The sequence below is a fragment of the Thamnophis sirtalis genome, unplaced genomic scaffold, assembly GCF_051295495.1.
Source record: "Thamnophis sirtalis isolate CommonGarterSnake01/CBP01778 unplaced genomic scaffold, rThaSir2_p1.2 scaffold_5, whole genome shotgun sequence".
NCBI classification, from domain to species: domain Eukaryota; kingdom Metazoa; phylum Chordata; class Lepidosauria; order Squamata; family Natricidae; genus Thamnophis; species Thamnophis sirtalis.
Window position 1 is genome coordinate 25,086,508 of NW_028261385.1, and position 60,948 is coordinate 25,147,455.

The window sequence follows — 60,948 nt, forward strand, 5'->3', positions numbered from 1 at the left end:
CAAATACGGCAAGAAAAGTCGTAAAATGGGTCAAATTAACAAATTTCTCACTTAGCAACATAAATTCTGGGCTCAACGGTGGTCGTAAGTCGAGGACCACCTGTAATTACTATCTTTTTGCTGCTGTGTCAGACCTGCTGTGTCTGAAATTCATGGATGTGACTGTGTATTTGTGTCTCTGTTGCCCTGGTGACTGCTGCATGGGCTAGTGGTTTACCGCAGTCTTCTTCCAAGGATTTGTAGACAGTGGCCCAAGGTTACCAGCTGGCTTTGCGCCTAAGGCAGAATCATCTCCTGTTTCTAGCTTGTTAAGACACCATACTATTGGTGATAGATGAAAACACAGAGAGATAATATTGTTAGTAATCAATATCAATATTTATTAGATACTAGCTGATAACCTGGCATTGCCCGAGTATTATTTATTTATAGTGGGAAAATGTCCAGACCAAATGTAATTTCTAATTTTGGATTTTCCCCTTTACTAGAGAGAGCCCCCTTGTGGCGTACTATGAAGCTATTACCATGGCAACTCCACTGCACTGTACAGTAGAAGCCATTTACGGCAGTACAGTAGAATCCGTTTGAAGGCACAACAGGCTGTATCATAACAGAAAACACACCCCGAGGGTTGTTAGGGGTGTCTTACCACCACAGTATTTTTTCCCAGAGAGTGAGTCCTCTGTGTACCAGGTTTGGTTGAAATTGCTCAAGGTGTTCCAGAGTTATTCTGGAACATATACACACAGCCATTTTTATATAGAGATTAATACTAATGTTCATTAATAATGTTTATACTAAAGGTATAATATTAGTATTATACCAATTCTAGTTTCATATGGTAGTTAAGGCACCAGGCTAAAAACCAGGAGATGATGAGTTCTAGTCCTGCCTTAGGCGCAAAGCCAGCTGGCAACCCTAGGCCACTGTCTAAGAGCCCTTGGAAAAAGACTCTGGCAAAACACTTATGAAAGAGCTTGTCAAGAAAACTGCATGCAATCTATTGCATTAAAAGCACAACGTCCCATTTCTTTGTTAGGCAGCCAATAAGAACAAAATTGAGAGCTTGAGAGCTTTCAGTCTCACACACTGCACAAGAAGGAAATCGTATTTTATGTTTTATAGCGGGGTGAGCAATCTATGAAGTGAATATCCTTCGTAACCTCACCCTCAGCAAACTGCGATCCCCTTGCTGAAAATGAACAGCAAAGCAACAACAACCCCTAAATTAAGAGAGATATAATTTCATACTTTGTGGGGTTGGGATTAAAGGAAGGAATGAGAACGGCCTCCTGCAAATCTCCGTGATGGCAAACCTATGGCACGCTTGCCAGAGGTGGCATGCAGAGTCCTCTCTATGGGCACGTATGCCGTCACCAGAGCCGAGGTGGCGCAGTGGTTAAATGCAGCACTGCAGGCTACTTCAGCTGACTGCAGTTCTGCAGTTCGGCTGTTCAAATCTCACCGGCTCAGGGTTGACTCAGCCTTCCATCCTTCCGAGGTGGGTAAAATGAGGACCCGGATTGTTGTTGGGGGCAATATGCTGACTCTGTAAACCGCTTAGAGAGGGCTGAAAGCCCTATGAAGCGGTATATAAGTCTAACTGCTATTGCTATTCTGCTTTCCGGCATGCATATACACACTTGCCAGCTGGTCTTCATGCATGTCGGAGCTCCGGAAACCCGAAGAACAGCTGGCTGGTGCGCATGCGCACACTGGAAACCAGAAGAACGGGTGGCTGGCACACCCATGCGCACCAGCCAGCTGGTCTCTGAGTTTCTGGGGCTCCAGTGCATGCAAAGACCAGCTGGTGCACCAAAAGCCAGAAGACCAGATGGACGATGCACACATGTGCATTGGCCAGCTGGTCTCCGAGTTTCCAGGTCTCCACACCTGTGGGTTCCATTATGGGTACTTGGTGCCGAAAAGGTTTGCTATCACTGTCCTAAGTCCTCAGAAATTGCCTAACCTTGACTTATGGCTTACTATATATGAACCCACCCAACTGCAGCATATTCAGCAATACCGTGGCTGAAATAAGCCATAACTTAGCATGATTTGCAGACCAGATCATTTTATCCTGAAAATGTTAATTAACATAATTTTGTTCATTGTCTTGTTATTTTAAGAAGTATAGCAATTACATAGGTTTCTTGCAAGGACACCTTGGAAGCTTCTAATGTTTTAATTTAAATTTGATGCTTCGTTATGGCATGTATGCCAATCTCTCTATAGCTCAGCTCATATGGTTTTTTTGTGAATGTGTGGATATCAAAATAATGCATGTCCTTCTTTACTTCTTTAAGTTTTGCAAGGAGCTTTGAAACAACATTATCACTCCTGTTTTACTGCAAGTAATGTGCAGAACTGACAATTTCTATATGTACTCTTTTCTGCTTCTATTCGAAGAGCTCTGGGGAAAATGGAAACGTACTCTTATTATTTCGCCCAAAATTTAGAATTCAGAATTATAATGTTTCCATTTACAAAAGTTTTATCTACTAACATGACTTGTGGATGTTAAGCCAGCAGGCAATAAAACAATTCTCATTTTTAAGTGTCTTTTTTGTAAGTCGCACAGAGCAGCAGATTTCTTTAAAAAAACCTATTCTTCTGGTATGAAAAAAGGCTTGATCGTAATCTTTCCCTGCAAGCTCATAGGGGAAAGGGAAATAAAACATGCAATGTTCAAGCTTTCAGGAAGAAAGAACAACTTGGTATTTTCTCACACAAAACACTGATGGACATTTCATTGATTTCACTGACACTTAACACCACTTAAAAGCTTCACTGTATTCTTTAGAATCACAGTATATTTTGAAATGAAATTGGGAGCACAACTCAAAGAGCATTCTTAATTTGTTAGTTGTATAAATTCTTAGTGATAAAACAGCGACATCTAGTGCCTTATATCTGTATCTTTTAAAATATTCTTTGCAAATAAAATATAAAAGTATCCTGGAAATAGTTCAAGATATCATTATGGATGCTTTTGCTAATAATTGTATTGAAGCTTTTTATAAACATAGTAAAAACCAAACCAGAAGAAAAAAGAAAAAGTTCTGAAGATGCAGAAAAAAGTAGAAAAAAAAGGCAACAAGGACAGTAATAAAAGTTTCCAACATTCATCACACCGATATTCTAACTTTTCATTCTCTTTTACAGTTACAAATTTAAAAAAAACCACTTCTTCCCATAATCTTTTACCTATACACAATCAAGAAATCATCATTTTTTTATCCTAGTTCTGAAAAAAGTCAATTAGGAGTTATCAGAAATATCAAACAGTTTATTCATGGTCAAATAGTCCAAAATTGTATTTCTTCTTGCACAATCCTGACTATTAAATCATTCTTTTCACAACTCACTTTGTAAATCTCAAAGAAGAATTGTCCATAATTTCTTGTAGCCATTCCACCCAATTGGTCTTTTGTATTCACATTTTGGTAATCTCAGTTTTGATTTAGTTATTAATATTTAAGTTGCTATTAAAAAAATAACTTTTAAGATAGAAAAAAGGCTGGTCCTTTAATTTCCTGTGGTGTTTATTTGCAACCTTCATCAATCCACATTTGCTAATATAGATTTAGTTGTTTCACTAATTTCCCATGGGAATACTATTTGTTTATATATTTGCTTTTCAAATTTTACAGCAAAAATAACCACATTTGTTCCATGTTTCTCTGATTTCCCAATCACTTTAAAAATTGCTTAAATCAATACCTTTTCTTTCTTTTGCATTTCGCCAACTGTATATTATTTTAAATTTTTTAGGCTGTTTAAAATTTCTCAAATCCAAAGGTTAAAAACTCAACAGGTGTCTAAGTGCCAAGTAGAAGATCTCTAATATCTATAAATTAGTTAAATTGAACACTTTTAAATGTCACTAGAAAGTGGTTAAGTGGATGTTGTTGAAGTCACTTGTCTTTATTGTTTTGAATTGCTTTAATAGTTTAATATACAGGTGAAACTCGAAAAATTAGAATGTCGTGCAAAAGTTCATTTATTTCAGTAATGCAACTTAAAAGGTGAAACTAATATAAGAGATAAGACTCATTACATGCAAAGCAAGATAGTTCAAGCCGTGATTTGTCATAATTGTGATGATTATGGCTTTCAGTTCATGAAAATCCCAAATCCACCATGTCAGAAAATTAATATATTACATGCAATCAATAAAACAAGGATTGTACATAGAACAATATCGGACCTCTGAAAAATATAAGCATGCATATGTACTCAGTACTTGGTTTGGGCTCCTTTTGCAGCAATTACTGCCTCAATGCGGCGTGGCATGGAAGCTATCAGCCTGTGGCACTGCTGAGGTGTTATGAAAGACCAGGATGCTTTAATAGCGCCTTCAGCTCTTCTGCATTGTTCGATCTCATGTCTCTCATCTTTCTCTTGGCAATGCCCCAAAGAGCAACTTTTGCCAAAAGCACCAAAAACCGGTTCAATGACTGTGGGTTTACTGTGCTTGATTGGTCTTTCCATTCTTCCTCCATACTATGGGTCCTTGGTTTCCAAATAAGAGGCAAAAGTTGCTCTCATCAGAAAAGAGGACTTTAGACCACTGAGCAACAGGACTTTGGACCACTGTGCTTCATTAAGACCAGGGTCAACACAGCCGTCTACCAGGAGATTTTGGAGCAATTCATGCTTCCTTCCGCAGACGAGCTTTATGGGGATGCTGACTTTATTTTCCAGCAGGACATGGCAACTGCCCACACTGTGCTTGATTGGCTAGCAAACTCGCCTGACCTGAACCCCATAGAGAATCTATGGGGCATTGCCAAGAGAAATATGAGAGACAAGAGTCCGAACAATACAGAAGAGCTGAAGGCTGCTATTGAAGCATCCTGGTCTTCCATAACACCTCAGCAGTGCCACACGCTGATAGCTTCCATGCCACGCCATATTGAGGCAGTAATTGCTGCAAAATGGGCCCAAACCAAGTACTGGGTACATATGCATGCTTAGACCTTTCAGAGGTCCGATATTGTTCTATGTACAATCCTTGTTTTATTGATTGCATGTAATATTCTAATTTTCTGAGATGGTGGATTTGGGGTTTTCGTGAGCTGTACGCCATAATCATCACAATTATGACACATCACACTTAAACTATCTTGTTTTGCATGTAATGAGTCTTATCTCCTATATTAGTTTCACCTTTTAAGTTGCATTACTGAAATAAATGAACTTTTACACAATATTCTAATTTTTCGAGTTTCAACTGTATTGTAATCTTACAACTTTTTGTTGTAAGATTTCTAGATAGAACTGAGAGACAATATTATATTTTAAAAAGAAAGTTGCACTTAGACAGGAACTAGAAAGCAAATTTTCACCCTTCCTTTGTTTGGAACTTCTAGAAGCAGTTGACTCCAGCATGAGTACTCCACCCACCAAGACTATAATTTTTTGGGGGGGAGATAGACATGGTATCAGCCTCCATCAATTCTAGACCGCCAAGAAGGCAATTTCTCCCTGCTTTTTTCTTTCCACATCAAAATTGTGATTCCTGATTTGAACTAGAGCAAATGGTTAAGGTTTCATTTCTTTGTAGAAAATGGTAAGTGAGCACCCGTTTACCCTAGACAAATTCAAATCACCAGGATCGGATGGATTACACCCTAGGGTTCTGAAGGAACTGGCAGACGAGATCCCAGAACCACTGAACTATATCTTTCAGAGATCCTGGAGCACCGGGGAACTACCAGAGAACTGGAAAAGAGCTGATGTGGTTCCCATCTTCAAAAAAGGGGAAAAAACAGATCCAGAAAACTATAGACCTATCAGCCTGACCTCAATACCAGGAAAGATTCTGGAAAAGATAATCAAGCAACGAATTAGCGAACACCTAGAAGCAAACAAAGTAATAGCCAAAAGCCAACATGGGTTTGTCAAAAACAGATCATGCCAGACTAATCTTATTGCATTCTTTGACAAAGTGACAAAATTAGTGGACCAGAGGAATGCCCTCGATATAATTTACTTGGACTTCAGTAAGGCATTTGATAAGGCAGACCATAACCTACTACTAGATAAAGTAGAAGAATGTGGATTGGACAGCATCACTACCAGATGGATTCGGAGCTGGCTGACCAACCGCACTCAACGTGTACTCCTCAATGGAACTGCATCTTCATGGAGGGAGGTATGCAGTGGAGTACCCCAAGGCTCTGTTTTAGGCCCAGTACTCTTCAACATCTTCATCAATGATTTAGATAAGGGAATAAATGGGGAACTCATCAAATTTGCAGATGACACAAAGTTGGCAGGAACAGCCAACACTCCAGAAGACAGGCTTAAGATACAGAAGGATCTTGACAAACTTGAACATTGGGCACTGGCTAATAAAATGAAATTCAATGGTGAAAAGAGTAAGGTACATTTAGGCAACAAAAACGAAATGCACAGGTAGAGTATAGGTGGTACCTTGCTTAACAGTAACTGTGAAAGGGATCTTGGAGTCCTAGTGGACAATTTAAATATGAGCCAACAGTGTGCAGCAGCTGCCAAAAAAGCCAACACAGTTCTAGGCTGCATAAACAGGGGGATAAATCAAAATCACGTGAAGTGTTAATACCACTTTATAATGCCTTGGTAAGGCCACACTTGGAATATTGCATTCAGTTTTGGTCACCACGATGTAGAAAAGATGTGGAGACTCTAGAAAGAGTGCAGAGAAGAGCAACAAAGATGATTAGGGGATGGAGTCTAAAACATATGAAGAACGGTTGCAGGAACTGGTTATGTCTAGTTTAAGAGAAAGAAGGACGTGATAGCAGTGTTCCAATATCTCACAAAGAGGGAGCCAAACTAATTTCCAAGGCACCTGAGGGTAGAACAAGAAGCAATGGGTGGAAACTAATCAAGGAGAGAAGCAACTTAGAACTGAGGAGAAATTTCCTGACAGTTAGAACAATTAATCAGTGGAACAGCTTGCCTCCAGAAGTTGTGAATGTCCCAACACTGGAAGTCTTTAAGAAGATGTTGGATAGCCATTTGTCTGAAACTATAGGGTTTCCTGCCTAGGCAGGGGGTTGGACTAGAAGACCTCCAAGGTCCCTTCCAACTCTGCTATTGAATTGTATTGTAAATAATTCCCTCACTACTCTCAAACTATTCACTAAAGCTGCATTACTGTCTTCTCATCGTTCCTATCATCCATCTTCTCCCACTTATGACTGCGTGACTGTAACTTTATTGCTTGTATCCTTACAATTTATATTGATATTGCCTCTTGATTGCTTATTTATACCCTGTGACTATCATTACATTTGTACATTATGATTCTTGACTAATGTATCTTGTCTTTTTATGTACACTGAAAGCTTATGCACCAAAGACAAATTCTTTTTGTGGTCAACCACACGGCCAATAAAGAATTCTGTTCTGTTCTGTTCTGCTCTACTCTATTGGATTTCCATAAAAAACTGCACACTACAGTAACTATTAGCACTACTCAAGTGACCCTGAGGACACATATAAACATCCAAGTGCTTCAACAACCCTCAAAAAGGATGTAAAATGACCAGCTCTCTGCAAAGAATAGAAATCCTTCCATTCCTCACATTCAGTCAGAACTGAAGAAGCTTCTTGGATGAAAAGTGAAACGTCCTCAAAGAAAAAACAAGGAAGCCCAGTTGCTTCTTGGGGAAAAAAGCACCTTTGGGATAAGCGTGAACTTAAGCCTGAACTTAACAGGCGTCTCTCTAACACACGTTACTCCCAAAGCTAAGGAAGCATAGACCACACCAGTAATCTCCCTGTAGCCCTATGAAGAAAGATGCAACATGAAAATATACAAATAATTAGAATGTAAAGCCTTTGGGCTTTCTTATATATGTGTGCCCGTCACTCGCCTCTTCCGTTCTTTCCCCGCGTTGCAATTCAAAGAGGACACGGGGAGGCTGTCAGGTGATACCGCGCAGGCGCAGCGACATGCTACCAGAGTCCATCCTATATCCCTACGAAGGGCGGCCACGAGAGAAGTGGGTCACGTGAGCGCAGGTGGCCAATCGTGATGCTGCAGCGGTGGCGGAAGTGGGGGTTTTCCGCTTCCGTTTTGCGCCGGCAAGATGGCAGTTTTCAGAAGTTGGAGATGGCTGCCAGGGGCTCGATTGGGGCCGCAGTTCATGCACAGCGAGGCCTCCGCGGCGCCTTCGGACGACCCCGTCGCCTCCCCCGCTTCTCTTTATCCGCCCGTGGTGGCTTCACTTACCGCCAAGAGTAAGATAGCCAAACTCCGGCGCCGGGAGGAATACTTTAAAACTATTCACAACGCGCCTACGGTTGAGGAGAAATTGGCGATCTACGGGAAACGGCAGCGCCGCAAGTACGTGGTCTACCCGCAGACCTGGGCTTTAAACGCAGATCGCTGGTACCAGCATTTCACGAAGACCGTCTTTGTGCCAGGACTGCCCGCTTCGGTGTCAGTAAGCGAAGAAGACAAGACAGACGGTTTGGATTTGGCTGAGCTCCGCTCCCTTGTATGCGAAGTGCTCCTTCAGGAGTATTATTACCAGCGCAAGAAGCCCCCCAAACTCTTCCGTGGTAGGGAACAAGGGCCAGCGCCTTTCATTACCCACCTGGTGCCAAAGCTTGCAGCCCACCTGACTTGTCTCAACCCAGCGCTGGGTTCCTCTTCCATCCTAGGTGTGTCTCTCTTCGTCCTTGTTTAAAGAACAATGAAAATGTCATTCTGAGAATCGCAGGAAATCTGTCAATTCTGAGCGAAAGGGCTGAAGCATTTGCTGTTAATGGCATTTATTAGTTAGTTTACTTTATCGTCATTGCACATGGTACAATGAAATTAAATGCTGTCTTCAATGTACATTATAACTATAAAAATAAAAACACAAGCATCCTTTATTTTCTATATAATTGAAATTGAAAACTTGATATTGCACTATATCATAGAATTCGATATAGTTATTGCCCTGGGATAGAAGCTGTTTTTCAGCCTATTTGCCCTTGTATTTATTGATAAGACTGTGTCAAGATGTAAAATATAAACTACAGAACAGTAATAAGACTATAAGTTAGAAAGTAGACGGAAAGACCTGAGTAAAAGAAAAAGCAAATCATATTTCTGTGTCGCTCCTCCAATTTAAACTAATCGGATCCACGTTTGCAGTTCCCAGATGTACTGTTTGTTCAAATAGGTCTGAATTGTATGGAATATGTTATTTTAATATAAGGATCCCTATAGGCCATTTGTCTAATGTGTGGTCCAAAATATTGATCCCTTTATTACACAATTGACATTCAAATAATATGTGCACTATGTTGTCTCTCTCATCTGTATGAACATCTTAATTAGACACAATCTTCTTATTTCAGACTTTCAGCCTGATGTACATTTCTACTGGTTGCGTGGGGAGACAGTAGTTCCCCGAGGACACCGGCGAGGCAGGATTGACCCGTTGAGATTTCAGATTGATGATAAGCCACGCTGTCAGATTCGTATAAGAAAGCAACTTTCAGAGGTACAAATATTTTTGTTTAATCAATAGTTATTAGTTGAATTGGTGATATTGATGATTGCAGAAGATTTGTCAGTTTGCTTTCCTCTGCTCCACTAGACCTGATCAATTTTGCCATTTAACAGGGTTTTGCAAAATATTTGAGTAAAATTAGGAAGTAGTAAAAATATGGTAGAATTTCCATAAATTGCTGATAGCTGAAATCTTCTGAATAAAACTGAAGTGGAGACAGATGTTTAGAATATATAAGAATAGAAATACTGGCCCTGTAATAACTCATCAATTACTATGTAATTGTGGAAAGAAGGAAGTAAAGTGAGTGGTTCCTTCTTAGGGCTGGTAATGCCAGCTTTTCTTCTCAGCTGAATTAGAGCACTACCTACCCAGCCTTAATTTGGCAGAAAGCTTTATTGCAATAAAACTTGCTGCTGCCATTACTATCCTTGTCCTTCTGTTACCTCTTATAACATTTTAGTCACCTGACTTCTAGTCCAAACCTAACATGTTAAATATTTTAGGCTCTTTGGTGCCAGAATAAGGAGAATATGTTTTTTTTAACACCAGAGTACTTAAGGGCATCTTAAGACTGATTCATTTGTGGGCTGTAGAAGAAATGTAGGTGATATTGCAATAAACAAGGTTTGCCAAGGGATATTTTGTGTGCAAATAAGAATATCTCCTATGTCTCTTTTTTTTGGAACCATGTATTTTTATTGTTTGATTTAAGCTTTCATAATGCTTACTTTCCACATCCTCAAAATAAATGACAGATAAATCATACTACGATATGTGAACATATTAACACTCAACATTTTATTAAAAATTGCAATCACACTTATAAGTAAAGATGCATAGTCAGCATAGTGGAACTTACAAAGGCATGTAGCGAATAGTTTTCCTTGTGGGGAGGATTTTGGACCCCAAAATGCCTTCTTTAAAACATTTCCAGAAATATTTATTCTACCCATGATACTCATTGTTTATTCCAGGTTTAGTGTATAGTGCATAATGCAGTCACATTATATAAAGGTACATGGCTCTCTATGGTATCTTCAGAGTTCATCTTTATTGTTGTGATAGCAATAGCAATAGCAGTAGACTTATATACCGCTTCATAGGCCTTTCAGGCCTCTCTAAGCGGTTTACAGAGAGTCAGCATATTGCCCCCAACAATCTGGGTCCTCATTTTACCCACCTCGGAAGGATGGAAGGCTGAGTCAACCCTGAGCCGGTGAGATTTGAACCGCTGACCTGCTGATCTAGCAGTAGCCTGCAGTGCTGCTTTTAACCACTGCGCCACCTTGGCTGATGTCTCTGCTATTTTGAATTTTTGTTCATACTGGGGTCACAAATTCTAGGGTTATATTTTGTGGCACCACCTCCTACTCCTTCCCCATAAAAAGGGTCTAACAGGAGGACAACAGCTTGCATGTCTTGGTCAAGCACCATATGTGATCCCTTAGGTTGAGCAGAAAGTGTTGCTTTGTGCTTTGGGGCAGGAAACAGGCTAAGAGCAGCTGCATTTCTAGTCTCACAGAGGCACTGTCACAGCTTGAATAAGGGCCTGTCAGCTGACCAGTGGTAGAAAAAAGTGGGATGGATATAGGTATTTCTGATTCCTTGCTGTCTTTTACATTCCAACCTAGGGTCTAATGGGGAAAAAGGGTGGGTGAGGCCAGCATTGTTCAGGTTTTTCACATTTTGTAGTTTTTAGAGTGCATGAGAATGACAATTTCAAAAAAGGCAGAGATGGTAAGCAACAATTGTTGGTGTCTCTCAGGGAACCTCAGCAGTCTTGATCAGGAGAGGGTGGAATGCCATTGTAATCCAAATGGCAGAAACAAAGTTGAATCCATTTGTGGCTCAAGGTATTTCCTAATTCATTGTGGGTAAAGTTAAGGTCATATACTACAGAAAGGAGAATCTGAGCCAAGAGGAGCAGAGAACATTATACATGTTTTTATGGGCTCACTTTCTTCTGTTGACCTGATGCACACATCGTGGTTTTTTTTTCTTTCTCATTAGTTTTTCTCCAGTAGCTGCCCTACTGATAGTAGGGATGGTAGGAAATTCTGGGAATTCCTGAAATTTCAGTCAAGATGATAACATTGGGAATTATGGGTTTTTAATTCCAGTACATCTTAAAAGTACTACATGGCTACAAGTATGATTCTATGTAACTAGTAAAGGGAATTCTGTCTCTTTTTACCTTTCTGCAGTCCAACAGGTATTAATATTAAAATAACAAATAAGAGATGACAGAATTCATTATTTAAGTGCTTTCATTATGGTGAAAGAAACAAATTGTAAATCATTTTCATTTACTGAACTGATGTTCTTTCTTTAAGTTTGAGCCTCTTGATTACCTGGGCCCTGGAGATATTCCTGTTATCCAGTATTTACCTGACAAACTTCCATTGTTCAAACGACAATATGATAACAAAATATTTATAGGTAAGACTTGTGTCATTGAACCTTTTTTTAAAATCCAAATTTTATTACTTTATAAAATATAAAGAAAAATGAAAATAATGACAAAGTATTGTGGTTGAGGAAAAAGGAAAAATTAAAAGGGGGAATGCATTGATTTAGAACTCTTTTTTGCATGGTAGAATAAGGCATTGACGTTTCTGTCAGAAGTTTGCAAAAGGTGATAACATGACCCCAAGACATAGCAAGTGTCATAAATATGAGTCAGTTGGCAAGCATATTAATTTTTATCACATGACCATGGAATGCTGCAATGGTTTTATGTGTGAAAAATGGTCATACATTTTTTCCAGTGTCGTTGTAACTTTGGTCACTAAACAAATTGTTGTAAGTCAAGGACTACCTCTACAGCCTCCACTTTTTATTTTTGCATGATTCTATATACTAGCCATTTCTATAACAACAAACCTATTTAATCAGCAGAATAAAAAAAATCAAAAGTTTCGTCTTTTTTTCCACACAAGCACAAAGTCCAGAAGCAGTTTCCAAGTAGAAACAAAGTTAGTTTCTTTAGTTAAAGCAGCCAATTTAGCCTTCTCTGCTAATGGATGGCAGAGCAAAGGTGTCATTGTATCTTTCTATATATCTTTTTGATTTAGCATTTATGAGCTTGTTAATATGGTTTTTGGAAGATACACGACTATAAAATTGAACTATGTACCAAAATATGGAACTGCTATCAACTGTGCTGTGCTTTTGATTTTCTGACCTTGTATAGAAAATTATCTAAAATAATCTCTTTTTGGGTTTAGGTTCTCAAATATCAGATCCATGCTGCTATGGGCACACCCAATTTCATTTGCTTCCTGACAGGGTGAAAAGAGAAAGGCTGATAAAATTGAATCTCACTGATCAGGTTGATGTTCCATATCGAGCCAATGCAGTTGCAAGCCTCTTTGCGTGGACTGGAGCACAAGCAATGTGCCAAGGTAATTTTAAAAATTTTAAAAATTATCAAATGTCAGAATGGTTTAAGTTTGATATATCCTGGTTTGAGCTTGAGATTTTTCTCACTCCCATCCCAGAATCTCATGTTCTAGCTTTATTGGAAGTTAGCAGATAGTCTTCTGACTGTATTGAAAATGCTTCAAGCTTCTTACATTCTTCTTATATCAGAATGTTCAGAACAGAATTGAGACGCTCCCACTAAGGTGAGAACAATCTGTTTCAAACTCAAAATAGTTGTTTTTTAATGGAATCATTTTGTCCATCCTTGTCAGTATTTAGACATAAACATACCTGTACTCTTTTATTGATTTATGCCATCCATTCAAGGTGATTCAAATCCTTATAGTTATCCCAGAAAATGCTAAATTCATCTACAAATTGAACATTTAGAAAATTATGTCACTATACGCTTTAATCTGTGCATTTGGACATCTAAAAGAATTCCTAAGCTTGGTCCTATGTGTTGGAGAAATAAATTATGCTGATCTGTAACACATAATGGCTGTTTGTGAAATCAGGAATATACCTTGAACGTGTACTTCTTCCAATTCAAAAACTGGTTTCCAATTTTGAGGCTGTTTCTCCTTGAAGCAACAATAACAATTTGTACTCTGTGATTATCTCGCACTGCAGAATGACTTATTTAGATCACCTCAAATTTAGAAAGCTGTATCAATGGATCTGCAGCTTGTTAAATACATTTTTACTGGCACCAGCAGGTGGCAGCAGCTGTGTGATCCACGGGGAATGTGCAGCTGCTTTGAGAAATTGTAGAGTATTCTACCATCATGTCCCTGTTTGCTTAAAACATTTTTTTAGCCTTTCAGTCCAATATGCCAGAGACCCTAGTTTGCAGTGCTTTTCAAAATTCATTTTTTTGTTGGTAGAAAAATATTTAAGTTAAGTGACTTTTCTTCTTTTTCAGGATTCTGGAGTGAAGACGATGTGACTCGACCCTTTGTATCCCAGGCTGTTATTTTCGAAGGAAGATACATTGCCTTTTTTTGTTACCAGTTAAACACCTTGGCTTTAACTGTTGAGGCTGACCAAAATAATCCAAGAAGGAACATTTGTTGGGGGACTGAAAGTAAGCCCCTGTATGAATCAATAGAAAATAATGATGTGAAAGGTTTTAACGATGAAGTCCTAGTACAGTTTGTTAAATTTCTGTTAAACAAACCAAAGGAATTATGATAATCTGATTATTCTGAAAATACCAAAATAAAATTAAGTGTTTAAACATGTTAAAAGTGGAACTATCAAATAATAGTCTTATATAAAAATACTGGGATGTACAAGAGTTGTATAGGAATGTTGCTGTTGCTGTATAAATGAAACATTACTGCACCACTATGAGACCGACACAGCGTAGTTCATGCAGATTACATATGAGAAAAGAACAATGTTGAACAGCTTAGTGCATATATCACAGACAAGAAGCCACTTCTAAATCAAAATCAGAAAAAAGCATACCAAATGACCTTGTATCAGATAGCAAAACAGTAAGATGGTATCATTTTTCTTGATGCTTCTGGGGGCATGGAAAACATTTTTAACTAATTTAATTGTTGCCGAAATCAGGGCTCAGGGAGAAATTGCTCTTTCCATTGCCTCTTTAGAAATTGTGGCGACATTAATGGAAGGAGGGAGGACAGACAGCCCAATCAGCACTTACGTTGCCATTTGACATCAACATTCCTGTCTAATACAGGATTGGGATAAATGAATACCCGGACAATGCCCTGTTATCAGCTAGTTCAGTAATAAATTGTAAGCTTCCAAATGCAGCTCAGAGCTGAAGAAGCTTCTTGGATGAGAAACGAAGCATACTCCAAAAAAAAACTAGAAAATAGATCTTCCTTGAAGAAGCTCCTTTGGAGAACCCTGAACATCACTAGAGCATCCAAGGCCCTGGGTCACAATGACATACTGTTCCTTGGAGTGGGATAGATATTAAGGTTCACTGCACGGTCAGCCAGATGGTTAGACAGGATTTGATGTTCTTGCCCAAAGGTATTTATTTGATCTTCGTTGCTCTTTTCTCCACCATTTCTGCCATTATTACTAGTTCTTTAATTTCTGCTTTTTTAATCCATCTCCATGTTTTATACTTGGTATATCATTTTGGGTTGTCCCATAGCTGGACCCAGAACTGCACTGCTTCTTCTTTGACATGGGTTCTTTACAGTCTCCATTGATGGATTGGTGGAAACATTTCTGACTTGACTGAAATTAAAGATTCTGCATCCCCTGTGCAGTTTGAGCGTTGTATCTGCTAAACCTGACTGTAGATGGTAATTGCTGCTTTATTAGTTCCAATGCTTCTTTCATCTGTCTTGTTTCTAGGTAATATTTCTTGATCAGATATTCTTGGGTCTTCTTGTCCTTAGCTTCTTTTCTTTCATCTTTTCTATCTTGCTTTTATCTGATCTTGGCATACTGATCTTATTTTCCAATCTGATCCTCCATTTTGGTGGTGCACAATGGCTCTTTCCTCCTTTGTTGATTTTGTATCCAAGGTATTCAGTTACAACTGCAGTCATTCTGTACATGAGTTGCTTTATCTCTTGTAATGAGCTGTGCTTATATTTGATACTACACTATTAGCATCTTTTAATGCACTACTTGTGTAGTTGTTCCTTAATCCATTGATGAACTGATGTAAATGTTAATGAAATCTTAATTAGAATCATTCAAGTTAATGTGACAAGACTTTTTCAAGACCGAGAAGTTAAAATAGGAAATGTTGCAAGAAAGGGATGGCTGACAAAGCCACAGTCCGTGTAGATTATCTGAAAAAGAATTATTAGAGACAGGGGCAAAACATTCCCACTGAATTTTTGAATCTGTGTGTGGCAGAGAGAGGGACAATGAATGAGGAAAGTGAGATTGTTTGAAAATATGCCACCAGCTCCAAGTTATGCACTACACAGTATTATTATTGTTTATTGCTAAGAATTGTTGTGAATTGTGTGCGTGTGTGTATTTCCCCAAGGAGAAAGGAAGTTGCTTTTGTAAATATTTGAAACAGATTCTTTAGAAAATGCATCAACGTTGCAGAATGTTTCAAAATTAAAACTTCTGAAAAGAGTCCTGGGATTTCCTGCCTGTGCTTTATTCCAGTCATTGAGCGATGGCACAAGCACCTATACTTTTCTGCCTTCCCGTCATGGAAATGGAAAACACTGGAACAGCAAGAATGCACCTGCAAGCCTCTCATATATCAGGCATTTATAATAAATAAACAGTGTGAAAATGTTCTCATGTGGTAACCTCATTTTCCCCAGAGGTGGTTTGACTAAGCAATATTTCCTTGTTCGGATTTTTATTGAAAACTCGTTATTTTTAAAAGTGGAGTCCAGGTTAAACCTTCTACTAATTTCTGCTAATTTTAATATTTCAAACAGAAATTCTGGAGTGATCCCCAAAGAGCTCTTCAATTCTTCCTTTCAGTGTCCCATCCTTTTTGTAGGCCTCCATTTGCTATGCCATGTTTTGCCCAGATAGATTGGATAAAAAGATTCGGAAGATGTGCAAGAATGGAAAACGCTGTAGGTGTCAAGCAAAAATAAATAAATAAATAAATCCTTGCCAGATATAAATTCTGTCCTCCCCAATTCAGTAGTGGCGAAACTGCTAAGCCTGTAAATAGGATATGAAAATGTTTATTTTGGTTTCAATGTCTGGTAGTTAGAAATAAACAAACACAAAAAGATAGTGTTTGTTTAGTATGGCATTACATACTAAACACTTTCTTTTCATTTAAATGGGAGATGGGACTGTATAATAATCATTGGAAGAAATTCTGGGTTGCTCACATAACATAAATTAACCCTGATTTGCGAGTGCATTAAACAAATGTCTGGAAAAGAGAACACACGTTTTTAATAAATTTACATGCACATTTTTATTGATTCACCCATACAGTGTATAAATCATCATATAAGCTTTATTTACATTTTTAAGATGATGGTAAAGAATTAAGACCATTGATAACAGAAAATTAATATACTGAAAATAAATGCATTAAAAATAAGACAGAACTTTCAATTCCCTTTCTTTCAATTTTCAAGCTTGGCAACTTTAAGAACTCCCAGAATTCTCCAGCTGGCTGCTAGTTGGAGAATTCTGGGAGTTGAAGTTCACAGCTTAAAGTTGCCACGCTTGAGCTAATCTATTGTAAGTACATTTGTGTTCTGAATTTTGCTTAGTTTCAGAGCTACCTAGTTTTAATATATTAACTTTGTATTTTTATATTTTGATACTCATGCTCCTTTTGTCTGTTCTGCATTTAATTTTTTTAACTGCTGTGTGAGTGCATGCCAGCCACCCTTCAAAAAAAAGGGGGGGGATATCTGTAGCTCAAGGTTGAACTGTTGAGTCTTTGGTGCTCTTTAAGCTTGATAGTTTGTCTGCAGAGGTGTCATTAGTAACATCTATTTATAACTTTATTGATACTATTCAATAATAGCACTATTATTAATATTACATATTCCACTTTATTTTATAAAAAGTATGGTCTATATCTAATTTACAGGAGGCAAAAGAAGAACAAATAAAGAAAAAAAATCATTTTCATCTCAATCTGCAGACTTTTTGGCCACAACTGGCATACTTTAATTTTGTTTCTACTTCTTCCCCCTGACAAAGGAACATAGTTCTAAGGAATTGAAAGCTTGTTCATTTTTAAAAAAATGATTTTATAGTTGAGCCTCCTGATGGTATTGACCACTTTAGATTTTTGAGCTGTAAATCAACATGACTTCTTCATCTGGAATGGTTTGCATTTCCTTTTTCATTGCACAGTAAATCCTTAGGGACCTTTTAAAAACGAATCTCCTGGCTTACTTTGCTCTCTGCTGACAGACTTTTCATCTCTTTTACATAAATACCAGTTTTCTGTTTTTGCTCTTCCCTACTTTATATTCATCATTAGGTTTTTTTAATGCATTTTATTCACAGATTTTCCTGTTTGTTTTTATTTGTTCCATTTTACCTCACCTTGATAATTGGTTAGAACTACAACTCATTAATTTGCAAAGAAATTAAACGTTGGCACTTATCTTTCTCTCTCTCCATAGCATTATAATGTTAATTTGCAAAAAAAGGTATGCAAAGTCAACTTTGAGGAAGTTGGCTTTAACACAATAATTTCCTCAGTATGAAACAAATATATCCGGTTTTTTTATTTTTCCATTACAAATAGGTGGAAAATGATAAGGATTAATTAGAGGATTTAAATTTGATTGTGGAATAATTAATTTGATTTTTCTTCCCTTATTTGAATTTTCAAAGGTTTTGCTAGTATTTTTAACTCTATGCAATCAACAGCAGAAGTATTATCAGTGAATATAATCATAGTGTAGATTTAGAAAAAGACTCAAGGTCAGAAGATTCATGAGCCACATTTTCTTACCCCATAATTAGGCTAAGGACTCAATACGAATTGCATTTTATTGTCCTTGAGTGAAACTGTAGGCACTGCAATTTCAGAAAACAGTTCAATTATTTAGTCTCGAGCTGCTTTCAAGCTGCCTTTTGAAACAGAGATTCTCAAATGCTCACCAAGGGATATACAATCCTTTGAGGCTAGAGGGCCCCATTTAATTTTGAGAGCAGGCATCAAGCCTTCCCAGGTAACCAGACATGAAACACGGCCAGATGAGCTAATCGTACTTTATTGTAAGGCTATGTTAACTGAATCTTGTAAGTCGGAAAGTACAAATCTCCTGTCGTCTCTTTTACAGCCTGATAAGTTAAGCAGCTTCCTTTTTGAGTTTCTTTCTCTGCCCCTTACGGACCTGCCAACTGTGCATTTTCTTATTTGATTGTTCCTTAACAGCATCTCTCTTCCTCCATCTCCCAAAGTCATTCCCACACACTATTACATTAGGGTTCCACATACTTACATCAGGCCACCAGTACATTAAAAATTATATCCATAGGTAGAAAAATTTCCTATTTCCCCCTTCCCACATCTTTCTTCAAACTTGAGAAGGTCTTCTACTACTTTGAGTCAGGGCTCCAAGTAATACATCCCTAGCAAGCAAAACTCTGAGGCAGGTAGATTCCTCAAAAAATAGTTTTATTGGATATATCATACTGGCACAATTCTGGTGAAAACCAACCCTTGGTTTTCACCTAATTAAAAGTAAAATAAAAAAAAATCCCCCTTCCCCAAACAATCAGTCACATGGTCCAATCACGGTGCTGTCTGGTTGCCTGGTAACTTCACTCCTCTCTCTCTGGGCACCTGTGGGAATATCCTTGGTTCCGAGGAGAAAGTATTTTATTTTGGCTACAAAACCCCAGCTATCTCTATTCCCCCCTCAGCTTCAATGTGGCAACACTGAAGTTTCAAAGCGGCTTCAGTCAGGTCAGCTTCAGTTTACCTATTAGACTCAAACTATTAGACCTATTAGACTCAAACTATTACCTATTAGACTCAAACTGATTACATGCACTTTTACAACCAACTAATGCCTACCAGATTATTGAGTTTTTGGGCATGTACTATTATCAACAAAGGATTGGAGTGTAGGTAGTTACTACTTGTTTTTGCTTAGTAAGTATATGGTGTGCTATTTGATCAAAGAGCTTTGGCTTTCAAGATGCCAACCTTCCACACACATACATATATATTTATACATATTTATATGCCCCCGTGTGTGTGTAGGGGCACGCACATACAAACACACATGTAAAATGATTTGCTTTTCATAGTGTACCCTTTCCAATCAAATTTACAATCACAAGTTTATATTTTTCTTTTTTCAGCAAAAATATGTAAGCCCATTTTATCATATTCTTGTTCACTTGTTCTTCCACTTCAAATAGGAGCAAAAAACATTTTAGCAATTACATATTCATATTTTGTACATAGTTCATTTTCAAATTCTGTCTTGTACTGTTCAATTCCAAATGTCCTCATATCTACTTTAAATCTTTCTATTAACGTGTGGGAAAACCACTGAAAACTAAACCTTTCTGCAGCCAGTTCTCTTGGTGTCATCTTATATTCTCCATCCTTTTTTTCCAGCAACTCTTGATAGGTTAACCATTTCTCTTGTTTATTGTGTGCAGACCCATATAAGCATTTTGGGGCACCGTCTGGGTCTGTATTTCATATTCTCAATATGGCACTTCTAATATAGTAATTTTTAAAAGAGTACATTACCTTTACATTTACTGTGCCATAGAAAATCATGCCACTTGCAGGTTGTTTTCTAAATGTTTCTCATTTCTCAGCAGCGCCCACTCTTTCATCAAAACCAAACAGCAGGCTGCAAAATGCTACTTTAAATCAGGCAATATTAGTTCTCATTCCTGTGCATCTTGGTCCAATGCAGTGTTGGCGAACCTTTTCTGCACCAAGTGCCAAAAACGGGAGCGCATGTATGCATGCATGTGCCGGAAACTAGAAGAGCAGCTGCCTGCTGTGCATACTCCCATAGATAAGATGACATTCCAGTTTCTGGCACTCGCAGGTACACTGGCCATCAGATTTTCCGGGTTCTGGCATGCATGCGCGCGCGAAGACCAGCTAGCCAGTGCGCTTGCACGTGCCCAAAACTGAAAGAGCAGCCACCCAGTGTGCATCCATGCCCCAAGAAGGTGATCTTCCGGTTTCTGGGGTGCACATGCACACTGGCCACCTGGTCTTCTGGTTTCTGGTAGGCATGCATGCGTGAAGACCAGCTGGCCGGTGTGCATCCATGTGCCAGAAACCTGAAGATGATCTTCCTGATGTGAGCATGTGCTTGCTCTTCCAGTTTCTGGTGCTCCTGCATGCATGAAGACCAGCTGGCCTGCGCGCTGGAAGAGCAACAGGTGATGGTTCGCATGCCCGGACAGATGGCTCTGCTTGCCACTTCCAGCTCGTGTGCCATAGGTTCACCATCACGGGTCTAGTGGTTAAGACAATAGGCTAGAAACCAGGAGACTCTTGAGTTCTAGTTCCACCTTAGGCATGAACGCTAGCTGGATGATATTGGGCCAATCACGCTTGCTCATCCCCACTCACCTCACAAGGTTAGTGTTATTGGAAAAATAGGAGAAGAAAGGAGTATTAGATATGTTTGCCATCTTATTTATACAAATAAAGGTGAGATAAAATAAATAAAACAATAATATATTGGAGAACTTTGCATTTAATTCTTCCATTTTCTCTGTCATATAAACCTAGAAATATTCTCCTGCCATTGTTTATATGTTACATCAGTTGTCAAAATAGATAGTGTTTGAAACCAAAACATCATCCCAGGTCATATATTCATAATTAAAAAATCTCTCCAATGAAAAGTTATAATTTATCCTATCTTGACCTGTCCTCCTTATTTCATTCCATGTCTTAATATAATTGTTCTGACGCAACAGACAATTCATATTAGTCATAAAAATATGCAAATATTTCAGTTTCCATCTTTATTTAATGTTTCCTTTTCCATTAATATAGAACATTTTCTTGCTTGGACACAGGCCAAAAAGCTGACATTTTCTAGAGTGCAGAAACTGAACTTGGGAATGTCATTATGATGTTTAATGTGGAATGCTTCAAACGTCAAGTTTACCATTTTGATGCTTAAACATGGGAAATTGTAAAACCCTTCCTTCCCAATAATTTTCAGAGTATACGGCCTTGTGGGAATTTGCAAAGTGCAAGGTTCACTACAAAGAAATAGATTGTTTTGCCATATTCATACATGGAGATAGCAAGATCCATTTCTGCAGTGAATTGATTACCTTCAAATACATTTGCTGAACAAGCCATCACTGGTTGTCTTCCAAGATCATTCTAAACTATTTTCAAAAATAATATTAAATGTTGCCACAAAGCAGAATCCCAATCACTATCTCATTGTTTTCCACTGCAAATTGAACAAGTGGAATTTAGAAAGCAGAAAATGGGCCTAAAATGTGACCTGCTGAAGCTTAAACAATGTGGACAAATTCACATGCTTATTCAAAAGTGAGTCCCAAGCAATGGAATTCAAATAATGTAACAACCGGTTCTCTGCCCTAATGACAAGCTGGGTAGGCAGAGCTCAGTGGTCATGTGACTGGGTGGGCATGGCCAATTGAATGTCACTCAGGTCGATGGGTGCTTTGCTTTAGCTGTTACAATGTAATAAGGGTTAACCAGAAAGGTAGTTTCTGTAAGTAGTGCAATAAAGATTAGGCTAGAAACCACACCAGAATTGGAAAAAACAAAAACAAAATAAGATTTCTTCCAACAACTGGTTCTACGAACTGCTTAGAAAGTTAACAACCGGTTCTCCCAAATAGTGCAAACTGGCTGGAATCCACCACTGTTCCCAAGGTATATGGACACTGTCTCAAGGCACTTAAAAATCTTTGTGTTTGTTTATTAATTGTCTTCTGTAAAACCACAGTCTTGTTGAAGACCATCAAAGCCTCCCTTCTATTTTACTTGTCCTTGGACTATAACATGGACAATGTATTATTAAACAGTAGATTCAGTTCCTGAACGCAAGTCTCTTTAAACTTCTGAAACATTACCAAGCATATTGAGTTACGGGCTGAGCAACTGGAATAAGTATTATATACTGCCCTTATTATCACTCTGAATGCAATCATGCTGAATAAATAAGACTTTACCTTTTCCCAACCGGGAATCTTTTATTATGTTGTGCTGTAGAGACCATAAATTGCAGGTGGCATAATTAAAGATGGTAAAAACTGGAATTCATAATAATTACCAGCTTGGATAAAGCAGAAATAATGTGGCCCAAATATGGATGGCTGAAATGTGTCACATAAAATAATTTCATTGTCTTCCTGAAAGACGTTAAGCATAAACCTAAATTCATAAAATAGCAATTATTGTTACATAGGGCTAATTCTCTCAGGGGCAGTTCAATAAATAATTTCTTTCAAATCAGCTTCTGTCCAAACCTTGCAGAAGGTACTGGATTCCATCCCTGCTAATTTCACAGTACCCTGTGAAACATATATTTCTAAAAACCTGGAGATATGCAATCAGGTTTAAGTAAACCATATGGAATTGAATGGATCAGAGCTTAAAATGTATCCCCCTGTGTACAAAGGCCATGACTCTTTCTCAAATAGGGGTCTATTTTTAGAAAGTTCAGCAAAACTTTCTAGAGATTCCAGCTTTATTCTGTGTGTCAAATTAAAATTATCCTGTTCTTCTGGGAATGTGATTAAAGACAATATATTTTCAGTAACCTGTTTGTTTTATTATATAGATTCATGTGAATGTGGAGAGAGGGCAAGACTATGGAGAAAGAACTTCATGTAGTGTATATGAAGTTACCTTTCCTATTTGCTAAGGCACACAGAAATGCACTTCTGGCCATTTCAGAGGTAGTTGCCAACATATAATAAATCAGAACAATAGATCATGTATTGGTGACACAATTTGCTCCTCAGGCAGTAATCCTACAGAATTTTTCAACAGAGAAAATTTTGGAAGGTCAGTATAATATATATACTTGCGCGCTTACTTGAGGAAGGCATTTTAATGTGGTTTTGTTTAGAAGAGCTTAATTATTTATGACAGCCTTTCTCAGGTGCCCTCCAGATATGTTTAACATTCTAATTGCTAATTGCTCCAAGACACCAGAGCCAGGGGTCATTTAAGGTCAAAATCATTTAAGGTCCAACAAATATAGAAGATGCCCGGTAGGAGAAAGGTGGGTTTTAATCTTGCTTTTTAAATTGTTATCTATGGTTATTCTGATGTAAATGGGATTTTCAACACGTGAATTTGCAACAATGTTTTCTTGAAACTGGATGTTCAACAGTTTTTGAACCCAACCATGAATGCTGTCAGTGTATCCAAGGGTGTCAAACTGGAGGCCTGCAGGCCGGATATGTCATGCGCTGGCCACTCCCACATTAGCTCCGCAAATGGGGAAAACATCACGAAACATCATGTGACAGCAATGTGACGTGGTAAGTTTAACACCCGTGGTGTATCAATAGTTACAACATCTGCTTCTTTCAAAACCAGCTGGACCAGGAATGATCCCAAATTTCACTTACTCTCAATGTAAAAGAAAATTCATGGGCTGATCTAACACATGACAAAAATAGGATTCTTTGTTCTTTAAGCAAAGTGACAAAGAGTCTGGGGATATCCCACAAAATATATTCTTAGTAGGGCTCTGTAATGCAAATGTGGCCTTCAGCACAATAAATAATAGCAAAAGCCTAGATATTCTAGCTCAAAACCTATCGTGATGGCACCATTGTTTTGAAATTGTACCTGTACTTCCTTTGTCATTTGCAAATAGCTGGCAGCGGTAGCTGAAATGAAATGCAAGGATAACAAAGGGATTTTGGCTTTCTGCATACAGTCCCTATTAGAGAAGAGAAAGGAGAAAAAGAAGCAACAACAATTCAGCAAATACCTCTGCCACAGAGTAATTTAACAAAACATGAATTACCAGCAAAGAGGATGGCTTTTAAATTTCATTGCAAGGAGTATAAAAGTATTGTCATGTCCAAAAAGATTTTAAGCCTGCCTGCCTTAGTAACTCACTTGATGCCAGAAGTGCAGCTTCTGGGGTGATATTTCTGTAATTAAAGAACCATCCCAAATATCCAAAGAAAAGCTTGCACTTGCACTGCTCCATTGTTTTTTCCACCTGGGTTTATGGAAGAAGCTATAGTGCTTGGCTCACACATTCTGCTAAGCCATACATTGTGATTTATGAATCATTTGGTTGGGTTTGCAAAACACGTGAAGCAAAAACCAAATAAGCCACATGAGTAATCAGCATGTTGATGAATCCGTTTCCTTCCTTCCCTCCTTCCCTCCTTCCCTCCTTCCTTCCTTCCTTCCTTCCTTCCTTCCTTCCTTCCTTCCTTCCTTCCTTCACAAAGAGTATGAAAACGATTTTGTATTTATGCAAAAGTGAATAGTTACTTTCATTAGTATATCCATGTGGATATACTATACTTAGAAAGACTTTGAAAACCTGTTTAGGTTAAGGTGACTAAAATCCTTATTGGATTTTTTCCCACGATATGCTGAATATGTTTTGTCTAGATCATTTATTCATTCTTTTTGTTTTGTTTTAATGTTTTTACTCTTTTAAATAGTGTATGCTGCCCAGAATCTTTATTAAGCTGGGCATTAATTTGACAAATAAAGCACAAATATATAGGTTAAAAATGGATTTGCCCCATTTTCCCAAAACAGAGATAAATTTGCAATTAAGTAGATGTGCTGTTTTACATGTTTACATTTTATGCAATAAAATCTTTCCAAATAACTGAGATTAACCAGGATTAATATATACCTACTTGATGTATAAATAAATGACAACTGTACTTAGTACTTGCTCGGCCTTTACAACTCATTTCTTTTGTTTCCTCCATATTTTGGTATAATATTAATTTTTTTGCCCGGTCAGCTCTGGTTAAGGGCGACTATGAAATATTATGTCAGCTTTTTTTGTTTTATTAGACAGTTGCATTTTCACATTTTAATGGCAACTGGCAGACTTCAAGAATGAGTCATACCAAATGCACTAAAGAACAATGTGGAGGTTAATGGAGTTCTATGAAGCACAATAGTATAAGCTGTAGAACAGGGATGACTGCAGGGACCTTCAGGAGGCTCCTCTGAAGGCTTCAGAGGGCTTAAACCGGCCCTACAAGCAAACTGAAAGTCCATTCCTGAACTTCCGGTTTGCCTGTAGGGCCGGTTTCTGTGCTCCCAGGCTCCTATAAAGGGCAAAAAATGGCTTTAAAAAAGGCTGTCCAGTGCACACATGTGGCCAGCTGACAGGGTAATGCCTTGCGTGCCCTGACAAATGATTCCGTGTGCCACCTGTGGCACGCGTGCCATAGGTTCGCCATCCCGGGCTTAGAGAATGCTGTAAAGCACTTTTGTCAGAGTTTGTTGCATAAAAGTCAAATCCAGAAAGCACACACAGATAACTGATTCAGCTGGATTCATTAACTTCTTTATATACATAAGAATAGATGAATAAATGTACAATACCAACCTATGATTCTTCCAAGTAAACACAAGGCAGGAGAGTTACAGGCAAACACAAGCAGTTAGCTTCCTTTCAGCAGACAAGCCCAGGTAGACTGCTAGTTTACTTCTCAGAGCAGCAAACTGCTTAAGTTTCTGTTTCAGTTCTCTGCACAGAATCAGATCTGTTTAAGCTCCCATTGGCTGACTTAATTGCTTTGCCATTGGCTGACTTAGTTGCTATGCCTTAGTTGCTATGCTGACTTAGCAATAGCAATAGCAGTTAGACTTATATACCGCTTCATAGGGCTTTCAGCCCTCTCTGTTAGTTGCTATGGCCAATGAACCATGGGAACAAGGTTCATTGGCTGACCTTGTTCCCATGTCACCCCCAGTCATGAATATTTTAACAACTTTGGAGCAGTATATAAGTCTAAGTGCTACTGCTGTTGTGTAGGATGGTGGTGGGGATAATTTTTTACAAATATTTTAGCATACTATTTAGCTAGCAAAAACATAGCTTGATGTTTATACATTAAACACCAGCAAGGAATTTTTTGAAAAAGTTATTCACTTGAAAAATGGAATCAATGACAAGCAAGAATTATCTCTGTCTAGACTGGCTCAAAGAGATTAGCTGTTGCTTCAACTTTAACTCTTTTAATAGCAAAATAGAGAGGGAGAGTAGGCCACCAGGTGATCCTTCCTCCATTCTGTACCATAACAATTTGGTAGATGGGATGATGTAGCCAATATTTGTAACTGCTGATGTCACGATAGAATTCGCTCTGAGAAAGGATAGCATTTTCACTGAAAAATAATGTGCTATATGTTTCTTTTACATCTCTAATTGCTCTGTCCTGTTTCTCTGCTAGTCCCTTCAATTCCTCTTGCTTCTCATACCTGTTTTAGCCAAGAAGGATCTAATTTTATCCATTTTCCAGACAGCAGTGTAGAATAAAGAGCAGAACAAAACTGCAAAGCTAGACTAGGCAGCTCAATCTGTACATTTAAAGATATGTATGTTATCTCTCAGAGGTGTTTTGCAAATTCCGGTGCTACTGTTTCACTTGTGCTTGCTTGCGTGCTCCCACATGCGCAGAAGCATCCGGGAGGATGGGCGGAGCCTTCTGCCGCCGCCACTACCGGTTTACCAGATCCGGGCCGAACCAGGAGCAACCCACCTCTGCTATATCTGCCTAAATTGGGGCAAACAATTTCTTGGGTAGAGATCAAGAAAGACTTCAAACTTCTTTCATTTTTTTTCCCCAGACAGTTAAGGCCATAAACTTTTTTTATATTTCTTTTTTTATATATTTCTTTTTCCTCTTCTTTTCAATATACATAAGAACAAAGGTGAAGGAGATGCTCAAGTTAAAACTAATGAAGTCTGCTGGCAATGATGAAAAAGCCTATGATTTGGTAGGCTATATAGACAATTGAACTTGATGACTGTACCTGATGCCTCTCTTACGCCTGAAATGGCAGCTTAATTGAATTCCTGGAACCTGCCAATGTTATTTCTACTTTAGACTTGTGTAAGGGGATCTGGCAGTTTTTGACCCTCCAGATGGACTTTATTCTTCACACAAATGAGGCAAATATATATAAAAGTGACATTCTTCTTTTCTGATTATGCAATTCACCAGCTTTCTTTCAGAGATGAATGAGTAATTTATTATAGGGAATGAGCATATTATAGGGATTGCTTGCTCTTTTTATTTTCAGTAATGGCATTGCAGGCCATGTACATTTGGAAATAGTGTTCGGATGTACTCTAGAAAGGAGACAGGCAGTGGTGCAATTCAGTCAGTTCTATCTGATTTGGGCGAGCCAGTAATGGTGGCGGCGAGAGGCTCCACCCACCTGCCCGAACATCATCACATCCTGTTTTTGATGCTCTGTGCATCCGCAGAAGATCCTGCGCATGCGTGGAGGTGGCACATGTGAGCGAATCGAGCTTGCACACCCGCACACTCACATTTATGAACCAGTAGTGAAGGTAAGATGATTTCATCTCTGGAGCAAGGTTTCCAATGAAAGCAAAAGAAAATTTAAAAAATAATGCATCCCTAGTAAATTAAAGGAGAGTAACATGATTCCTACAGTGAATCAAACATAGACTGGACAAATACAGCTCAGATTATAACATATTTGTTCCCAAGTTATTTCATTTTTGTTGAAATAAATTGTTGGGGTTGTTGAACTGTTACTTTTCTCCCTCTTCAATAGAGTTACATGCCTTTTCAGGAGGTTTTTTTTTAGTAACCTGCATATATTTGATTATTTTCTTATTTCTGATCTGTTAGCTTGATATGGAGAGGGCTTTCTATGCCAAATGATTTCTTTTTCTCTGCTGCTTTCAAAACAGAGCATAGAGTCAAATCTTTGATATTCACTCCCTACTTATGAGCAAACTGTAAATCAAACTAGTATAGCCCTAGCAAATGAATCATTATATTTAGCAGGAGATTCCTCAGGAAGATAAGGAGGTAATGTAAACAAAAATCAAGATGGCAACCACAACTATGCAGTGGAAGTCCTTCCCCTACAATGTCATGTAAAAGGAACGGGACTTCAATCACATGTTTTGGTCACCATTTTGATTTTTTTAATGCCCCTTACAGGCAGACTTTCCTGTTCTCTAGAGAACTCACTTGAAGGTCTTCCATCTATTTCCTCATCTGGGGCAGCTAATATCTGGGGTACACTATTAGCACACCATACTTATACTTCAGTTTTCATGACTATATCATATTCTGGGCTTTAATCTGTGGTGGAATTCAGCCAGTTCGCACCACTTTGGGAGAACGGATTGTTAACTTTCTGAGCAGTTTGGTGAACTGGTTGTTGGAAGAAATCATTAGGGCAGAGAACCGGTTGTTAAATTATTTGAATCCAAACATTGTCTTCAATGACATATAAGATGGTCAAAGTTCTCTCATGGTGGGTGGAAAGAATAGATGCAGACATGTGCTTATAAAAAGAACATACAGTATTGACTGAGAATATCAAAACATCCTCTCCACCTTCGTGCACTTCATGTGGTGGAAATTCTTATAGTTCGAACTTCTGATACAAGAAAATATTTGTAACTCAGGGTTAAACTGTGGGGTCCTTGGAGCTCTAGAAGCATCTGGCCCTGATGATGATTTTCAGTTTGGTAATGAAACATCTGCAAGAAAACCATTAAGCTCAGAGATTACCAGGGTCTTCACAGTCTTATAGTTCTCAGCCTTGGTAAGACTATGCTAGCTGGTGATTCTGAGAGTTTCAGTCCTATCTGGAAGACGCTAGGCTAGACTGAAGAAAGGTCTAACCCCGTGATTGCTAACCTTTTTGTAGTCACGTGCCAAAAGCATGCATGCAACAGCACGCGTGTGCTGCACCCATAATACAATATGTATGTGACACGCCCCTGCACTCCCCTGGTCCTCCCAGGGATGCACCTCCCCTTCTCTCACCCATTTGTGGCTCCCAGGTTGGTGCATGAGGCTTTCCAGGCCCAAAATGGGGCAGAGGGGGTTTGTGCGGCACCCCCATGCCCTGTTTTGGGCCTGGAAAGCCTCCTGCACCAACCTGGATGCCAAAAGGGAGTGTGGAGGTGCTGCGACAGGCCCCAAAAGGCAATGCAAGCGCACCCCCATCCATGTGCCCTGCTCCCCACGCATGCGCAGCAGAGGCCTGAGGACCAGCTGGCTGTCAGGAAGTGTGCGCACATGTGTGGTGAAACTGGGTTGGGGTGATGTTTGGCACGTGTGCCATAGGTTCACCATCACGAGTCTAACCTGTATCCATATTTTGCTTCCAAGATTAGGTCTTATGTTGAGACTTTGGAACTTAGATGTTGTGTGCTAATTGAGATTTTGGAAAAAGTGCAAAGAAGAGCCGAGGTGGCACAGTGGTTAGAGTGCAGCACTGCAGGCTACTTCAGCTGATTGTTAGCTGCAGTTCGGCAGTTCAAATCTCACCGGCTCAGGGTTGACTCAGCCTTCCATCCTTCCGAGGTGGGTAAAATGGGGACCCAGATTGTTTGGGGGCGATATGCTGACTCTGTAAACTGCTTAGAGAGGGCTGAAAGCCCTATGAAGTGGTATATAAGTCTAACTGCTATTGCTATTGCTATAAGAGCAACTAAGATGATTAAGGGCTGGGAGATAGGAAGAACGGTTGCAGGAATTGAGTATGGCCAGTCTAGAGAAAAGAAGGACTAGGGTGACATGGTAGCAGTATTCCAGTATTCGAGGGGCTGCCACAAAAGAGAGGGGGTCAACTAGAAGACAAGAAACAATGGATGGAAACCCAATCAAGCAACTTGGAATTAAGGAGAAATTAATTGTCCTAATTGTGAGGAGAATTAACCAGTGGAATAGCTTGCCTTCAGAAGTTTTAGGTGCTTCATCACTGGAGGTTTTTAATAAAAGACACCCACCTATATGAAATGGTAGAGGGTCTCCTGCTTGAGCAGGGGATTGGACTAGAAGACCTCCAAGGTCCTTTCCCGCTCTATTCTGATCAAATCTTTCTCTCTCCATGTAAAGGAGCATTACCACTTCTTTACCACCAGAGGTCTTCACACAATACCTTTTCTGTAATCTCTATTAGCTTGGAAAAACAACAGTCCCAGAAGTTCAGTTTACCAGAATGATAGGAAGTAATTTACTCAACTATTTCCAAGTAATTATTAGAATTGTACAGAGACTTGAGACAAAGCACTGCTGACAGATGGATCTGTGGATCAAAAAGTCAGTGTGTGCTCTGGGGCCTTAATTATTGTTCCACAGTCTAAACATGCAGGTTTCCATTTTCTTTCCCGAGTGAGGCTTACAACTTTTTTAAGGCCATCAAAGAGTTTGATAACTTCTTATAACATTTGTACTGTAGAATTTGATTAATCCTTCTCATGAGGCTTCAGCAAGAAAGGAACATAACAAATAACCGTTCTCTTGTATTCCCCCTCTGCAGTTGTTTCATTTCATAAAATAATTTGAATTACTCTGCCCTGACATGATGCTTAACCATGCTTAACTCAACTGCGACTTTTGCTCATTTTGATGAGTCACTAGCTATATTTACATACATCTTGGTAATCATTCATACATTCTGTGGACGATTCCTCTTTTGATGGCCTTGACCTTAATAATTTTTCATTTATTATGAATGGAAGGAAGTGGAAGTTGCAAAAATAAATACTTAGCTGGTCTTGCCATCCAATTTCAAGAGGGTAGAGAAGGGAAGGGAAGGGAAAGGAAAGGAAAGGAAAGAAGGAAAGGAAAGGAAAGAAGAAAGGAAAGGAAAGAAGAAAGGAAAGAAGGAAAGGAAATTTAGATGTGACAGTATTGGAATGTCTGAAAATTCTAGAAAGTGTGATACTTTATTACTATGCATATTTTATATGTAAATTACCACATTCTAGATTTAAGCAAAATTGTAACAAAATTGTAACAGTTCTACAATTGAAAGTGATTACTGGTTAAGATACATATTACTGGCTTGGTAGAGGAAGGAGAAAGTAGGAACAAGAGAGTAGAAACTGAAACTTGCTGTTTTGTATGTTTGGCTATCTAATTAGAAACAGGAAACAATTCCTTTTATTGTCAAAATCTATAACAATGACAACAAAGACGTGCCTTCGATCTACCCTATAGGTCAGTGATGGCTAACCTTTTGGTCGTGTGCCAAAAGCTCGCACACACACACGACAGCGCATACACGCATGCCCACATCCATAATACAATGCACGCACAACCCCCCCACCCCCTATAGTGTTTTAACTGCATTTTGATTAAACAACACGCACTGCAGAGACCCAAAAATCAGCTGGCCAGTGGGAGACACATGCGTGGTGGAGCTTAGCTGGGGCGATGGCTCGCATGCCAGCAGAGAGGCCTCCATGTGCTACCTGTGGCATGTGTGCCATAGGTTCGCCATCACGGATATAGGCTGAAGGACAATGCTAAGCTTGGGGGTGGGGGAGGCAGCATAATTTTGATTCTTGAAACCCTTTTGTGATCCTTGAAATACAAGTACAATTTCACCATTACCAAAATTGTAAACATTTTCAACTACAAGTACTATTTTTGTTTTTTATTTTGTCTCCTATCCTCTCACCATTGATACAAAATATCTAGATATCTCCGTTACATTGCAAAACATTACATAGCTCTCTTACAAAGCCTTCTTCCAAGGAATTAAATTAAAGTATTATCGAATCTACAAGTCATCTAGCATTACAAATCGAACTATAATTGGCATATTAAAATAAAAATTCAATACAGCTCCTTTTCTGTATATTTTCTTTCCCAACAATAATGAAAAATGACAATATAATAAAAACTTATTGAGTCAAAGAATTCTCAACAGAAACCCACTAAAAATATAGCTTCTAAACAAGCTGTCTTTTTTAAAAAAAAACTGTCCATCCTTTGCTTGGGCAAGATACAACATAATTGTACAGTTTAGCTGTTACCTATTTAACCTTTAGGTAAAATTTGAGCCAAGGTGGCGCAGTGGTTAAATGCAGCACTGCAGGCTACTTCAGCTGACTGCAGTTCAGCAGTTCGGCTGTTCAAATCCCACCAGGCTCAAGGTTGACTCAGCCTTCCATCTTTCTGAGGTGGGTAAAATGAGGACCCGGATTGTTGTTGGGGGCAATATGCTGACTCTGTAAACCACTTAGAGAAGGCTGAAAGCCCTATGAAGCGGTATATAAGTCTAACTATTGCTATTGCTATCAAAATTTTAATTCTACATGTATCTCTGCCTGTACGCATTTAAAATCTATCGACAGGATTACATTATTTATCAAAGATAGATCAAATGACCATATAGTAAATATCTTTTTGGATTGAGAAGGGGAATTTTATTTTATTTTTTCATATTCTGGTGGTATGTGGCTAGTCATACAGTGATGGACTGGTAGAATTTAATTTTTGTCCTGCTTTTATGGGGGAAATGTATAAGCTTTAATTAACCAATTAGTTAGATTTATACTAAATCTTGAGAGGCAGTTTTGTGTAGTAGCTAAAGCATCAGGCTAGAAATCTGGAGACTATGAGTTCTAATATTGCCTGGGGCATGAAACCAGCTGAGTGACCTTGGGCCCGTCACTGACTCTCAACCCCAGGAAAGAGGCAATGGCAAGCAAACCACTTCCAAAACATCTTGCCAACATTTTGCGGGGACCAGTATGAGAAGTCATAAAAGTAATGACTCAAAGACACACACGCACACACACACACAAACACATACACAAAAATCCTCATCTTTCCTCCAAAAAGTATATGGAATCTAACTTAGATACCTCCATTTATTCCCACAAGTCTACTGAAGAAGGATTGGCTAAGGGACACTGAATGAGTTTCCATGGCTGAAGTTGGATTTCAACCTGAGTTTTCCCAGTCCTCATCTAACATCATACTACTATATCATACTGTCACATCACATGAATTTTAAGTGTGAAAAAGCTACATTCATCCACTTTAGCTCTTATGGCAGAATGTTTAAGAATGATATTTTTTAAAAAATCACATCTCAGAAAATGATGAGAAAATCACTGAATAATGTGAAAATCATATAATTTGGGTCATACAATCTCAAGAGAAACATGGAAACATTTGGCCCATAGTCTGCATCTTGCCTATCCTGGTACTTGATGATTGAAATATTTCTATCTATTTCTGATTCTGTTCAATTTATGAATAATTTGTGCTAGCTACAATTTGTGTTGCAAAGCAACTTCCCATATTAGAAAAAAAAAATCCATCTGGAAGTACAGAGTGAACGATGGGCAAGTTCATATAGTATTGTATTATTTGCTAGCCCCTTAATTACTTCCTAGCTGTTTGTCTGCATTGGGATCTGCTTCAGCTCTGCTAAAGCTATTCTTGGCTTTGGATGTTCCCCTTTGTTCCAGTGCTTCATTGATAAACATTAAAAACCTTCTCAGAAATGTCACTCAATGTCTCTACAGGTATTCTCTTGCTCTTATCATTAATAGATTTTTAAATCTATTTTTTTGGGGGGGGGGTGTGAATCTTGAATATCCTGCTGCTATTTCAAACTTGATAGAATGAACTTTTAAGTCCTTCACTCTGAAAAGTAACAGGACGATTCAACTATCTCTCCATATTGCTTCTCTGTTGTCTTTGTTGCTGTTTTTCAGAGGTTTTACAGAGTATTTGCAAATAATGCTTTGAACCAGAATTTACTTGATCCAGAAAATGTTGCTGCTCTTTTTCTGTTTTGGGATTTGGCCCTGATATTAAAAAGACAAAGAAAGTAGAAGTTCTGAAGAAAAATATGAGTGGATCCTGTTAACATGTTTGCATGAAAGCACCACAGCCTTTTTGGATGATTAATGTAAATATACTCCGTATCATCTTACCTGCATCCTTCCGAGACTTTTAGCCTAAACTGTGGTAAAATTAAGTATATCAAGAGGAACATTTAAAAATCAAGATTAATTTGTTCATTAACCTTGCAACCATTCTGGGTCTGTGTGATATATTTAGATTTGGTCAGCCACAGACTATAATTTAAGAACTGAGTATACTTCAGCTGGTTATAAACTATTTGATTAGCCATTTCATTCAAATTTTAACCAAGCAAAGACCTTTTCCTAAAATCTGCCCAGCACTGTTATTTATTTTATATGTATTCTGCTGCATAGAATCAGGGAGACCTATTATGGGAGTGATGGCCTTTATGGTTTAGTGACTATGGTCTAGACAACATATTTCCTGGTGTTTTACTGAAAACTGTGACTGGCATCCTCAACAGCCAATATAATACCAATTGGAGACCAACCCTCCAACTGCACTAATATGAAACCAGCTCAGCAAAAGACCAATCAGCAGTCAGGATACCTGGCTATAAGGAAAGGAGCCCAATCAGTCCCCGCTTATTACCTGGAGTCTGTGCATCAGATCACTTTGCGCCTGAAGATGCCAGCCACAGTTGCTGGTGAAAAGTCTGTTAGATCAAGAAATCTGTCTAGACCTGTGATAACGAACCTATGGCATGTGTGCCACAGGTGGCACACAGAGCCCTCTCTATGGGCACGCGAGCTGTCGCCCCAGCTCAGCTCCACCGCACATGTGCACATACCTCCCACAGGCTGACTGGTTTTTGGGTCTCTGCTGCACATGAGCAGGGGGTGGGGCACATGTGGGAGTCCAGAGAGCCGAGGTGGCGCAGTGGTTAGAGTGCAGCACTGCAGGCTACTTCAGCTGACTGCAGTTCAGCAGTTCGGCTGTTCAAATCTCACCGGCTCAAGGTTGACTCAGCCTTCCATCCTTCCAAGGTGGGTGAAATGAGGACCCAGACTGTGGGGGCAATATGCTGACTCTGTAAACCGCTTAGAGAGGGCTGAAAGCCCTATGAAGCGGTATATAAGTCTAATTGCTATTGTTATTGCTATGTGCATGTCTGCAGGGGGAGTTACATGTGCATGTAGGAGCTTTGCACACACATGCGCAAGGGGTGGGGTGTATGCAGGGGCTGCACTCATGCGAGGGGGTGGGAGGACTACGGGGGCCATGTGTGCATGTGCAGGAGAGGGGCATGTGGGTGGACGGGGGTCACGCACACATTATATTATAGGTATGTGTGCACGCTTTCAACACACGGCGACAAAAAGGTTAGCCATCACTGGTCTAGACCATGGTTACTAAATCCCAAAAGTGTTCAACAGATACCACCCTACACCAGAATATTAATCTTGAGGGAAATAGGCAAGAACCATTATATAATCTAAGACGGGTGAGAGATATCTTAAATCCTGGAAACAAGATAGTATTTAGAAACTCCGACAATCCCATTTCTGATTCCCTGGGATATAATAGGGGAGGTAAAGCACAGTCAAGTTTTTGAGATTTATTATTATAGACAACCTCAAAAAGTACAGTTCCAAATTTCCCGTGGAGTCTATTTGCTGATCTGGCTACCCCAAAGGGCCTGCATCTGCCCTAGGAGAATAAGGAAACATGAGAAAATCCTACTATAGTCACACAAGTAGACTTGCCAAAATCCTCCTCTAATCTAAATTTCTGCTGGTTTCCTTGCCTGAACTGTCCATTGATTCATTATTCTATGAGACGGCAACAACAAGATTTACCAAATGAATTCAACCCAAATCATTATTTACCAACTTAATTCAACCCAAATGATTGTTTATCTAGCAAGGCTGGGCAAATGGAGGAACATGATAAAAAGCATTTTGTTTTAATTATTAAAAAGCTATAGGTTTTTTTTTCCACACATACATGCATGCACAAACACAGGCACTTTTTTCCACTGGGAACAAAAAAGGAAGGAAGTCACTATGCCTGTACATTGCAGCAGCTATAATGCAACCAGACAGGAGCAACTTTCAAAAGAACCCTTGCAAATCCTGAGAAAGTTACAGATGCAACGGCGTACTTTGAATCTCCCCCCTTTCAGAGATTTTGAAGAACCTATTTGCTAGCAACAGTATTAGAACATCTGTCAAAGCCAGTCAGTAGCCTGAAAGATTGCTACATAACCATAACAGCTGTCATTGTAATTCATTCCAGATACTCTTCTGTAAGAGTGATCTCTTTATGGACAAATTAATTCATGTGGCAAAATTAATCCAACCTTGATTTAGTTACATGCTTCCAAGTTTTATTTCAGTTGCAGGATCAGTGAGACAATGGGAAATGAGAGATCCAATGTTCTGACTTTATAGATTTTCTGCTTCTAAGAGCCCAGGTTTGTGTTTACTGGTATGGTCTGTGATCATTGCAAGTTTATTTCCTAATGCCTGAGGTCATGTTTCTCAAACTCAGCAACTTTAAGATGTATGGATTTAAATTTCCAGAATTCCCTCGTCAGCATGAGAAATACTGCCCCGGGCTATGGTTTGGTGATATGTAAAATGTGCCTGTTTTATAGCTTTCAATAAAGAATGAAAGACATTCAGTTCTTCATGTATCTGTATTGATGAATCTGGCATCAAGTTTATTTAGGAGAGGAGGAAAGAGGAAGGATCAATTGAGTATGCTATTACCAGAGGTCAAAGCGCATTGAAATGTTTCCTTACTACTCATCTTTTTATGATCCACTGGTTTCAATCATAACATTCAAACTTTGCAAAACACTTGGGATGCCTCTATTCCTTTCTTCTGCCTTGGCAGTTCAGGGAGAAGCTTGAACAAAATAGCAATCAGTAGCACAACATGTTAAAAAAAGACAATCAGAAAAATGCTTTAGTAAAAAACTAGCTAAAACACTACCAAAATTGATGCAAGGAAAGGAAATTCTAGCAAATTATGCTGTAAGAAAGAAGTGCAGAATATCATTCTCAGTTTGTCCATCAAGATCTTAATTTCAAATATTTTACCTAAATCAAATTAATCCAATGCATGCTTTTAAGAAACCAGATGCAACATTAGAATAATCCTCAGGAATGCAGATTTCATAAATTATTGAATTAAGAACCCAGTGAATATTGACCTAAAATTTGAGTTATTGACTTGTTGCAGAAACCTTAATCTATTTTATAATTTTATAGAAACTAATGAAAATAGAAGTCACACTAAGCTATTATGTCCTAAAAACTGTCCATATCCCACCTTCACTTACAAGCTTCTTAGAACCTTGAACTTGTAACTCTTGCTTGATGCCCTTATCTTCTCAGCCAGTAATGTTAATGTGAGGAAAGGACTTTGTGCTATTGATCATTTTCAGAATAGAAGATTTTAGATTCCGTTATCAGTATAAATATCAAAGACCCATTGCCTTTTTTCATAGCTATTGACTTGCTTTTCTTGAAATGGGCATCTAACAATCTTTAGCAATACAGGTCTCCCTTTGCCCTTGAAACCTTATCCAAACATAAGAACATAATGCGGAAAGCGTATGTTAAACATTATGCATAATTGGCCTATTGGCATAATGTCCTTGCAGGACAACTTAACTGTGTCTTAAGTAGTGTATTTGCTGAAGTAGCATATCTTCTGTTCAGACTATTAGTCATCTCTCAGTTTTGTTTTTATCTGGCTAAGCAGCTAATTACTAATTTCAGAACACTGTGAGTGTCTCTCAGTGCAAATAACATTTTGAAGACATTATTTAATGAATAACAATCAATCTGAGGCATTTGGAAAAAAAATCCCTTTGGAAAAATGTATTATAGATATTTCCTTTGCCAATAAATGCTAATTTGGGTGATGATGATGAATTATAATGAAACTGATAATGATGGAGTTTTGGTGAATGTTCTGACTGTTTATTGCAATTGAATCTATTCCTAATGCTGTTGGAAGAACCAGATCCAGAATTGGTAAGAGTAAGAGGAAATATTTTTTTCTGTTTGCCTCCCTATGCCTTACCTCTGGCTTTCTTGTATATTTATTCATGCTCATAACAGCTGTGGGGGAAGTGAAATATTACCTAAAAATAAATTAAAAGGCAACCGGGCATTAGAACCAATTGTCAATGGAGATAATAACCTCCCCTTTCCTGAAATGTTTACAAGCAAAGCCTGTTGTAATGGCTTAATTTTGATTCCACTACTGCAGTGTTTCCCAACTTAAGCAACTTTAAGATATGTGAGTTCAACTCCCAGAGTTGATTTATATTTGTATATATTTGTATATTTGAAGTGACTTTGTATATGTTCCAAAAAAGAGGAAGGGGGGGATTTAACATTTCTTTAAAAATCTATATTTTTTTAACTTTAACATACACTTAGTATTTAACATTATTGCATCCATTAAAACCTGGCTGTTCCGGCAGGCCTGGGGCTGTTGACCCCAAAATACGGTCCAGCCCCATTTAGAATGGAGTGCATGGTGTGCTGTTTTTAAATCTATCTTTTCTTTCCCTATATTTTATTTTTTGATTTATTTCTGTACTGTAAGCCTCCCGGAGTCCTACGGGATTGGGCAGCATATAAATGTTATTAAACTTGCAAACTTGCAAACTTGCATATGCACATGCACATAAACCCACATACAGACTACCGTTCTATTACATTTTTTTACTACATGAAATTAATGTTATTTTTTTTCCTGATTTCAAGTAATACATTTATTCAGACCAGGGATGGAAATATATCTGTCTATGAATAATAAAACTGATATTCTGACTCTGGAAATTGCCAGCCACAGCTTTAAGAAATTCAGAATCCTGTCGTACAGTAGTGGTAGGACGAGGACTCTTAGTTGTATGTGTTTTTTTTACCACTGTATATATTTTTTCTTTAACCTGGAAGGTAAATATCTAAATCAAATGATCTTTCCACCTCCCCCTTTCTCTCTCTCTTGTCCTCAGTGCTGGTACCATTTCTTTCATGATGATTGATAAAATTGATTTTTTTTTTAACCAGAAGAAATGTTATATACTTTCTTAGCATACAAGCTGCCAATATTAGTTAGATCATAAAAAACTGCAGACAATGAGCATAAATCTGTCTCTTGAAACTTTGGGTCTGGAAGAGCAACATTATCCACTTCTAAGCCATTTCACAATTCCAATGTAGAGGTCAATAAATATTCAGAATTTATTTATTCCTTTCTCTCTCTGGATTTTTTTAAAAGATAAAAGATAAAAATGACAAGACCAAAGCAAGAACTTTCATGTGGTGCCACTGTTTGTTTTGAAATCCATGGCTTAACAGATGTAGATATCAGAATGCTTAGCAATAAAGGGACTTAGCAGTAAAAGGAGGCATTTATATTCCAAAAATTGCAGTAATAACAATGTCTCTGTAGTTCAAGGATGAGCAATATTTTTATTGTTGACGGACCACGTTAGTAGTTTTGGCTAAGGGTAACAACCACGTGTGAGACAATGATACAAAGTGGGTGGGATTCTGGTTTTCTGAATTTATTGGAAGGATTTTTAAAAAAAGTTCTGTTAAATCTCATGCATTTCCTATCTCAAAATGACTGGAAAGAGACAAGATTTAAAAATAACTAGACAGGCTGGGCCAAATACAATAGCACATATATTTATATCCTGCTTCACAGTGTTTTACAACCCTCTCTAAGCGGTTTTACAAAGTCAACATATGGCTCCCAATAAGCTGGGTCCTCATTTTACTGACCTTGGAAGGATGGAAGGACGAGTCAACTGATGAGACTCAAACTGCTGAACTGCTGGCAATCAGCAGTCAGCAGAATTAGCCTGCAATACTGCATTCTAAGCACTGCTCCACCAGGGCTCTTAATGGCTAAAGTGAATATAACAGGAAGAACCACCTTATAGAATGTGGCAATGTTAGTTAAGATGTAGTGTCAGTGCTTCATGTAACAACATCAACTCGTGGAATTGGGCTTCCAAGTGAAATTCAAGATTGTCATTTATGAAGCTTTGCATGATGTAGGGCTTCGGTATTTTAGTGATTGCCTGTATCCAATTGGGTTTGCCCACTTGGCATGTTACTATCTATTCAAGAATGTCATCTTGTGGGTCCTAGAGGGCATGCCTTTTCTATAATGTCCCTTGGTCTCTGGAATAATGTTGCCCTCAAGATTTGTGTAGCCTTGATCTGCTGTTTTTCAAGAAAGTATTGAAGAATCTACTTCTGCCCCAGCATGTTCTGTGACCTGCTATTGAGTTTGAATTTATTTACTGATAATTGTTTCGGGATATTTCTGCTGCTCCATCTCGGTAAAGGCCATTTCTATTTTTTTGGTTTTTCTAAAGTGCTTTTCTTGTTTTTACCTTGTAAGCTGCCTAAAGTGAAATATGAATAGAAATCAAAATACCCATAAACAAACAAACAAACAATGTAGTCTTTAAGTGCTGTTCTGTTAATAACTGGAGTGGCATATTTAATAAATAAATACACTATCTGAAAGCTTGTCATGCATTAAAAGGAATGCCATTATTCTTCATGCCCCCCCAGAAGGCCAACCAGAACCAATGGATTAAAGCTGCAAGAAAATAAGTTAGACATAAGAGGGAAAAAAAACCCTGGGTGTACAAGCTATCAGCTCGTAGAATAAATTGTAACATAATATAATATAGTGAGTAGTCATTTTAGTCTCTTCATGGGAGTCTTCAAACACAGGCTGCGTGGTTACCTGGAGGTCTTCTAGTCTAAACCCCTGCTTAGGCAGGAAATCCTATACTATTTCAGATAAAGTGTTGTCCAATCTCATCTTTAAAACCTCCTAAAGAGATACTCCAATCACTGAGTTGGATGAGTTGACTTTTAAGTTCCCTTCCAACTCTATGATTTTTTTAAACTAAGCTTTGCCAACATCATTGGAGGAAACACTACAGTTACCAAAAAAGCTTGGAAGTCAACCTGTGATTTGAGGACTTAGATTGCCAATCTTTGTTCTAAATTTGTGAGGTACATCTTTTGGATACACCAAACATGACTAGATGAGCTAATTTTACTTTATTGCAAGGCTACAATAACAGAACCATACAAGTCTGAAAGTACAGATTTCCCATCGTCTCATTTTGCAGCCTGACCAGTAAGGTAGTCCTTCATAAGTTTCTTTTCTGGTGGTTAAGCCACTACTAGCTTCGCTCTCTGTGTCTGATTGATCCTTAGATGGCATCTCTTCCCCCTTTCCCACAATGTTTATCCATATTACTACTATGAATCAATTTTATTTGGAAGTATTATAACTTACATTCACATTTCAATGCTCAGAAGTCCAGAACTATCCAGAAGTCCAGAATTCTTTCATTCTATGCCTTATACCCAATTTCTAATATACTTACCAAGTTGGAAGTTTTCCCATCTCTGTTGAAAAGCTTTTGCCAAAAAGAAAAAAAAGAAGAGTAAAATCATTATCTATTGGACAGACAGTTGGACAATTTGCAATATTTTTCAAAGGTTTCTAAAACCTATTTGTTCAACAATACAACCTTGATTAAACTCAGATATTTGAACTTGTTTTATTTTGCTGGATGGACGAGAATACAGAGCTAATATTTTTAATGTCTGTTCTAGTTTGCATTGTTTAGTTTCAAAATTTTTAAATAGATAGCTTTTTCCACAATAGTTTATATTAAATAGAAATTACTCATTTTATTCATAATTGTCATAACTTGTGCTAGTTGTATTATTTTGCACAATGGTTCAAAATTTAGAACTTTAGAAAAGATGGTCAACCTGCCATCTTCAAACAGAAGCCTAATTTAGAAAAGTAACCATTGATAGAATTGGCACTTACATAACCTTCCAAATAGAAAATGTGGCAGGGGAAACAGAGGATCAAAAATGTCATTGTTTAGACAGAGCATTAATTTGTATATACAAATCTGAATTTAAAATGTAGAAATATAGAACAGAATATAATTCTTTATTGGCCAAGTGTGATTGGACACACAAGGAATTTGTCTTTTGTGCATATGCTCTCAGTGTACATTAAAATTACATTCATCAAGAATCATAAGATACAATACTTAGTAATAGTCATAGGTTATTAACAAGCAAACAAATCATACTAGGAAACAGATAAAACAATATAGATTCTAAAGATACAAGCAACATGGTTATAGTCATAACCATAGAAAGAGATAGGTACTAGGAAGGATGAGAAGAAGAATAGTAATAAAGTCTTAGTAAATAATTTGACAATATTGTGGGGATTAGTTGTTTAGCAGAGTGATGGCATTCGAGGAAAAAAATGTCATTGTGTCTTCTTGTTCTGGTCAACCTGATATCTTCAAACAGAAGCCTAATTTAGAGAAGTAACCATTGATAGAATTGGCATTTGCATAGCCTTCCAAACAGAAAATGTGGCAGGGGAACAGAGGATCAAACATGTCATTGTTTAGACATGTTTGAACATTGCAGAAGTTAATTTGTATATACAGATCTGAATTTAACATGTAGAAATATAATTTGTTTGAAAAGGCAGTACATCTTAGTTTGGGCAGTCGGAACACAGTGATTCAGTGAGGGGTGACTCACCTTCTCAGTTCCATATTCATCTGGCATTTGCTGGTAGCTTTTAATCATTATTTAAAACAGATTCAGATTTCCTACAGATGAAGTAAGTCTCGTGGCAAAGAGTTAAAAAAGGTTGGTTATGAAACAGGATCATGATTTATTTATTGGTAAAACATCAAGATGGCAACAACAATCTATTCATTGCACTTCTATCCATTTCCATGTGCAACAGGTGCAGAAAGGGACAGGACTTCAATTATATGATTGTGGTTGCTATTCTGAATTTATTTATATGCCTCAAATCGATCGATCAATCGATCAATCGATCAATCAATCAGAATAGAGCTGGAAGGGACTTGGAGCTCTTCTAGTCCAATCCCCTGCTCAAGCAGGAGACCCTATGCCATTTCATAGGGATACCTATCCATCCAGTCTTTTCTTAAAAACCTCCAGTGAAGCACCCACAACTTCTGAAGGCAAGTTCCACTGGTTAGTTGTCCTCACTGTTACGAAGTTTCTCCTTAATTCCAGGTTGCTTCTCTCCTTGATTAGTTTCTGTCCATTGTTTCTTGTCTTGCCTTCTGGTGCTTTGGAAAATAAGTTGACCCCCCCTTCTTTGTGACAGCCCCGCAAATACTGGAATATTGCTATCATGTCATCCCTAGTCCTTCTTTTCTCTAGACTGGCCATTCCCAATTTCTGTAACCGTTCTTATGGTTTTGTCTCCAGGCCCAGATCAGAGAGCTAGAAAGGAAACTAGAAAAAAATTGCTGAAAGAAGGCAACAGCCAACCAAGCAGAGGTGGTATTCTGCTGGTTCGCACTGGCTTGGGCGAACTGGTAGTGGCAGCAGCGCAAGGCTCTGCCCACCCACCCAGATGTTATCACTGACCTTCTGCGCATGTGCAGAAGGTTCTGTGCATGCCTAGAGCTGCCGCTACCAAATCGGTAGTGAAGAAAATAGGATACCATTACTGCAACCAATGCCATATCCAAGAACATATGTTACCTCAAAGGAAACTAACCTTTATTAAATAGTGAGCATTCTCTTATCACTTCTAAGTCAAGCTTATCTTCCAAATATGGCATATGGTCACACACAAAAAAAAAAGAAACCTCAAGCATGCTGGTAGGAATTTATTTGTTCCTGGATTTCAGCAATTATATTTTGGAGGAACAGCATTAGATCTGAATTGGGCCAATATGCAATTTGGAATCAAGAAGTTTTTAGACTAGATAGGAATAGAATTTCAACACTAGAAGCACGAGCTTTCTAGACAATTAGCTTAATGTTATTTCACTTAATGCTATTTCTGCGTGGAATATCTGCGATGATTCTAAGGAAAAAAATTGTCTAACTAGGTTTTACTTTCCGTCGACATATATTTGCTGTGCTAATGTAATGTATTCAGGATCATATTATTGCATGACAGCCTTAGTATAAATGGTGGGGAAAAGAGAAAATCACTGACATTTAGTCTGCAGTGAAAAATTGCAGCGGAAAATAACATAAACTCCTGGAATTTAAGACCAGGGTAGATGAAATGCTGAACAGTTATTTAATGGCAAAATGCTGTACTGTGTTGCCTAATCATTAAGCATGATACCCCAAAAAGACATAACCTCTTTTTCATTAATAAAAGTTTCAGAAACACTGAATTACACATACCATTGCACATATAAAAGGAAAGTAGTGTTCATCGAAAAGAAGAAGATATAATAAGATATAAGATTCATGTTGTTAAAAGCTATAAGCAATGGTTCAGTTTTAGACTGTGGCTACTTTCCAATCAGATTGAGAGAGTACAAATGACTTATCTATTTTTGAAAAGGGCTATCAGGAGAATTGGAATCTAAAATCTAAGAGTTATTTCTACTTTGTACACTCTCTGTAACGGGGATTTGTGTTTAAAGTACCCATATTCTGTTTCCAGACCTTTTGGAATCTTAGAACTGTGATGAGGACATTTGGGGAAAAAAATAACATTTTGGTTTTCCAAACAACTCTATGAGGACGAATCAGGTGGCTATGGAACAGTTGGCCCTCTGAACTGACATGGTACCACTTTCTTGGCCTTCTGGAAACTGTTACAAGCTTGAATTTTCTAGAAGGACTTTGGGAATTGATTATGGTGTGAGTATGGGTACATGACATGTATGTATGTATGTGTATGTATGTGTGTATGTATGTGTATGTATGTATATATACTTATACATACATACATACATACATACATACATACATACACATGTCACGCACCCATAATCATACCATACAGATATATGTTGCATTTTTGCTGATAAATAAATGAAGGGAGACTAGTATAAATCTATTTCAAGCTATTTAGCTCTCATCAGCTAGCCATACCCTTGCTGGGATTCAAACTTGGGCTGTTTTACATATTAGGCAGTTATATTAACCTCTAAGCCACAAGCTCTCCTCCCTTATCAGCTGAGCCAGGGGAATGATTAAGTGTTTTGTCAAATCACCTGGTATGGCCAAATATGGGAGGGAGCATACTGCCAGTATGCATACTTAATGTATATATGTGTGTATGTATGTATGTGTACATACATGTCATATTATTTGTATATAGGTACTCCCTTGCTATCTGATCTTTGTAACCCTTCAAGGTAGACCAAACCAAGAAACTAAAAAGCTATGAATGCTAATACAACTTTTATTATATGTTAACAGAGACTTGTAAGTCTCTTGACTTCCCTCCTCCTTCACGTTTTCTGAGAACTTTGTAGAAACTAGGAGGGTCAAGTCTGAGGTGCTTTTTGGGGCTTCACTTCTTGTGAGGGCTCAGTTTTTATTTATACGACCTTCATTTTGGTAGTGAATGCTCCTTGACAGTCTTCCTTCTTCCCATTACAAATATTGTCACAAATTTATTACTGAAGTTTCAAAATATCATTTCATTTTATTACTATTTTAATAGCTGTAAACTGCCTAGAACAGTGATGGTTAACCTTTTCGGCACTGAGTGCTGAACCTGGAGCATGTGCGCATGCCCGCACATACACCCCGGAGCACCAGAACCTGGAAATTGTAAATTGTAAATTTAATGAATTTATATGCCACCCAATCCCGAAGGCCTTCCCGAAGGAAGAGAACAGTTGGCTGGTGTGCATGCATGCAGTGGCCAGCTGCTCTTCTGGGTTCCGTCATGCGCAGCTGCTCTCTTCTGGGTTCTGGTGCTGGCTGGCGTGCATGTGGTGGGTTACCATTTTTTTAACTACCAGTTCACTCTTGCGCGTGACGCTTCCGCACATGCGCAGAAGTGTCTGGGTGGGTGGGCGGAGCCTCCCACCGCCACCACTACCGGTTCGCCTGATCCAGGCCAAACCAGGAGCAACCCATCTCTGGCGCATTAACCCAGAAGAGCAGCTGGCAATGGCGCACATGCCCACAGAGAGGGCCATAGGTTCACCCTCACGGGCCTAGAATGAATGTGGATAAATTGCACAAACAAAATAGAACAATTAGCACAAGATGCAATGTATAGCCAGCATTTTACTAGGAACTGATCATGATGATGATATTTCTGAAACTGAGATTTGTTCATTGTTGGACCATACGTAGCATTTTGAGGGCACCGTTATATGAAACATTCCCTGAACGTTGATAAAGACTATTTTTTTTCCTACAAAGAAATACAGAAACTATTTCTACAAAGAAATATAGAATGAAAATATAACCACTAAACTGAGTGAATAGTACAGTAGATAAATAGGTGAAGGTAAAGCTGCTTGATTATTTGCAAAGCAAAGATATTTTGGAGAAGCGTCAGCAAATTTATTTATTTACCCAGAACAATGCTGGCTTCACATTCTGTGGATGCTGTGACCAGATACCTTTGATAGCAAGGGCATTTATTGTTATTATAACTGACTCCTTGATTTGTTTTTCCCACTGCTTGTCAGTCAGCTGAATTTGACTGGCTGGCTTGAGGAGGAAAAAAAAACATTACCTTGGGATTCCCAGTATTGAAGGATGATTGATTGAGAAGCCATTTAAGCTAACACTGTTCATAGGACAAGAATACTTGATTTACTCACAGCCGTTCAATGTAATGGAGTGACTAGTCCATGCTCAGAGGCTTCAGATGGATTAAATGATGCAGTCAATCTATCTTTTGGTCCATTCCATTTCTTGGAAGCTCTCTTAGTTGCAAATATCTTGGCTGCATTCTCATTCTGCTGTAGGTAATATTTTAAAAAGAATGTATAACATTTTTCTCTCTGAAATTAGTCACAATGCAAATACCTTTGTAAAGTAATTGACTTTAAAAAAAATCTGAAATAAGAACACAAGCACAATTGGGATCAAATGACCTATGTTGCTTGATTTATCCCATTATGAAATTCCTGTGAGGAAAAGGATTCTCTGGAAGTTGCTGTTAGTTGTGAAGTCATGTTCAACCCATTGTGACCCCATGGACAACGTTCCTCCAGGCCTTCCTGTCCTGCTACAAATAAAATATGAAGGTTGTCTCTTCTCATTACCTGCCTTTCTAATGTGGGGTGGTGTGATCAGGAGACTGCCAAGGAAGAACATATACAGGACCCAATCCGGGTCGGAAACTGGGACCAGAGCAGAGGTGGTATTCAGCCGATTTAGACAGGTTCGGGCGAACCAGTAGATGTGACGATCAGCTGGTCCACCCCGCCCACACCTGTCCTATCCTGTTCTTTATTTCCTCCTTTCTAGCTCATCTCAATCACGCAGCACAGCTGATTCCCCCCTCCCTTCACTGTTCTACTTACCATTGCTGATTGGAAGGTAAGCAGCTGAGCTTCTAAATGCTCCATTTTCAGCCACAAAGGTCCATGCATGCGCAAAACGCACACTGACCAAACCAGTTGTTAAACCGGCAGCATTTTACCCCTGGACTAGAGCGTTAATCTTCTGAGCTTTCAGACTCATGCTGGAACCCACCCTCAGGAAACTTCTCTCTCACCAGAATGTGAGCAAGAAGTTCCCTGAGGGTGGGCTCCAGCACAAATCTGAAAGCTTGGAGGACTAATGCTCTGGTCCCAGTTTCTGACTCCGACTGGATCCTGCAACATTATCCTGGGACAGGTATGTTTGGCTTCATTCGTGGGAGAACATAAACACACTACACTGCTTTGTTTCTTGTTTGCTTCTGAGTATTACCGCCACATTGCCAAATGCAAAAACAATCTCAGTGGTTGTGTGTAGGATGAAAACCACAGGCAGCGAACTTCGCTGAAATGAACCCATGCTACCTTTATGGATTCCTGGGGCTGTTTTGACTGAAAGCTGAACAAAATCTATAATCTTCAGACCTTATTTTCCATGGAAATTTGAAATATTTTAAATTCATTTTAAAATATATTGTCCATTTTTAAAATATAGGTTAGGTGTTGGGCAGCGCTAATTACTCAACTAATTTTCGTTCATTCTATGTTGAGAACTGAGGCAGTCCAAAGCTCTTTTGATTCCTATTTCTCCTTATGGTAGAACATTTCCAGTTTTGTTCAATATATATTTGAACAATATATTTACAGAATTTGGAGTTATTTGAATTACATAAAGTTGCGTCCCATTGAAACACAGCAAACTTATAACATTCTGGAGAAATATTTCAAGTGGTCCCCCCCCCCCCAAACTCAGAATACAATCCCTACCCGCCTTTTCATATGTACCTGTATACATATCTCATTGTGTCAAGGCTGCTTCACTCAGTAACCAAGAAAGAAACCACTCAACTCCATTTTGTAGAATTAAGAGTACTTTTACTGGTCATGAGTAGATAGTAGCTAAGCAAAGCGAGGTCTGAGGCAAAAGCGCGCGTAATCATAGATATCAATATGTGACTCAACCCCCTTCCCCTGGTAACCTTAGTCCATAGTCCAATCAGTACACCCCACAGGTGTCATGTGGGAGACATCTTCAAAATGCATCATCAGGCTGGTATGCTGGACAGTTGGTCTGCTGGACAGTTATCTGCAGCAGGCGCAGTAGATGGTGAGAACACCTCCCTTTTCAGTCTCTCCAGTGCTGACACTTCCCCACCCACAAACAATGCCCCCCTCCCCGTTTCAATGGCAGCCGAAAGCAAGCAGCAAAACAGAGGATGACACATTGCTTGACTGTGACACTGTTTGTGTTGTGAGAAATGGTCTACAGATTGGACAGTTATCACAGCAAAAGGAATCTTAAAATCACATTTTTAGAAAAATATGTGTTTTTTTTTGTTATTGATTAGGTAGTTTAGATTTCTCAAATAAAATTTCTTCCAACACACATTATCAATGTCTGGGTAGGTTTTAAAAAAGCATTGCTTGGATAAGCTCCAATCAAGAATAAAAGTTTCAAAGCAAAGAAAAGGCAACACTTAAAGGATGAAGTCATTTGGCTTAATTTCAAGACATTAAATGTTGGCCTTTGTGCCAATTCTTTTTCCTTGCTTTTGTTCTTAATTTTAGATACATGACTAAACTTCATTGCTCCTGGAATGGAGGATGCCAAAGTAGAAACAGATAATATGTTGTTCTTTGGTTTGTTTTTGTTTTAAGGGAAATCATTCTTTTAAGCAGCTCTCAAGTTTGCCATAACAGAAGGCACCCATCCTCCATAATCCAAACATTGACACCAGCTTCTCACAAAGCACAGTTTTTTTAACTCTTGGGTCATTTACCAAAGAATCACTAAGTGCACATCCGTACACTTCAATAAACCACAAACTCTGGTTCACAAAGCACAAGCATTAAATTGAGTTGGATTCAGACACGATGATGCAAAACATACTATGGCTGTGAACAGTGTATAAACTCAATTTAATTCTGGTCAGGTTTCTAAGCAGTTTTAGTAGGCAGGCATTCTCCCCTTTATTTTCATGATCATTAAAAAAACAACTCATTTGTGTTCTAATGCTAAGCAGTTTAGTTTTGCAGAGACTCCATAATTAATATGTACTTTCTCCTAACCATTGTGATTTCTAAACTGGATGTGGGAAATCACTGTCAGGATAGCCGGAAAAGATCTGAAGGAGTAAAGTTGTATTTCTATAAAGACTCAAGATTCAAGACCCAAGTCTAGAGTTGGCTATAACAATGGCAACAACATTTAAACCTATATTTTACCCCATAGTGCTTTACAGCACTGTCTAGGTGGTTACAATGTCAGCATATTCTCCAACAATCTGGGTCCTCATTTTATTGACCTTGAACGGTCAATATGGCTGAGTCAACCTCGAACCCTGCCAGGATCAAACTCCAGAGTGTGGGCAGAGTTTGCCTGCAATACTGCATTTTAACCACTGTGCCACCAAGGCTATCAAAATTGAAGTTTTTACTGTTTAAAATGAACTTAGCAACATGAAGTCAAGTTGAATTTATTACTGCAGTTAATAGTTCAGGAGTCACTTGATTGGATGATCATACTTAGGGTTCCTGTCACAAGTTACAGTAATGACTTGCAAGGGTTAGGGTTCTGCAAAAGTCTCTTGTTCCCTTCTCCAAGTTATTTAAACAATTCATTTTCCTAAGAGGTTACTCTCAATGGGTGTTTGTGGAACACCATAGTAGTTGATGGCTCAATTAGTCAAAAAGTTGGGAATCTTGGATATAAAAATGTGTTTCATGACTGTGTAATGACTTCTTTACAAGTTTCAGCACACAGATACAAAAACCCTCTAGAGACCTTTCCACTTAACAAAATAAGTAGGGATGGTCTTGAACATCTCAAGGCAGGAAGAATATTTAGAAAATTCTTACTAAGATATAACAGAGTTGGAAGGAACTTTGTCAATCTTCTAGTCTAGTCCACTACCTTCCCAAGCAAGAGACCCCATATCAGTGATGGCTAACCTTTTTGTTGTTGGGTGCCAAAATTGTGAGCAAGTGTGCGCCAGCACCCATTATGCAGAGCGCCCCTCCCACATGCACATGTATGCACAAACACCTCACGCTCCCCCCACACGTTCTGCACTGTTTGCCTCCAAGCTGAGCTTGGTATTTCTTCCAGGGGAGCCAGGGAAGGCTGTTTTTGCCCTCCCCAGGGTCCAGGAAAGCCACCGGAGCCTGGGGAGGGAGAAAAACAGGCCCATCAGGCCTACCGGAAGTTCGGAATCAACTTCTGGTAGGCCCATTGGGCCTGTTTTTTGCCCTCCCCAGGTTCTGGAGACTTTCCTGGACCCTGGGGAGGACAAAAACAGCCTCCCCCAGTCCCCTGGAAGCCGAAAACACATTGTTTCCAAACTTCTGGTACGCCCGTTGGGCCCATTTTTCAACCTCCCCAGGCTCTGGAGGCTTTCCTGAAGCCTGGGGAGGGCAAAAGCGGCCTTCCCTGGCCCTCCAAAGACCAAAAATCAGCTGGCCAAAGCATGCATGCATGATAGAGCTGACGGCTCATATGCCAGCAGATATGGCTCTACGTGCCACCTGTAACACACATGCCATAGATTCACCATCATGGCCCTATACTACCCAAGTAGACCCCCATGTACCAATTCTTGCTTTAGCATAGACCATGAAGGTATTAATAATAAGGAGTGAGGACAATAATTTCTCAAAGAACAAGCAAGTTAGTACCACATTGGTTATGGTGTGTGACATCAGTTATATGCAGATGCCACCTGAGATCTTTTTAATTGCAGCAACTTGTTTTGCAGAGTGTATTTTTAATGAGTGTCCTTCTAGCTGGACTATGAAATAGCAACAGCTCATAACTTAAATCTTTTCTTTTAGCCAAAGATTTTCAACTTGACACCCACAAAATAATTTATGTCTGTGAGTGGAAAATGCTTCCAAGGGAGAGTGAAAATTTTCTAGGCCAATGGCTTTCCAAATGATGAAAAATAAGCCTTTATAGGCAATCTGTAACATATTTAAACAAATACAATCATTATCTTTATATATTTATTTTACTGCAGTTCATTACCTGAAAAGTACATCATCTCCTTTGGGGATCGATTAAGATTCTACTAATTCATATTCAGACTGAAATAAATCTTTTGAGAATTTCCTTGGTCCACCTCATTTGGCTAGGCAGGTTTGACTCTTTATCCTATGGAGACAAATTAACAATGACCCAGCTTATTGTGGTTTTCTCTTGCCAGGCCTTTCTCCCCTTAGCCTAGATAAAACTCTAACTGTAACGAAGCACCGGATTTGGGGATTCAGGTATTTAAATCGATAGACTTACCTTAGATTGAGGAAGGATTTCTTTTGAGCACAGCACACACCCTTGCTGGGTACACTACAAAACTCCTCACTTGAACAGAATTATCCATGTTGCTCAGGAGAAATCAAAACTATGACCCACATACCATTATCTGGAATTAAAGGGATCTAAGATATATTTTTTTAATTTCACCTACCTTGAAACAGTATTATGCAGAGACAAAACTTTGGTGTAAAAAGTTTCTACTTTCTGATTCCCATAGTAGCTTTATTCAATTTTCTGTGGCAGCAGTAAAGCCTGTACGGTATTCCTGATTACCATGCATTTGTTTGTTTTATATGCTTTTATCTTTTAGTGTGTATGGATCACTGTAAAGATTGCATGGATGTAATTGATGGAATCAGGGTTTCTATCTTTTCTCTAAGCCTGCACGCCAGGGTCTGTTCCTAGATACTTTCAAAAATATTATGCATGTCCTTTATAGACCGGGGTTCAAAAAGTTCAGCAATGGGTTCTCTGCCCGATTAGTGGGTGGACGTGGCCTACTCAGTCTCCTACACCACAATGTGGGTGGGGGCAGCTTTCACCTTCTCCAGACTCCGGAGGCTTTCCTTGAGTCTCTGAGAAGGCGAAAGCTGCTTCCCTCAGACTCCAGAGGCTCTCTGGAGGCTGGAAACAGGCTTACAAAACTTCCAGGAGGCTCGTTTTCCCACCTCCCCGAGCCTCCGTATGGGCTCTGCACTTACCTCTCATCCAAAACAAACCATATGGCGATTGCTGGAAGAGGTTGGGCGGGGTAAGTGAGGAGTCGGTGGTGGGATTTGGAGGTTCTCTGAACTGGCCATAAAGTTAAATACCGATTCTCCCGAACCCGGGTGAACCTGTAGAAGCCCACCCCTGCTTACGGGAGACTTTTTACAGTACGCTGCACTGAAACCCCTTCACTTTAGTAACAAAACCAGTAAACACTAGGCTTCCATTTGAAAGCTTAACATCCCTATGCTCTTATGCAGAGGTTGGTTCTGCATCATGCGTGTTATTAAAATGCCATTATACAGTATAACCAATGATGAATAAAATTTATAGCCCCATTATCAGAACTTCAATTGCTCCTGTGACTATAAGATTACCACTCTCCTTCAGTTCTCTAAAAAGGTCGCAAAGTTCTTGTGAGAGCCAGGGATTTTAGAGACCACCAAGTGCCTTCTTCACTTTATTAACTTTTTCAGAATGTTTATTTGACTTTCCCCCCCTTGCACTTATCTTATTTGTTGTATTTTGTTTTTGTGATTGGCCTCTGATCATCAAATGAAATATAAAGTCATTACATTCCTAGCTCACATCTTGCAGACTGGTAAATAATTCTGTACGTCTCATCAGCTGCACTTATTAGCAACTCTTAATAGATTTTGATGTATTATTGGATTACCCTTCTCAAATAGTTTCACTCCAGTGCTATCTTCTTTCTGTCAGTCTTGTTAAATGATACATAAGTGGATCAAGTTAGGAAAAAGTAAATAAAGATGAAAAATACATGGAAAAACGGGCTTTGAAATCCCCTGCTCCTAATTACGGATAATTTTGACACTCCAAGGCACTTAGAGTGAGAGAAAATGGTTTTGAAGATTTTAAATTTCCTACTATTAGGAGCATCATTACATAAAGCCTTGACTGTAGGGAGAGCAGAAACTTGAAGTTCAAGTTTGCTATTAGCATGCATGGCCTAATTTGGTATTAAAATTGAGGCAGGTGCAGGGTACATAATTGATGTGTTGATTATTAGCAAGATTGCCTTGCCCGGACCTAAACCTTTAAGACATGTTGATGGTGCCATGACTACCATGCTCTAGAGACACACAAGAAACAGGTTCTTTGTAAAATGATCCTGAATTACATGCTACTCTAAACATTTTTACCGTTAAAATATATAGCAAAATACATAGCAATTTTAAATATCTAATTTTAAGATATTTTAGTAATGATGCCCTCAACAGTCTTTTAAATTGCAAAGCAGATTATAGAAAATATGCAGTTAAGCATGCCCATAGGAGGGACTAATGGGCTTTGTTTTATATGTATGTATATGTATACACCAGTGGTAGGTTCCGGATCCCGTCGCAACCAGTACACTGCGACGGGGCCGGGCGTTCACTATGGGCATGCACGCTGTGCACACATGTGAACCCACCATCCTGTGATGCTCAAGCTGCTTGGTGGAGATCACGCAGGCGCTGTATGCTGCATGCACATGCGCAAATGTGCCCGGTTAGCTCAAATAGAGGTAAGGAATGAGGGCAGGCAGGCCCTGCAAAGCACTGTTCCGGTAAAGTGGCCGTATACACTAGAGGTGATATGTTGCCGGTTCACACCAGTTCAGGTGAACTGGTAGTGGTGGTGACACAAGGCCCCACCCACCCACCCTGATGTCCCACCCCAGACCTTCTTTTTTATTTTTTATTTTTAAACCAACATAAAAGAAACAGACATAGACACATACAATACATAAAAATCATCCTCGAGTTACATACAGTATGTTGATTGGTTACAAAGCTTTGTGCTTCCTCACAATAGTCCCCGCTTGCAATTTACACAAATTCTCATATCATCAATCCAATATATGTATAAACAATTATTATGGTTATTAAACAGTTATTTGAGTATAACTGTTATTACATCCTTTTATATAAAATATTATAAATTTTAAATAAATCTATATTATGGCATTTCATTACATCCTCCTAAAGTCATCTAATAATATTACACCTTTAATCACGGACCTTCTGCGCATGTATAGAATAGAATACCATTACTGGGACACACAGACACAGACACACACACACACACAAACAGAGAGAGAGAGAGAGAGAGAGAGAGAATGAGAACTCTGAAGGCATCATTTGAGAAAAACAAAAAAAGAGGCCAGATTTTTACAGGGAAAAAAAAGTCACACCACGGAAAAAGCAGCTAGGCAACAGCTCCTCATGTTTTCCATACAAAGCCCCTTTCCTTCTTTTTTTTGGTCATGTGACATAGACAGAAATATTCTAAAGGATAGAAAGAATTCAAGAAGGCATTCCCTGTGTTTTTCCTCATTTATATTATGATGCATCTCACATTTTTCAGAATCATTTTTCCTTCAAAGGAAAAAAGGGCACACATCACGATGGCTGGACAGAATTTTGTTTTGTTTCACTTTTCCATATACGTTATTCATTCGTAATTATTCTTTAATTAGGTTTGCTTTAATTCAGGTTTTAAAAGTTGTTTAAACATTTTGCTGATATTTATATTAATGAATAAATACATCTTTTTTTGTTTTTCTCAAATGATGCCTTCAGAGTTCTCATTCTCTCTCTCTCTCTCTCTCTCTCTCTCTCTCTCTCTCTCTCTCTCTCTCTGTGTGTGTGTGTGTGTGTGTCTGAAAGCCCTATGAAGCGGTATATAAGTCTAACTGCTATTGCTATTGCTAAAGTGTAAATATCAGTAACTAAAATCAATCCTTTGTTATACAATCATATGTTCTATTGTGGAGCTAAGTATCTTCCCACATAATATGCTTATTGTGCCTGTTCCTCCTATTCCTGATTTCATGTTCTCCTGGAATCCACAACATGGTGCTCTGCTATTCCGATAGTAATAGCACATAGACTTATATACCACTTCACAGTGCTTTACAGCCCTCTCTAAGCAGTTTACAGAGTCAGCCTGTTGCCCACAACAATATGGGTCCTCATTTACTAACGTCGGAAGGATGGAAGGATCAGTCAGCCTTGAGCCTGGTGAGATGTGAACTGCCGAACTGCAGGCAGCCGGCAGTCAGCAGAAGTAGCCTACAGTATTGCCCTCTAACCACTGTGCGCCATGGCTCAACATACCTGAGATGCTTCTTTTGACGAAAAATTTCTCATTTACTCTTTACATCCATTGATCAACAAGAAAAAGATGCCAGTAATCTTCAAAAGAAAGTTCCAGCACTCAGCATAGTTCCCAAAATATATATGGTATGAGCTGCACATACAGTAGGCATCCCTGTGATGAATATATGCAGGTCAAGGCCTTTTCACCATTTCCATAATTAAAAAGTGCATAGTGCATAGAGGATGACTATAATTTTGATCTCAATTATTAGGATGGTATGGAAAGCACCAGTCCAACTGGGACCTGTGTGGTAGGCAATACATACAATGGCAGCAGACCATGAAACTTTCAGGGAAAATGGGCAAGATCATAATCATAATAATACTTCACAAAGCTCCATTTCATCAATCTCCTTTAGAGCCAAGGTGGCGCAGTGGTTAAATGCAGCACTGCAGGCTACTGCTAGATCAGCAGGTCAGCGGTTCAAATCTCACCGGCTCAGGGTTGACTCAGCCTTCCATCCTTCCGAGGTGGGTAAAATGAGGACCCAGATTGTTGGGGGCAATATGCTGACTCTCTGTAAACCGCTTAGAGAGGCCTGAAAGGCCTATGAAGCGGTATATAAGTCTACTGCTATTGCTATTGCTATTGCTTTAGGTTAATAATAATAACATATCATATCTACATGGTTTAATGCAAATATGTTCACAAATCTTTGTAACAACGAAGCATATTATCATTATTTTTTCAAGAAATGTACTAAGTTGTAATGTGATTTTTTTAGGCTTGACTTAATGTGTTGTGAAAACACAGACATTAAGGCTTATAAATTTAATACATTATGTGAACTCAGTTATTGCTTCTTTACTCAACCATGATTAAGTTTAATCATGGTTGAGTGTGATGTGTGAACCCAAACAGTCTGTTTCATTCTGTAGATAGACACAGAACTAACACAGAGAAAGTGGGCTTGCCAATGGACTGTTAGTAATGAATAATAGAAACAAAATTTGATTCTGAATCTTTGTTAACTCTATTAACTTAAATTCTGGTTAAAGTTTAATGTTGCTCTTTCTGAATATTATTCATTTAATGTTGGAAAAACCTGTGAAAATAGAATTGGAGAAAAGCCATCAGGGTTTTTTTCCCCTGATGATATATGAATCTGAAACATTGCTCTTGAATGCAATATATTAGAAGAATTTGAGATATTTATTGGGGTCTCAGAGCGTAAAGATATATGCAATAGATAAATACCTAGGTCTGAACATGCTCTAAAATTCAGTCTCATAGATATAAAGGTGAAGGTAAAGATCCCCCTTGCACATATCTGCTAGTCATTCTCGACTCTAGGGGGTGAGGCTCATCTCCATTTTAAAGCCGAAGATCCGGTGCTGTCCGAAGACATCTCCGTAGCCACGTGGCCGGCATGACTAAATACCCAAGGTCCATGGAACATTGTTACTTTCCCCCTAAAGGTGGTTCCTATTTTTCTACTTGCATTTTTACGCGCTTTCAAACTGCTAGGTTGGCAGAAGCTGGGATAAATAACAGGAGCTCACTCCATTATGTGCCGCTAGGGATTTGGCCACCCAACTGCTGACCTTTTTGATTGACAAGCTCAGCATCTTAGATATACATATAGTTCCCTTTAAATGGTTTAGGAAGCATGGTGTTGCTGAGCTGAACAGACTTGCTCCTAGTTTTAATGGTCAGCTTCTTTTAAGCAACTACTCATTCATTCAGATGAGCAAGGTGCTTTCAATGTATGTGTAACATTGACTCATTCATGACATTCATGGGAGATAATAATGGAGGAATTTCAATCCAGAAGATGCTATCAGTCTAGCAACTAGTATGGCAGAATATCTAGCATTGACAATGAGAAATGGTGTGTGGTGTCAATGTGAGGGGAAAGATAAAAATGTCAAAGAGATTCCTATCCTAGGATTATAAATTTTACTGCATCAGACAAGCAGAAGAATACCAGCTTCATTGACCTTAAAGATGAATAGTAACAATAACGATACTTGCCTGCCTTCATGTTACAAATCTGAGTCCATTTGCAAGTTGTCTATCATTATAGCAGTTTGAGGCAATAATAAGTGGGTTATTTCACTGATTTCCAAAGAACTTTTATACATTACAAGTATATTTTTATACTCAACTAGCTGTTAACCTGGCGTTGCCAGGATATTTGTTTATCCCAATCCTGTATTAGACATCCACAAATGTCGGGACCAAACATAATTTCTAATGTTGGATGTTCCCCCTTACCAGAGGGAGCCCCCTTGCGGAGTACTGTGAAGCCGTTACCATGGAAACTCCACTGTGCTGTGCAGTAGAAGCCACTTAAGTCAGTACAGTAGAATTCATTTTAAGGCAAAACAGGTTGTATCTTAACAGAACACCCCTCCCCCCAAGAGTTGTTAGGGGTGTCTTACCCACACAGTATTTGTTACCAGATAGTAAGTCATCTGTGTACCATGTTTGGTTGAAATTGCTTGAAGAGTTCCAGAGTTATGCTGGAACATAGAAACACACACAGCCATTTTTATACACATATATAGATTTGATATGAGAAGTTAGTTTGTATTATGAAGCAGTGCCTATTCTTATGACTAACTAATCATAACAACTATGCATACATACATGTTTTGGCCCACATTCATATATGTTCTGATCTACACAATTCTGACCCAAAATCATTGGTTTAATTTATCTCTACAAATGCAGAAATATGCAGTGTTCTGTTCAGGTGAAGATTATATCAAAAGAAAAACCTATAGACCACTGATAACTTCAATGCTATATTCACACTAAACCCGACAGCAATGTGAAATAAGTTGCAGTATTGCTCAGTATTTAATGTATTGTGTAAGTGTTTTAGAATAAGTTTAATAAAATCACTCATGAGAGAAATTTCCCTATAGCCTGAATGTGTCTGACATCTTAGCACATGCATTTCTTCATTCTTGCTATCTCTTCTACTGGACCTACTGACATATTGTACCTATAGCAATTCCTGGTAAAGATGAAGCATTCATCAAGGGAGATATTGCTTATTTTCTACATTCAGATGGGAACTCTAGGAATAAGATTACATTTTGGACCCCAAATGTGACATAATCTTTCTATAATTAGGTTTCTCCACTGCTGCTTGAGCTGTGGTCTTCTTACTATAAGTTCAACAGATTGGTATACTTCTACCCAACTCTTAGAGGGAAAGGACCACAGTGATCAATTAAAAATAAATATTGACTCTTGTTGGAAGAAAAATCTGGTCCAATTCCAAGCCAGGAGAAAGATGCTGGAAATAAAATGGAAGCAGGCTGCAGGAAAGGAAGTCTCTGTTTATTTGGTAGCCAGAAACTAGTGGTGGCACCATGTTTCTAGGGTGGCTGACAAAATGGGGTTGAGAGTAGGTGGGCTTTGTGATTAAGATGCCTGTTGCTGAGTAAGAATTTGTCCTTTAATATTTTAATGGCTGTTGCCAGATTCCTTTGTGGTCATGTAGGAGTCATGGCTGGCTCTACAGGCAAAAGGGGAAATGCAAATCCTAGATATTTGTCTGAGCTAATCTTGCCAGTTTTGGCTTACCTAATTGTGTTACTTATTTGGAGTCTCTTTGTTTATGAATAGATTGGCCCAATCTTTCTGAATGGATACAATATTTCCATTCCTAAAGACCAGTCTCTTCAAGATTCTGCTTGAGACTGTTTTTCTATGAGAGGAAGACTGGGGCTGCTTTCTGCCTTTGTTAACATTTTTCTCTTCTTCTCCTTTAGAGGAAATATTTTCTCCTGTCTTTTTAATTTTAAGAATATTTTAATCTTGGGGTGGGGAGTGTAGGCTTCCTACAACTCCAATAAAATATTTGATGTGCTGATTAACAGTTTGGCAGCTAACAGATCAAAGGTAACATTGGAGTTGGTGGCACTAGTAAGGCCTGGATGTGTTGGTGGAATTACAGTGCATCCTTCAGGGCTTATCCTTAAATGGTGGTAGCAACATTTGGTGACAATGAATTTACCACGCAAGGCTGCTTGATGAGCATCATGTTGTCCAGGCCTGGTGCTCAGCTAAGTACAGATGGCCTTTGAAAATTCTACAGCAAGTATTTGGGGAAAGGAGAATTTTTCAAGGACAATTTATCTTCCATAGCAGCAAAAGAAATAATTGATTCTGGAAAGGGGTAGGGAAGGAGAAGGAGAAGCTTTCGTGTGATGTCTTTCCTCATGATAGGAGGCACAGAGAAGCCAGAGAAGCTGTGAACTATTGGAGAAATTAATGACAAGTGAAAAATGGGACATCCACAAGCAGTCCTTGGCTGTGTTTCAACTAAAGTGCAAGGACAACATTCTCCACTCAAGCACATTTCTGCTAAATTCTCTTCATAATTAAGGTCTAAGAAAACCATTTCTCTTAGGATCTCTGTTCCATTCTCTGTTTATACTGAACATAAAAAGAAGGATTAGCTTAAGTTCAAATATGTAAAGCAAGAAATGATGTTCTCTTTACACTGAAACAAGATAATTGTGACTGCTTTAACTATTACTTCCTTCTATTTAGCAATCTTTTTCTCTCCTGCCTTGGATAATGGGATAATCCATTCTACCATCATCTTAGTCTTCTACAGCCTCTTAAGGCTTGTCTTATAAATTCCCTGTCATTTCAGCATTTCTTTGTTTGGCAAATATTAATCTCTTCCTTTCCATCTTTTTGTATCCAAGCTATTGCTGGCAGAAGTAGGGTATTGGCCCACATGGAATGGGACAACTTGCCACAATCAACTTGCTATGACAAACTTGTAGCAGCCAATTTATTGTAGGACAACTTGCCATAGCCAATTCGCCACCAGAGAACGCTCCATTAAAATAAATTAAAGGAAATAAGCAGAGGAACAGAAGAAATGATCGAATGACAAGTGATAAAGTCTAATGAAAAGTAAATTACAGTGGCAATAAAGTAAAGAAAACAACACTTCGGTGGAATGTTACAAGAGAGACAGGAAAACAATGTGTAAGGAGTAATTCTACAGAAGCATTTTTATCTCTACATTCTAATTCTCCTCAGTTTGTGTTTTATTTTTATAATTATAACGTACACTGAAAATGGCATTTAATTTTGTTGTACGAGCT

At 38.6% G+C, this 60,948-nt stretch overlaps 1 protein-coding gene across 5 annotated transcripts; it reads left to right on the forward strand.

The window, feature by feature from the left end:
- The first annotated feature begins 8,070 nt into the window (after positions 1–8,070).
- MRPS30 (mitochondrial ribosomal protein S30) lies at positions 8,071–60,653 on the forward strand. Of its 5 annotated transcripts, XR_015696653.1 has the most exons (7): positions 8,071–8,664; positions 9,352–9,497; positions 11,843–11,948; positions 12,737–12,913; positions 13,858–14,019; positions 15,073–15,226; positions 16,056–16,191. XR_015696653.1 is itself a non-coding variant. In XM_087715474.1 (6 exons), the coding sequence occupies exons 1-6, from the start codon at positions 8,088–8,090 to the stop codon at positions 60,636–60,638; spliced, it is 1,266 nt and encodes a 421-aa protein (XP_087571600.1). In that variant the 5' UTR covers positions 8,071–8,087; the 3' UTR covers positions 60,639–60,653. The 5 variants fall into 5 exon arrangements, 4 of the variants coding, with proteins under 4 accessions (XP_087571600.1, XP_087571599.1, XP_087571601.1 ...); XM_087715474.1 differs by lacking the exons at positions 15,073–15,226; positions 16,056–16,191 and adding an exon at positions 60,541–60,653; XM_087715473.1 differs by lacking the exon at positions 15,073–15,226 and having other exon boundaries at positions 16,056–16,457.
- Positions 60,654–60,948: the final 295 nt, after the last annotated feature.

What these genes read in the sequence shown, in the direction of transcription:
- MRPS30 (XM_087715473.1), top strand. Translation starts at nt 8,088, where the DNA reads ATGGCAGTTTTCAGAAGTTGGAGATGGCTGCCAGGGGCTCGATTGGGG. An exon ending in GGGTTCCTCTTCCATCCTAG is followed by an intron (nt 8,665 to 9,351) that starts GTGTGTCTCTCT and finishes TTCTTATTTCAG; the next exon opens with ACTTTCAGCCTGATGTACAT. An exon ending in AGCACAAGCAATGTGCCAAG is followed by an intron (nt 12,914 to 13,857) that starts GTAATTTTAAAA and finishes CTTCTTTTTCAG; the next exon opens with GATTCTGGAGTGAAGACGAT.